The sequence below is a fragment of the Leiobunum rupestre genome, chromosome 5, assembly GCF_980474605.1.
Source record: "Leiobunum rupestre chromosome 5, qqLeiRupe1.1.hap1, whole genome shotgun sequence".
Taxonomy (NCBI): domain Eukaryota; kingdom Metazoa; phylum Arthropoda; class Arachnida; order Opiliones; family Sclerosomatidae; genus Leiobunum; species Leiobunum rupestre.
In genome coordinates, this window is record NC_143388.1 from 68,740,198 (window position 1) to 68,812,286 (window position 72,089).

The 72,089-nt window shown below is 36.5% G+C and overlaps 2 protein-coding genes and 1 long non-coding RNA gene across 5 annotated transcripts; 1 reads left to right on the forward strand and 2 right to left on the reverse strand.

Moving 5' to 3' along the window:
* Window positions 1-17,242: 17,242 nt before the first annotated feature.
* LOC149945677 (phenoloxidase-activating factor 2-like) lies at window positions 17,243-23,933 on the reverse strand. Its single transcript, XM_090174771.1, has 5 exons — window positions 23,667-23,933; window positions 21,793-22,121; window positions 20,572-20,941; window positions 18,851-19,011; window positions 17,243-17,517 (listed from the first exon to the last, which is right to left on the reverse strand). Exons 1-5 carry the CDS (start codon window positions 23,752-23,754, stop codon window positions 17,329-17,331), a joined length of 1,137 nt encoding a protein of 378 aa, XP_090030897.1. The 5' UTR covers window positions 23,755-23,933; the 3' UTR covers window positions 17,243-17,328.
* A 4,945-nt stretch (window positions 23,934-28,878) lies between these two features.
* On the forward strand, window positions 28,879-40,529 carry LOC149945678 (glutamate receptor ionotropic, kainate glr-3-like). The gene is made up of 9 exons (XM_090176673.1): window positions 28,879-28,908; window positions 29,693-29,796; window positions 31,102-31,192; window positions 32,167-32,325; window positions 34,832-34,990; window positions 37,944-38,109; window positions 38,383-38,597; window positions 39,169-39,446; window positions 40,265-40,529. Exons 1-9 carry the CDS (start codon window positions 28,879-28,881, stop codon window positions 40,512-40,514), a joined length of 1,452 nt encoding a protein of 483 aa, XP_090032799.1. The 3' UTR covers window positions 40,515-40,529.
* A 20,265-nt stretch (window positions 40,530-60,794) lies between these two features.
* On the reverse strand, window positions 60,795-70,480 carry LOC149945679 (uncharacterized). Of its 3 annotated transcripts, none has more exons than XR_016480827.1 (3): window positions 70,290-70,480; window positions 65,748-67,053; window positions 60,795-64,906 (listed from the first exon to the last, which is right to left on the reverse strand). It is a non-coding gene; the product is annotated as an uncharacterized LOC149945679 (long non-coding RNA). The 3 variants fall into 3 exon arrangements; XR_016480826.1 differs by having other exon boundaries at window positions 65,748-65,918; window positions 66,928-70,480; XR_016480828.1 differs by lacking the exon at window positions 70,290-70,480 and having other exon boundaries at window positions 60,795-62,143; window positions 64,706-64,906; window positions 65,748-66,651.
* Between the last annotated feature and the right edge of the window lie 1,609 nt (window positions 70,481-72,089).

The following is a 72,089-nucleotide window of genomic DNA, read 5'->3' on the forward strand; positions in this document are numbered from 1 at the left end:
AAGTGATAATAAATTAAATTAATTAACATCTACGATGATTTAAAAACGGTTTTAATAATTTAATTTTAGTACTATAAGTGAGGCAAACCTAGAAAATTTCCGTTTGGTTATTAGGGGTAAGTATAGAACGGGAAACGGCGTTATTACCCCGTTTAATCAGCTGGGCTAATCACCCAAGGCACCACCTTAGGCCTATGTCATCAAGCCACTTTTAAAGCCATTAATCCAGGTGGCCGGGTTACAATGCGTAGGAGGGTTGTGGCAAGCCCTTCATGCCACGCGAGCCAACAGCACCCTACACAAACTATTACCGTTAACCTTGACAAGGTTTTATGGAAGGGGAAACCGAAGAACTCGGGGGACTGCATTCACCCCTTGAACGAGTGGGGAGATAAATTGTAAACTCCACGCAGAAGGAGTATTTTGGAATTTTCACCCAGTGCCACAAGCAGCTGGGATCGAACCCGGCACCTCCAGCTGCGAGGCGAAAGTGCTAACCAATACAACACCCCACTTTAGGAGCATAATACTAAAAATACGCTATAATGAAGCTTAAAAATACGCTATAATGAAGCTTCAAAATACGCTATAATGAAGCTTAAAAATACGCTATAATGAAGCTTCAAAATACGCTATAATGAAGCTTCAAAATACGCTATAATGAAGCTTAAAAATACGCTATAATGAAGCTTAAAAATACGCTATAATGAAGCTTAAAAATACGATATAATGAAGCTTAAAAATACGCTATAACGAAGCTTAAAAATAATAATCTACTTGAAATATTTATTGATCACATTGATAATTACGCAATACACATTTCTATAATGGATTCATATTAGAATTCAACAGAAAATAGGCGAAATTAGAAATTCCAGCCGGCGACCTACCGAAATTCGTGATAATATCTTTTCGCCAAATGTACCAAATATTTTGCCTTTTTTATTACTCGAAACATTTTCGTACCAGGTTGTTATTATCCACTTTAAATATGTTTAAAGCCATATTAAATTAAATTAAATAGGGATTTACTTAAATAGTAAGGAAATTATCACACTTGGAATGTTGAGTAAAATAATGTACGAAAAATCCAGACTGATCTAGCTGGCGGTTAGGGAGATAGTTTTTTTTAAATATTTCCTTAAGGGAAATGCCTTCCAATTTTTAAGCTTATGTTCATTTACTTCTGATAATAAAAATGCATTAATTAGTCTTGCGGAAACCGCTATCGCCATCTATGATTGTTAAAACTTATTTAATTTGGTCCAGCATCTTTTTTATATTTATTTCAGACGTCGCGAGCCCTACCTTATCGAAGACATTTTTCAGTTGAAATCTATAAATAGAAATTTTTATCTTATGTATGAAGCAACTCTACGTTATGTTTGTAGAGCTACACGATGTAGAGAGAAAGAGTAAATTTATCTTATGTTTGCTACAACTTTACGTTGTGTTCGTATTCTGAGCGAGAGCTAAGATAATATAACTACGTACCCTAGATTCGAAATCAAGCTCCTTCACGTAACGCAGGCTCTAACTGAGTTCTCGGCGGAAGTCGGAAAAAACTGCCTAAATGGAGCTGGCAGGGCTACCGACATCTAGTTAAAAAGTAAAGTTTAGTGAAAATTGCGCCGTGGTTTTTGACTTGCGGGGTTCAAGATACCAGATATTTTTGCATTAAATTGTTTTAAAACCATAATGGATCATACCTGTAGCTCTAAAAATGTGTCTAAACGAAAGAAAACTAAAGAAGAGTAATATAATCTTGGGTTATTTATTGAAATTCCTTATTTCTCACCCTGCTATGGAGGCCGATTTTTCAGACTTCCGGCGCGAACTCAGTAAAATCCTGACGAAAAAACGCGCTATCGAGAAACGCCGTGATTTCGAATCTAGGGTACGTAGTTATATTATCTTTGGCGAGAAAGAGAGTATTTTAACTTATGTATAGAGTACGAGCGATTGACGAGCAGCGCCTCTCGTGGCGAGCTCGCGCGTAACTTGGTTAAAGGTTTTTCCCCGCACCATTGAAATTAATATAAAGTTGGCGATAATTAAACGTTAATTAACCTACCAAATGATATAAGAAATATTCCACTGCCAATTTTTCCCGTTTATATGAACTTAAATCGTCTTGAAAAATCGTTTATCGCTTTATAAAATTCAAAAAATAATATTTTCCCACACCATGTAGATAACCGAACATCTACTCGTCTAGGTAAAGTTTGCGTTGTCAACGCGCGTATTAGAAAGCAAATGAAAGGCGGTGAATTTTTCCCAGTCTTAAGCCTCGGTTAAATCTACCACGTATTTTGAAACGGAAAAACCCGATTACTATCGTCATAAGTAACATAATACCCCTAAGTATGACACTTGTAGCCTTGCTCATGCATTTTTTATTACTACATCCGTTCTTCACCAACGATAAATCAGAAAAACGACTAGCAACTCTGCAACCCGGAAGTTTAATACTCTTTGGGATTTGATTGTTTTTATTGGTCATCGAAAAGGAGTCATAGTTCAAATTTAGCCAATCATAGCGCTACAAAATATTATGAGGTACGAAATGTAAGAAATAAAATGGCCGTTATGGTAGTCGACTTATTAGGCCTAACTCTATCGGAAAATTATACCTAAATACTAAATATTATTAGGGTCATTTTCAAATTTTGAACTGAAAAAAATTATTGCGTAATTAGTAATTGTAAAAGTTCTTCCAGAAGTTTGAAAAAGGTTAATTCTTACATTTTAATTCATCAATTCATTTTTATTTTGATCACAGCGGACAAAACCAGGCATTCATCCAGGTACAAAATACAAGTACATTCAAATTATAATAGTAAAAATCTGGAAGAAATTGTAATAAAATATTCGTAAACTAAATGAGAAACCTTTTTACATTAAAAGCATAATGTCAAGCTGAAGGTTTTTTAATGTCTACAGTATTTGGTGCATAACATTGATAAACATCAATGAGATTCATCTTCTCAATATACTACACTAGTGATCCACAAATTTCGAGTTGTTGGTGAATTTCTAATATTGCCCGATATAAAGATTTAATATTTTTGGGGAAAATACATACAATTTCTTTAATTTCTTCCGTTGTTAAAGTTTCCATGGCGAAAACGAAATTAGTGCGGCTATACGCCTTAAGCCTAAAAATGACTGTTTTCAAAACCGCGGGAATCCCGTTCCCGGAAGTTGGATTAAATTAGTTCATGCCGCCGCTACCGAGTGGCGCTATTTTGAAAACTTTTTCGTCTCTGTGAAGAAAGGATGTAGTAGAAAATTTTCCTAATGTCATACTTAGGGGTATTATGTTACTTATGCTATCGTTAAATGATGGCGAACGCTCCTTGAAATAAGATACACGTTCTAAGATACGTTCTAAGCCCATTTAACGCCAAAAATTCCACGTATTCCGTTATTTGTTTCGTATTACAATTAGCGTTCGCCATCATTTAACCTTGGAAAAATATCATATTATTAATCCAAGATTTAACGATAGTAATCGGGTTTTTTCGTTTCAAAATACGCGGTAGATTAAACCGAGGCTTAAGACTGGGCCAGATTCACCGCCTTCAAATTTTCGTCCTCTTTAAAGAGTAATTCTGAACGAACCAATGGATGAAAAGTTATGAAACTAGCTTTTAAATAAACCTTGTAACTTATTCCAAGTCATATTTATAATTCACTGATGACCAAATTCGCGAAAAGTATTAATATCGTTCCGAATTACAACCTACTTTCTAAAATCTCATTTTGCTTTCTAATACGCGCGTTGACACGCAAACTTTACCTAGACAAGCAGATGTTCGATTATCTACATGGCGAGTAAAAATATTATTTTTGAATGGTATAAAGCGATAAACGATTTTTCAAGACGATTTAATATTACATTTAAGTTCATATAAACGGGAAAAATTGTCAGTTGAATATAATAATGTCGTCTGGTTTGTTTTGAAACATTTCTAAATTCTTTGATATATTTGGAAGAAATCATTGAAAATATAAAAAAAAAACTAGATTATATAGTATAGATAATCGGTGAACACAGTTTATTTTAAATTTTAAGCTTAATGAGGGAGAGAACATGGACTATCACATTGGGAAAGTGAATCTTGAATCTAGTGGAAGGGCGTTCCAGTCATTTATTGACGTATTAATTTTTTACAAGTGGTTTAAATAATTTTGCCTGATGACCCCGCGTATGCGTGTTAGTGGAAGAACCAAAAAGTTCAAAATGAGCGGCGCCTTTAGAACACGTTGATAGAGAACAAACAAATAAACAAGATCGTTAACATGGTGACGGTTCACAGGGTCCAAAATGCCGAGGGTTTCATTTTGTTGAATTGGTGAAAATTTGTTGAGACCACGAGTAAGTTTCGTAAAACGATTATGCGCTTATAAGTCAGGGTGATTTGGTCAGCTACTAGAGCGCGAGACCACACAACCGACGCAAAGTCAATATTCGGTAGAAGTAGAGAACAATAGATGGCTCGTATTAGAGTATTTGAGCGGAAGTAAAAATTGCGGCGCGTCAAGCCGGTAATCGAGTTCATTCGTTTACTGATGGTTTGAGTGTGAGAGGAATATAATAAACGTTCATCAGTGATAACTCCAAGATCACGAATTTCGGTAAAACACTCAATAGAAGATTCACGGAGCGTATAGGAATGCCGAGGGCTGTTACTTCCAAGGTGGAGAATCATACTTTTAGACGGATTAAAAGCCATACGAAGATTGGAAGCCCAAACGTTAACACTACCAACATCGTCTTGTAGATTGATACAATCGTTGTCTGTAAGAAGAGGGTATCCTAGCTTCGTGTCGTCAGCGAATAAATAAGGCGTAGCGTGCGAAACCGCAGATGGAAGGTCATTGATGATGACCGAAAATAGGAGAGGACCAAGTACAGTCCCTAGATGAACTCCGCTTAGGGGACAATGGGCATCGGAAGAAGCACCTTTGAGAACCACCGTCTGTGAACGACCGACTATTAAGTCTCGAATCTAATGCAGAGCTAACTCAGTTATTCCAGCAGACTCTAAAGCGGCGAGTAAACCATCGTGAGGTATCGTGTCAAAAGCTTTGCTGAGATCAAGAAAGACAACATCGACAGCTTTACCAGTGTTGTATCTTTATTTGGAGTAAATACAACTCATTTTTATACTATACCAAACTATTCATTAATATTTTATCACACACTTATTACATAACAAAAGCGCTGGTACTGCCGTTACCGAACTGCCAGCTTGTATTTATGCGAGGTAGAAATCAGGTCCTCTCTCTTGAGAACTGACTACTGGCGCCGTCTATACAAATATACAACACTACCTTTTTCTTTTTGTTTTGTTTTATAGTTCACAAGTCCATTAAAATTCGTGGTTTCATGGTTCTGTTGGAACGACGTAATTGAGTACTCGCTTGAGGTGTTTGGGTAGTGGTAACATCCTGAACTGAAACATTTGAATCTAGCTGACCGGATGGTAAAGGTTCTGAAGAATGGTTGTTACTATTCTCTCGAACGTCTGATTCGTTTCCATTTGTAATGGTCGTATCCGAATTAAATTCACAGTGACGTGTCGGTTCTTCAAGCAGTGTACGAGGGCGTATCTGATCACGGTGACGTCAAATACTACCATTTGGTGTTTGGATATCAAACATGGCGTTTCCCCGATTTGCTGATATTTCTCCGCGAAACCATTTGTGCCCTTGACCGAAATTACGGGCGAAAACAGTGTCACCTACGTGGAATTTTGACTGTGACATTTCATTGCCAGATGGTTTAATTTGTTCCCTTGGCTTTGGCTTAATAAGATCCAAACGGGTTCTAAAAGGGTAACTCAACATCATGTCGGCCGGAGATAGTCCATTTGGCGTTACGGGAGTTCGTCGATAGTTTAGAAGTACACGACTGAGTTGCGTTCGTAGATCGTCTGTATGTAGCTTCGCTATACCCGTTTTCATGGTGCGGACTGCTCGTTCTGCAAGCCCGTTGGAAGCTGGGTGGTACGGAGCCGTAAATATTTGTGTTACCCCGTTCTTCTTTAGGAATTGAACAGTTTCGATACTCGTAAATGGCGTACCATTGTCCGATACTACCGTTTGCGGTATTCTAAATCTAGCGAATAACTCCCGGAGCTCGATAACAGTTGACGTGGTTGTGGCTGAATGGACAGCAATTGCTTCGATCCAGTTGGAATAGGAGTCTGCGACAATTAGAACCATTTTTCCGTTGACTTGTCCGGCGTAATCCATGTGAATCTTCTCCCACGGAGCCTTAACTTTGGGCCACGGAGAATAAACATTGGCTGGAGGCATTGGTGCGTATTGTTGGCAGCTTTCGCCAGTTTGTACCCAATGTTCTATATTCTTGTCAATCAGTGGCCACCACATTTTCTGTCTAGCGAGTTCTTTCATTCTTGTCATACCTTGGTGCGTGCTGTGCAATTCTTCCAGCAGCTTTCCTTGGAGTGTGAGTGGTACAATTACTCTCGATCCCCATAATAATACACCGTGCATGACAGAAATTTCACCACGTTTCATCCAAAAATAACGAATATCTTCCAGCTGTGTAGGTTGTTTCTTTGGCCACCCCGTTTTAACATACGTCAGTACTTGATGAAGTAAAGGGTCTTTATCCGTTTCTACGCGAATCGTGTCTGCTGTGACTATAGGACTGTCGTCCAAAGATTGAAAAAGTAAAACGAGTTCTTCCGGGATCGGAGGGTCATAATCGAGAGTCTGCAAAGGTAAACGGCTTAACGCGTCCGCATTACCATTGTGTTTGCCTTTGCGATATTTTATTGCGTAAGTATACGCCGCGAGAGTCAATGCCCAGCGTTGTATTCTTGACGCTGCGGTTCTTGGTATTTGCTTTTTCTCCGATAACAATGAGACTAAGGGTTGATGGTCAGTTAAGAGTGTAAACGATCGCCCGAGAAGATAATCGCGAGACTTGGCTACTCCGAAAATCAAGGAAAGTGCTTCTTTTTCCAACTGAGAATAATTCTTCTCCGCTGGTGTTAAGGTCCTGGACGCAAATGCAATAGGACGGTCGGGTCCATCAGTACCTGGATGTGACAAAACTGCACCCAGTCCATAAGGAGAGGCATCACAAGCTAATATAAGCTCTTTGTTTTGGTCATAGTAGACTAGTAACGAAGAAGCCTTGAGAGTTTCTTTAGCCGTCTTGAAAGCTAATTGTTGTTCACTGTCCCAACTCCAGGGAGTGTCTTTCTGAAGCAGTTTGTACATGGGCGCGAGTAAAGTAGCTTGATTAGGAACAAATTTACCATAGTAAGAGAAAAGACCGATAAATGATAGCAGCTGTTCCACCGAAGTAGGAGCGGGTGCCTTCATGATAGCATCCATTTTAGATGAGAAGCGGGTGTAGGCCTTCGCTGTCAATCCTGTGTCCCAAGTGTTCGATTGAGTCTTTGAAAAATTGGCATTTATCCAATCGCAATCGTAGTCCTGCTTCGTTCAGTCTTCGTAGGATTTCTCTCAAATTTGTAAGGTGTTCGTCGTCGTTCGGTCCCGTGACCACAATGTCGTCTTCGAAATTCGCGCTACAGGGTACTCCCTTAATAAGTTCTTCCAACGCTCTTTGGAATATCGCCGGTGACGAAGAGATTCCAAAAGGTAGTCGTGTGTAACGAAACAGACCTTTGTGGGTATTTATTACCACAATGTTCATCGAATCTTCGTCCAATTCTAATTGGTTGAATGCGTCTTTTAAATCCAATTTAGAAAACTTCTTTCCCCCAGCTAGTTTCGCGAAAATATCATCCACTTTCGGTATTGGGTATAATGCCGTATCCAAGTTTGGGTTTACGGTAATTTTATAGTCGCCACAAATACGGACTTCCTTACCTCCTTTCTTCAAAATATTCACCGTAGGCGTTGCATATTCAGAATGTTGAACTGGTTCAAGGACCCCTGAGGCACGCAATCTGTCCAATTCTTGCTCGACTAATTCTCTTAGCGCGTAAGGAACCGGTCTTGCAGCGAGGAACTTTGGCGTTGCGTTTTCCTTAAGATCAAGGTGTGCCTTGAAATGCTTGAGTCGACCAAGTTCATGTTTGAAGAGGTCCGGGAATGCATTCAAAATTGTTGCTAGTCTTGTATCTTGCTGCTGGGCTGAGATGTTAGAGGTTTTGCTATCCAAAACGTTCACCGAATTCAAGATTTGTAACTTTGAATAAATCCAATTTCTACCGCAAATATTTGGGCATTCTTCTGGTGAAACTAGCAAGTCTAACTCTTCAGATTTGCCTTGGTACGTAACCAATACCTTCGTCACTTTGTGGCCTTTGACTCGGTGACCAGTGAATGATTTTAAATTCGATTCCACCGGTTGTAAATTACAATCGGGTAGGTTAAAGTTTCTCCATTTACTTCATGAGATTAGAGTGTAAGCTGCGCCTGTGTCAAGCTCCAGATTAAATGGTATTCCATTAATCAGAATGTCTAATACCACTGGTTTTGGTGCAGGTGGCATTGAACGTAAATGAAACAACGTATACTCGGAACTTAGTGAGTGTACTGTTCCGCGTGGTTTAGTAGCTTGATCGGGGCTATTTTTAGCTCGTAATTGATCCGTGAAACATTTCTTCGCTAAATGACCAATTAGTTTACATTTTCCGCATTGAGTAGAAATGAAAGGGCAGTTTGAAGGAATGTGATCGGTTCTTCCACATCTAGAACATTCTTGGGTAGCACGATTCTTAGCATTTCGATTATTTTCAGTACTTGACTTCGAACATGATTTCTTATTACCTTTCTGCGATTGGTTATTAAATTGTTTCTGCCGACCCTTTGGCTTAGCTGACGTTGATACCGCGTTAACATGAACGGGTGGTCCCTTAGTACCTGATTGGACGGTCACAGATTGAGCATGTTGCGAAGCCGCTTCAATCGACTTGGCCAAAGCGATAGCCTGGTCGAAAGATATTGACGTGGTTTCTTCAAATAATCGTTCTTGAATCCGCTTGTGCCTTACTCCAATGACCAGTTGATCACGAAGCTCTCTGTCCAAAAATCTGTCAAAGTTGCTAGTGGCTGCCAGTCTTCGAAAGCGCGCAATATATGTAGAAAGAGGTTCGTTGGGTTCTTGGTGAGCGGCATGGAATTTCCAACTCTCCACAATTTCCGAAGGTTTAGGACAAAAGTGGGCGTTTAAAGCATCAATTATGTCTTTATACGTCTTATTCGATGAGTCGGGTGTGTCTGGCGCTAGCAAATCGTGTAGTAAATTAAAAATGTGTGGTCCAGCTGACGATAAAAATATTGACTTTTGCTTATTCGCATCGACAATGTCGTTTGCAAGAAAATATTGAGTCAAGCGTGAGGAATACCTGTGGAAGGGCTCCACCGTTTCGTCGAAAGGCGTGATAGTTCCGTACGTAGGCATAATGAACTTAGTAGCGTAGTAAAGCAAACAAAAGAACGGGCTCGTAAAGCGGTCATCCTTAAGCCTTGGCTCTCGACGAGGGGAATGTTTAACCGCAACGAAAAACAGCTATAACTTACGAAAACAGCGTGAATTCGTTTCGAAATCCGTCGCCAATTGTTGTATCTTTATTTGGAGTAAATACAACTCATTTTTATACTATACCAAACTATTTATTAATATTTTATCACACACTTATTACATAACAAAAGCGCTGGTACTGCCGTTACCGAACTGCCAGCTTGTATTTATGCGAGGTAGAAATCAGGTCCTCTCTCTTGAGAACTGACTACTGGCGCCGTCTATACAAATATACAAGAACCAGAATCTAAACATTTGGTCCAATCAATAGTAGCCGCCAGGAGGTTACTTGAACAGGATTTACCAGGAAGGAATCCATGTTAAGATTTGGAAATAAAATCTATTTCATTGAGGAAAGCTTCAATCTGTGGTTTCGCTATTCGTTCGGCTGTACGTGAAATTTGGCTAGTTAGGGCGATACCACGAAAATTTTCCGGTTCAGTACGACTACCAGACTTATGTATTAGAGTAAAATATGAAACATTCCACGAAACCGGAATTGTCACAGTATTGAAGCTGTGAGTGAAGATGCGATACAAAGGATCAGTGAGCAAACCAGCGAGAGATTTCAGAAGGTAAGGGTGAAGCTCATCAGGTCCTGCTGCTTCGTTAACATTTAGTTTTTGGAGGAGTTTGTAAATTTGATTACGGTCGCATTGGAATACCGAGAGATTAGATCGATCTGGATTCGTAGGTGGTGTAACGTTAATATTCGGCTGGTTACTTGACACTTTGGCAAAGTGATAACCTAGAGTCTGAACAATTGCATTTAATTCACCATCGACAGTTTTCATTTCACCAATTGTAAATTTGGTGTTGTGCATTTTATTGACATGGCTGTAGAACGTCTTCGGATTCGAAGAAATTTGTTTAGTGAGGGTATACTCTGATTACCTTTTAACTTTCCTCAACGCATTGGTAAGACCATTCCGAGCTTGTTTGTACTTTTCATAGGCAGCCTCCACAACGTCAGAATTAGCACCCCGCCTTTTAAGTCGTACAAAGTTAGTCCATTGTTGGCGTTTGAACGCGCTATAGACTTCGAAAGTCGGACGGTCGTATGTTGACAGGGAGATATACCTAAGCGGCGAAGTGGCAAGCTATTGTCTCTCAAATGTAATGTTCAATAATATATCCTTCTTCAGTAGTCTTCTGATCTTCTTTGTAGATTCCAGAAATCCATGATTTGTTGGTATAACTCTTTTGAGGAAGCTTTACATTAAAACGCCAAGCAATGTAGAGTTAAGGCATCTCGGAGGCCATTGATTCTTTTATCTATCGCCTTGGCAGCTCGGAGGTTTGACTCTCATTTAGAAGCGCCTGTTGGGCGTTTAGTATCTGGGGCCATTGATGAACTCTGGTCGTCGCTGGAAATTCCAAAGATTGATTGAGATAAGTTGGTGAGGACAGCGTCCTTCATGCCGATGTAATACATTTCTAGTATTTAAAACTTCCGACGTTTCCTTTATTTTGAAGTGACTAAGAACACAAACAAAGTTGCTTTGATCCGGTTTATTATTTTAATAGCGCCGTGTGAACATCGGTCTAACTCAAACAGCCTTACAATTATATTATCCGAAAAATAATTTCAGCATAAACGTTTGATTTTCTAGGGAAGGAGTTTTCGTAGGAAGTTACTTGAACTATTTTGACCGTTTTGTTCTCTTATGTAATCGTAGTGTTCAAAATATTGGACAATTATTTGAATTTCATTTGTAATTATTGAACTGGTGCTCTGCTCATAAGAGAATAAGGAAATAAAATAATCATTTAATTTTTTTTATCAGCTTAAAAAGTTTATAGTTATTGTAAATAAATAATATGTTATTCTAGCTTTCCCTGTTGCAATAGAATCGCTACTTGATTTGATATCTCAGCAAAGAAAATCACAGTAACATTCTTTCTTTGTCCATAGATAAAAGATTCCGCAATGTGAAAAATGAGATGCAAACCCGCGTACAAGATTATCGCTAGCACCAGACCAGCCCAAACCTGTAATAAAGATATAGAAAACCCAGTGGCGTAACTAGGAACTCCACCCCCCCGCGCGAAAAACGATCTGGGCCCTTCTAAATAGCACCGATTTTAATCATAAACGTTTGGGGGGCCCCTAGTTCTCAGGGCCTCCCCCGCGCCGCGGGGTCTGCGGGGGTGCAATTTACGCCACTGGGAAAACCAAGCATCGATAAGCATCGACAATGGTTTTATGATGACTTTATCCGCTTTAGTTTTAATATCACCTATTTAATTTTATACCTGTTAAACTTATTTGTAGTTATATAATATTAATGAGAATTTATTTATCCAAATACAAATCTATTGCCACCTTGAATCATAACGTGATACCTTATCGGTAATAGTTAGTGTAGGGAGCTGCTGGCTCGATCGCGTGGCATGCAGGGCTTGCCACCACCCTCCTACGCAGTGTAACCCGGCCACCTGAATTAAAGGCTTCAAAAGTCGCTTGATGACTTAGGCCTAAGGTGGTGCCTTGGGTATTAGCCTAGCTGATTATTATTATTATTATACAATAATTACGTATCATGAAAATTAAATTAAATATTTCTATGATATATTTATAAAACGGAAATACAAATACTTTAGAAATTATATGAAAATTGTCACTTCCGAAACAAAGGAGGGAGGGAGGAACCTTCGAACCTAGTGGGGGCTCCCCTCTAGAACATACGGATTAACATATCACTTTTTTTTTACTTATTACTTTTCTTACTAATTTCTGAGTGCACCACTGGGGAGGGAGATTCGAAAGAAGAGAGATGACTGAACTAAAAGTAAGCGAAGATGAGAAGAAATTTCAACCAATATAATAATAAAGTTCATTAAACCGGAAAAGAAAGTTTACACTTATTGCGCCCTGCTTTAGTAGGGAATGGAGATAATATAAAATACCATGAAAGTTACACGAAAATAAAAATGAAATGACAAAGGAATGGTGATGGATATGGCAAAATATAAATAATTTTTTATTTTCGTTTTAAACAACTACATACAAGAAAGATATTTACCACCCGTAAAACTTGTCAAGCCGACTCTAAAAGGCCGAACTAGAGGATTTAATCTTAATTAGGGAAGGGAGGCATTCCATGAGGTTTCTACTCGCTGTGTGAAGAAAACACGGCGCGAGGTACAAGCATTACGCTTTCCTACCCGTCCAGCGAATTGTAAAGAAGGAGGTGGCTGGGACGTCATAAAACTCATAAATTAGTTTGAAAGCCTCAACCAAATCATTTCTCAAACGCCTATTCGAAACGGACAAAAGACCAAGGCGCGCAAGACTTTCAGGGTAAGACAGAGAACGAAGGCCAGAGACCATCTTGGTGGCCTTACGTTGCACTCTCTCAAGCTTCTCAATATCCTTTACCAGGTGATGGGACCAAATACTCGAGCAATAATCGAGATGTGGACGGACATAAGATTGATATAACACCTTAAAGGACTTGATAGAGAAATATCAAAACGAACGTTTTAAAACATACAGGGCACGTAAGCCGCGGGCAGAAGCCACCCGACTGTGAGTGGTGCCCAACATTTTTCCATCCAACATGAAGCCAAGGTCACGAACAATTTCGCTGGCCTTGATGACCCGACCACCCAACCGGTACTGAAAAAAGGGATTGTTAGGACCACAATGGAGGACCGTGGATTTATCAGGGTTAAAACTCTTCCCATTTTTTGAGGCCCAGGAGTCCAAAGTGTTAAAGTCACTTTGCAACAATAGACAATCGTGGGATACTTTGATTTCGCACCCAAGTTTGGAGTCATCAGCAAGCAGCCTAATAAAAGATCCCCGAATAGCTAACGGGAGATCACAGATATACATGCATATGACGAACAATGTAGGTCCTAACACCGAACCCTGAGGAACACAACTATTAACGGGGCACCAGGAGGAAACGACATCCCCTAATGTCACGCGTTGAACCCTCTCAGTAAGAAAATTAGCAATACAGTTAACTAGCAAAGGGAGGACATCGAGTAATTATAATTTACGGATAAGGAGGGAATGAGGAACGGTGTCGAAGGCTTTACGCAGATCGAGATATATCAGGTCTACAGATTCACCAAGCTCCAAGGATTTAGTGACGAGATCTAAAGTGGCTAAAAGATTCGCCGAAGAAACCCATGCTGGTCCGGAGAAAAAAAACCACGAGAAGATAAAAAAGAAACAAGAGAATCTCTAACGTGCGTCTCTAACTGTTTACAAGGAATGCCCCAAAAGGTGTTAACTGAGGAGGAAGTGGGGGATTTACGGAGAGCGGTAACATTGGCCGGTTTCCAAATGGCGGGTAGCCTACCAGACTGGAGCGAGTGGCGATATATTTCCATGAGGGGTGAAGCTATGATGCATGCGCCTTCGCGTAATAGACGTGGATGAATGTTGTCAGGGCCAGGAGACTTGTAAATAGGTAAACGGTAAAGGTAACGGCGAACAGAGCTATAAGTGACACCAAAGTCATATAGAGAAAAATCTACGCTGTTTAGAGACTCAATTAGATCAATCCCTGAAGCAAAGTCTCCGAGGTAGACGGCTTCCAAGTGGAGTTCAGGTGTAATAACGGATTTAAAGAAGTCATTAAGCGGCTCAACTACGTTCTCAGGCTCACGGAGTGTATCGCCTTCGAGAGTTTCGACTAGAAACAGAGGCTTTTTCGGTTTAAGGGAACGAGAGACGTGATAATATAAGGCCTTTGGAATGCTGGGAATCTCATCAACGAGACGAGCTTCGTATTTGAGTTTTGACGCACGAATATGCTTGGTAAGAGCATTACGGCGAGTAGCAACCTCATGGCGAAGTGCTATAGTAGGGGAGCACGAAATGCCCGGAACGCTGTACGCTTGGCCCAAATGAGAGGCTCAGTATCTGACGTCCACCATGGTTCCTTACGGAGCGTCGAGCAACGTGAGGGTCAGACAGTTATTAGGGGGACACTTTCCTGTCGCGCTTCAAAAACAAGGCGTAAAAACAAATTGACCTTGGAATCGAGAGAGGGAACCTGCCGGATACTAGACCAGTCCTTAGTTTGCAAGGCCGCGCGGTAAAGGTCATAGTCGCCGCGACCATGGGAGGAGCCGGACGCGGTAAGGGGGCAGATCGTACAAAATCGAGGGAAAATGAAAGGATGTCGTGGTCGCTATTACCGAAAGGGGGAAGGTGAGAGATATTACGGGGTATAACCCAATCAAACGTGATAATTAAATCTAGGAGGGAGGGAACATTATTACCACGGTGATGGGTAGGACTAGTAATATATTGGCGCAATTTATAACTAGATACAATGTTGAGAAGATGAGCCTCAATAGAACGCACACCTTCGGTAGTAGTGAAGGAGGGCCAATTAATAGCCAGAGCATTAAAATCGCCTAACACAATAAGGCGGTCCGCTAACTGGCTGGCTCTCTCCACCGTTCCCACAAGTTTCTTGAAAAAGTCAGGCGGTGAGTTAGGACTACGGTAACAACACAATATAAGAATTAAGAAGGAGCTATTTTAAATTGGCAAGCTAAGATATTCGAGGAGGTAAGGGAGCGATTGAGAGAAACGGAAATCCACGGACGACAGTACAATAAACATCCACCACATTTGGTTAAGTCACAGTCAACTCTAATCGCGTCGTAACCATCGATATGGTAAAAGCTCAGGGCTCATATCTTTCCGAAGCCAAGTTTCAGTGATAGCTATGAGATCAGGGACACGTACCCAGGCGAGTTAGCGTAGTTCAGATAGTTTGCTCAGTAACGAGTTAGTGTTCGTGGAGAGAAGGTTCGAAGATCCACTAGTTGTAGGGATGAATGTAGAGGCGCTAGGAATTAAAACCGATAGCGCCACAGGGCGAGGAGTTGGATGGGAGTAAGACGCGATTGAAATTGACGGGAGCATGGACGAGGGAAGCCGCACAGGATTACTTAACGAGAGTGCGGCTGAAAAGAGTTTTTTGAAGGAAGCCGAGTGCTATCGGAGCATGGAGGTCTATACGTCGATGAGTTATAGATCGCATTAGGCGGATAGGAGAGACCATAACCTGGCGGAGGAAATGAATGTTGTTTGTACGTGTAGTTGGCCGCCGAGGAATGAGGGGGGGGGGGGGTGCTGGTGGCTAACGACTTGACTGAAGTCCTGTCACTCAGTTGCGGAGAGTAAGAATCCCGGGAAGGAGACAGTATTATTCCGAATAACTAGGCCAGATTCAACTCTGGCAACACGGCTATGTAGTTCGTCTAAGGCACGGCGATAGTCAGCTAGTTGTTTCGGGGTCTGATCAATCCGAGCGGAATAACTAAAATGCGAGTTAGTAGAGCGTCGAATTTTGATAATCGCAAGAAAAGCTCGTTTTGCAGCCACGTGCGGAAACACGACAAGGAAGGGATGAGGTCGTTCTCCTGTGGCTGGGGTTCTAGCGCCAAGTCGGTAATACGGTATGTTAGTGGGAACCCTACTTGAGGCAAAGTACTCAACAAGTATTCCAAGTTCGTCTTCAGGCAAAAGATCCTCACATACACCAAAGATAATGGCGTTGAGCCTTCTTCTTTCCACGGCCAGGTCATCCGAAGCAAATAGGTTTGCAGTTAATCGGTTATTTTCGACAGAAGAGACTGTTCCATGGCATCAAAGGTGACCTTGAGTGATGAGGCCAGTGTATGTTATTTTATATCTGTATTTAAAGGACAGAGAACTCGGAGCAAAGAGATATAACGGTACTAACAAGGAGACTACCCGAGGTGGTTATCACCGATTTTGTTGAAACTCGGGGGTAAGGTAGACCTTATGGTAGTATGAAAATTCCCAAAGGGAAATGTTGCAATGAGCTCTAGCTTTCCCATCAAAAATATTTTCGGTTGCAAAGGGAAAACTAAAGCCCATTGCAACAAACCCTTTGGCAATTTTCATACTACCATAAGGTCTACCTAACCCCCGAGTTTCAACAAAATCGGTAATAACCACCTCGGGTAGTCTCCTTGTTAGATAGAAAGGCTATTTAATACGCCTAAGCTGTAGGGGGGGGGTTTGTGGATATGCCGTCATATTTTAAAACTTAGTATTTTTCTTCAGCTCAAAATTTGAAATGTCAGTTTTATACAGAAGCAAAAACGTGCAAAAAATTCGAAAGAAAAATCGGCTGCCCCATGGTGACATCATTGGGCGAGTTTTCGTGGAATTATAGCAGAAAAACTTTTATTCCTAGAGACTATAGCGCGCGCTCTTGGTCTTGGAAAAGTAAGTGACTGTGACGAAAGAGCCACATTGAAACAAGAAGGCCACGTTACTTTATCAAAAAACCTATTGAGGATTCCACTTCCGGGTTGGCAATAGAACCTACGCTATGTTGTTATCCCTCTACTGTCAATCACTGTTGGTAAAGTAATGTTGTTGAACGGTTTTCCAATTAATATTAGCAGTGAGTATAAAGTTACAATGATGACTTTTTAAGGCTGTCTCAACTTAAAATGAGATTTTTTCACAAAAATTCAGTCAGCCTGGGTAGTATAACGGCGCTTCGCTTCTTCGAGGTTGCGCTTATGATCTAGCGTCTGTTACAGACAAATTAAAAAGTCATAAGAACGTTGTTTCTTAATTTTTTTCCCTGCCTTTAGTTTAAAAACCAAACGCCATGGAAGAGCAGTTGGACGCCTTAATATTTTGCTTAAATAAAACGTAAATTAATATTTTCTGATACGAACACGCAACTTTAAAATAATTTTTATTAACATAACCTTTTTTAAATTAAGTTACAAATTTCTAAAATGTGATAAAAGCGAATTGTAAGTCCTTAGTTAGATGGCCAATAGAAGTTTAACTCTTTCCCGGTGACTGAAAGTATCCAGTTCAGAAAAGGCACAACGTTGACGTAGACACCTGGAACGCCTTTTAGTCCGCAATTTATTCCCCAGGCAACAACACCCATCAGAGCGTACGAGCCATCAGCTCTGAGGCACACCAATGGTCCACCTCCATCACCCTGGAGGAGAAAAAAAAAGGTCAAACATTTCAGATATGGAATAAGCGAATGGTGTGCAAAGTTAAACCTCTAGACTTCATCTAGGCAATTTAACCTGTTATAGAAATGAACCTCACGGATTTTGATTCTTGAGATAACCCAAATGGTGTCGACCTAAGGCCTTAAACACCCACCACCTGACTGATACCACTACCAAAAGTGTTACGACTATTTTCCATGCTTTTTTTTCTCGATTGTCCTTTATAGTAAATGACGGTTTACTATAAATTTATTCCCAGTAAATGAAGGTTTTTTGTATTTGTACTTACTAGTTGCATATCGGCGATATTCTAGTTAATAATATAATAAGCACATATATTATTTATATATTATAAGAGTTTATTATATTGAGATCTTTATGGAGTTTTCCATTCGATTGCTCGAGATTCGCTCCGAATCTGTCTCCTTAGTCCTAGATCTCGCCCCAATCGACTAGAGTAAGACTGAAAATGGAACATTCCATTATAATATTCCTGCGCTTTGTGGTTTTTTTCGTCTACTATTAATTTGAATTATCTCGTCTTGGTCGGCCATTATGCCATTTTAATAATCGAACCTTTTAGTGTGCAAAAAAGTCGTGAATATTTTACAAGTAATTCGATTTATTTTTAATCATTGTTTTTTCCTAAATTATAATAAAATGCTTAAATTACGATAAATATCTCGGTGGGAAATAATAAGTACACAGATCAATTGTTGTATGTCGTGTTATTTTCCTTACCGCACAAAATTATTATCCCCCATTCGGAATTCCGGCAAGTTGGACGCTATTGTAAATACGTGTACGAAAATAGAGTTCAATCTAATTGCAATTTTGGCAACCATTTGTTTTTATAGAGTCTTTTTTGTTGGTGCAAACCCCTTAAAGCGCTACAATTTTTTATTAGGGTGGTCGAGAATTAACAAGTGCTGATTTTGTCCGTGATTTTCACAAAAACATTTGTAATTTACGTGGCACAATATGATATCTTATTTTCTTAACCTTTTTGAAACCGTGGGGCTCAAGTTAGAATGCGAAACTGCAAGCCATGTTCTTCTAGGGAGATTTAAAAAAAAAAAGCGATCGCTCTTTTTTGTTTTATATATTTAAATACAGAGATGGGTACATTCTCCATCGTTGTTAGACTTAGGGTACCTACTGCCCAAGTGGGCATTCTACAGCGCATGGCGAATTTGACCTGCAAAATGGTGATCTTCTAAGTAGGAAATTTTGGCAGATATACGAAAGATTCAGGCCTACAACTACGCGCTCTCATTGAGACCATAATAAAAGAACGAGATCCGGTGTACTTACCAGACAAGAATCGAGTCCGGCTTCACCACCAGCGCACATAAAACTTCGATCTAAAACAAAAAAGGACCCCAATCGAGTTTTTCTCAGGTCGTCTTGACATTGATTGAACTCTACGATTGGAACAGAGACTTGCTTCAAAACATCCGAGTGCTTGCCTTTATCTGGAAAATGTGCAAATTATCTATACAACGATAACACCTTTGGTTGTTAATTATGTTAGAGATTCAACCAGAAGAAATGGTTATTTTACTACTGCCATCTCAATGTTCGTTCCTGAACCATTATCAGGGGCGTATTTACTTATTAGGCGAAGTAGGCGGGTACTGCTTCACATTTCCATATACGTATCTCTTAAGCCAAAGAAACCGAGAGGTCCCGAAAAACTATTTTACGGGCGAAATTATGCAAATACATAAACACCAATAGAGGCGCTACTAATTGGTTTATGGTATGCTTCCTCTTTCTGTTGGAATACGAAGAGAGCGCTATGTATGCGTACCTCCAGGGTAAATGCAGAAGGTGAAATCTCGAACGCCTCTTACAGAATAAGAGGTGCTGAGCCGGCAGATAAATTCCTGCTTAACGGCACCTTTGGTCTTTCTAAAACTTGAGTGAAGTGTTTGCCAGAGCAAAGTTTTTTTGTCTAAGGCAAGCTTAGATTGGGTTAGGATAATTATATAGATATTAATGATGACATAAACGGATAAACATCTGAGTAATACATGCCTATGTGAGTAATTTTCTTTATTTGGTTGGTTTAAAGGGGCGCTAATATTTTCTTGGCCTATGAACGCTTAACACCTAAATACGCCACTGACCATTATTTAGTAGTTTATGGTTAAACATGAAATTAGGAATGATAGTACGTTAATAATAATAATAATAATAAATAATAATAAGAATCAATTAGGCTAATACCCAAGGCACCACCTTAGGCCTAAGTCATCAAGCGACTTTTGAAGCCATTATTTCAGGTGTCTGGGTTACAATGTGTAGTAGCGTGGTGGCCAGCCCTGCATGCCACGCGAGCAAACAGCTCCCTACACTAACTATTAACGTTAACCTCAACAAATTTTATTGGAAGGGGAAACCGAAGAGTTTGGGGGAAAACCACTTAAACTAGTGGGGAGAGAACTTGTAAACTCAACGCAGAAGGAGTTGTGGCACTGGGTGAAAAACTCAGAACAAGCTGGGATTGAACCCGGCTCCTCTTGCTGCGAGGCGAAATTGCTAACCACTCCGCCACCCCACGGTCTATGGTGTTGCTAGGATTTTTCTTGAGGTAGACTAACAGGTCATAAGCCCCTATTTATAAAATAACGCTAAGCGTTCAAACAGCGTTTTGTGTTCTCTGCTTCACTCAAATTAAAAAAATTAGCTGCTAGATTTCGAAAATTCAGCAATTCACTGTAAAGTGGCTATTTTGAAAAGGTAAATAACTATTCTATAATTGTAAGCAGAAATGGGAATACAAATCAATCCAAACTAGTTATTGAAAATCTAACATTTGGGAGTTTGTTTTAGGACCTTAATTTTCAATTATAGGCCCCATATTTGAACATTTGGGGGCGCCACTACTGATCACATTGGATCTGCCAGGCGCTTCTCCTTGTGGCAGGGTGGGGCTGGCTTATTAAACAGGTCAAATAGAACATCCTAGGATATAATCCTATTTTGGTAATGATGGGAATAGTAACTAATTTTTTAAATTTAATGCCTACCGAGAGAGTCTTTGCCCCAACCAGTCACTACGCATCTTTTGCCGTCATGGTTTTCGTCTATTTCAGGTAAACAAATTGATTTCACATTTGAGGAGTACGAGACAAGACCATCCACGACGAGTATGGCTATGTCGTTTTTCAGAGTGACGTTATTAAAATTTGGGTGCAGGGTAACGCCCCTGACTCGTAACTCTTGAGAGGTTAAACGCTCGTCGTCAGAAGATAGGTTCCAGGCTCCGACTCGAATTAGCAAAGCTTGCTTTTCTATGTTGTACACCTTGTGGGCAGCGGTTATGACGTGTTTTTCATCGATGAGTACACCAGCTCCCGCGAACAGCTTTTTCCCATCATTGAACCGTAAAATTGCCACCTGTAATAAAAGAGCAGACATAAGGTAAAATTGTTATTAAATAGAAGCCACCCTGTTTCAAAACTGTGCATCTAAAAATCCGGGGTGCCCAAATAGACGTTCCTTAGTAAAAGGCGAATTCGACCTTAAAATGTTTATCATGAAAAAATCTTATTATAGAAAATATCTACTCATGGGCATCTGCCAAGGGGGATCGAAGCAAATGCCCCCTTTTTATGTGCTTTAAATGCACTTATAAAGTTATGAAGATCCTCTCCCCCCTTGACTTTATATGAAGATTGCCTCCCTTTGAAAACTTTCCGCGGCGCCCCAGTATCTACTTCAAACAGCGTGACTTCGACCTTAATAAATAATTCAAATAGAAAATTTGTGTACCCCTGCTATAAATTTATCTTGTCTGATATTAAAGGTTAAGTAATTAAAAATATTTTCCAATCTGAATTTAACCTTAACAACATATGCTGCAACATCTATCTATACTGCTAATATAATTTGTCTGAAATCAGTAAAATAACGGAAGATTCTTAAAAAAATTGCAGGGTTATCAAAACGAATAGTGCTGCGAAAACCTTCTAAAACAAATACTTTCAGAAAATATGACTTAAAACAGTATTAAACATGAAAATGATAAAATGACAATTATTCCTTGTAAGGAACAGTAATTCCCAGTAAATATATAATAATGAGCTAAAGTGGTGTCAAGTCCTTCATGCCACGTGAGGCAGCAGCTCAAGTTTTTATTTAGTGACTAAGATTGTAGACATATGGCAGTTTTATCCCATTTTATCATCCCCATACCTTGGTATGCTTTGTACTTCTATGGGTATTTAAATTTTTAAACCATATCATACCTGCCAGGGATATTCCCCAAATGATGTGGTTCCACTCCTTCCGGTAGCAAGGATACGAGCATCGAATGGAACTATGTTTGGTTTCTTGGCGCCACATAAGTGTTGAGGGCGATCTATAATTGGCGCATCAGTGGAAACTGGAGTTTTCTCTTCTGATTTTGAAGGAAGGCAACATTTATGGAAGTCTCTATCGCAATTGGGATCCACTCGTGTTGAGTCCGGCTTACGCATTCGAGGATCTATTAGGCCTGATCCGTCAGTAATGATGTTCCCACTACTGTCACATTGGTAGAACGGAACGCACAGGCAATTGACGTTGCCTAAATAACCTGAATGAAAACGACATTAATCCATTAAGTGTACCAAACTAGCAAAAAGTTTCAAGCCAAAGGAAAGTTAGATATTTAAAAACATGGCGACGGCAGTGGAAGGTAGATTTAACGGTAAAAGAAATTGAAAAGAATTGTGGAGAATCTCTAAATAAAGAATAAGTTCATTTTAACAGCAGTAAAATAAAAGAACCACAAGCGCTGGTATTCCGGAATATCCAGTTTTGTGACTGCGGGGTCCCAACTCCATTCACCCAGGCCACAGAAAGAGTGTTTGGAGTTTTTCATGGAATCTGCCGTTGGAGGTGTAAACAACAGGAAAATAAGCGGAGTTTGGATGAATGTGAAAAGCCTGGAAGCGGGTTTTTTCCTCCTAACAACAGGCCCAACCACAACAAAAAGCACAGCTTATCTATTTCTTCTATTGACTCACAAGCGCAAGATTATTGAAGTTTAAATTAAACCGATGATAACAGAAATTTATTTGAAACACCAAATTAAAATATACCCGAGAACCAAGTTTAAATTCAGTATCGAAACAAGCAACGTAACAAATGAAGTACTATCTTTAATTCTTAATAGGCTAATTTGATATATACATGTGTCAGCAGAACGATTTAAACCAATTTCCAAAAAGAAAGCGTCAGCAATGCACACTCGTTTCATAAAATATGTATTTAAAATTCGGTAGAATGAATATGTTGAGATAATTTTTTTTTCGTTGCTGCCAATCCACCAGACGCACTAACATTTAGCTCCTTACACCAGTGGCGTAGCTAAGGGCGGGACAGTGGGGGTGGCCGTTTGGGCGTGATTTGGGGTGACACCTGACCATGAAAAAAAATAAAAACTTACACAAACTAGACGCAAGTATATAACACACCATGATATCGACCCCGGGTGTCACCCATGCTAGCTACTTCACAAAAAAAAGAGAACGGTATCTCATTTGTTCTAACTCGGCCATGACACCCGCCGATCATCTCAACAGTTATTCTACCCACTAGAGAAAAAAACACGCCCTTGTTTCGATAAAACTTTCAAACTCCATATGCCAGAGAGATTAATCATTCTTCCCCGCACTTTAATAATTGAAACAGATCCAGCTTGTAACGTTTGCAGATATATTTATTTGTTTAGTTGGAAATGCCCTACAGATCTATTAAGGTTATAAGACTAATATTTTTCTTTAGATGCATATAAAACGGGTGGTTCTGATATTTAAATTCTCACGACGCTCGTAGAGATTTGTTTGTTTTTCTTCGCGAGAACTGCTTAATATTTTAAGGTGAAGCGGCTCACGCGATTTTGCGACAGAAATTATCTCACACTCTGTCCGATATCTATAACAGTCACGTAATGCATATATTGCAATAATAATTGGTATAAAAACGTCACTGTATCTTACTTTTACAAGTCTACGAGCGCGTGCTAAGACTACACTAATTAAGCTTCGTCTTGTTGACGTAAGAGTATTAATTTGAATCTCTACTTTTTATTCCAGTTTTTTATTACTCTTTGTACTGCATAAAAACAATAACTCACCTTTTTCCGCTAGTGAACTCGGCGTTGTTGGATCAATGATTGATAAAACACGAGTAAAGAAAAAGGTACATAAAAAGTATTTTATCATTTTGACCGACTTCAAAGGCTACGAATTTAAACAAAGTAAAGATTTTATTAAAGCCTTTAATATAATATCGATAAATTTAAACAGAAGCGCTTTTCGAAAAGAACTATATCTAGCTGTTCTAAGACTGAAGTGAAATGAGAGATACGCGAGCAAGGACGCCTTGGGATAAAGACGCGTAACCATTGGCTGCGGTTTGAGAGCAGAATATAAAGTTAGTGAAGCGACACATTTAAAAATTGCGATTGGAACAACGGCTTACGGGATAATTAACATGAATCGTGTCGCCACCCGGTCTTCCTGTACGCTGCTATATATCGTCTGACTACATCCACTGTTCAAAAATAAAAGAAAATTATAAAAGAGGAAACGAAACTGATGCTTGTAAGAGGCGTTAAAACTCTCTCGGCACTTCAAAATCAATGCTTCGAGTGTTGCACTTCGAACTAATAATAGTTCATTTATCATCGTTTCATAACCGAAAATGAGTAGTGATATGAAATTTATATTCTTCTCTATCTTTTCTATGGTTTATTTGAAAGATAAGCAGAGCGGCACACTTAGGCTTGGTCTCGGGCTCATCTTGAGCATTTTCTCTAAGATCCTTCTCAAATCGAGCTCAAGCTCATAGAATGAGGCCGACAATGTTAAGGTAGGCCGATATGTGGGATTTAACTCTTAAAGAACTTTATTTAGTAATTGACAGAGGTGTACCGATAGGGGGGCAGAGGGGGCGTGTTGAATCGGGCTCCGCTCTACAGGTCTTCTGGGGGGGGGGGGGGGGGTGCCAAAAGGCCCACAATTATTCCAACTATAAACGTGACTTATATTCAAATGTTCCTGAAGGCCCTTTAGATACATTTAACGTTTCGAATTAATGCGCGCGTAGAATTTAGTTCCTAACGTGCTTAAGCTGGATTACGTTGGGTATCTAATCAGTATATAGCTCTCAGTAGAACAGAACAACGACGTAATGTGTGAGGGATAAATAAATATTTATTCCTAGTTTATTTTATTAATGACATACATCGGGGAAGCCATATCAAAATTACGAACCGGGCGCCACAGCCCCTCGGTACGCCACTGGAAATTGACCTATCTTTTGTACATGCAGTTAAGAGCCTTTTAGTGAGTGAGACTTCGTAAGAAACAAATTTGCTGTTGCTGACACTATCTCCAATCAGGGACGTAGCTATATGGGAAAGAGATAGCTACCAGATTTTGCAAATTTCGTTGGCTAGCACAACCCGCTTGGGTGGTTGTGAAGTTACTACCCCCATCAGCCCAATGAAAGACTTTTCTTTACGCCCCTGTTTTCAAAGACTAAAATAAAATGGTTATCTGCCGGGTATTAGTTTACCTTTGTTTTACCAAATTATCTTATTCTGAACTTCAATCCGCCATTTCGTATAGTCAGAGTAAATATACTCTGAATATAATACAACATTCTACAAACACAGTTAACGTAGTTAAATATTCCCCAAGGGAGGAAATTAGATATTCACCTCTTACTTAGAAACGCGGATAGCTTTTACGAAAATTGATTGATGCGTCATCGGTCGACAGTTTGAAATTTTTTTGCATGTAAATAAGAATTTTGTTAAAATATTCCATATGGTTCTTTTTAATATGATATTTAGTGGAAATTTAATTAAAAGTGCTTACAGTTAAATTTTCCTGACTTTGTAAATTAATTTGAGATCAATATTTCGCAATATAATATTTCATAAAATGGAATAAAATTATAGTGAAACCCTTTGAATTCTTACTAACACTTTCTATGAACTCCTTTTGCGCCTCACTTTATAAACTACTTAGGATGAACCTAAATCTTCCCAACTCCAAATAGCATCGTTTAAATAATTCTAATCTGCAAAGCAAGTGATGAAGTTCTAAATTAAATAAGATAAAACAGAAATTAGAATAGTAAAATGGAATGAAATTGAAACAATTTATTGGCCAATACAAGTGTGCATAGTCGAAAAATACTAAATTGTCAATTTTCTTCAATAATTATTATTAGAAAATTACATTTGTTAATTAATAATTTATCAATTTATTTTAACACTAAATTATAATTTGCTTAATTATGAAATTAGTATAGTGTTTAGCGTCTAATTTAGTTTTATTATTTTACAATTTATTAATATGTTTCATATGTTATGTATATATTTTGTTTATTTCAAATGAATGATTTTACTTAATCGTAAATTATATCAAAAGTCGAAATTTTATGCCAGCGATTACAACACTCTGGATGTATATTAATCTTAAATTCGTAATTTACTTAATTTTAATTTCGTTTTTTACTTAATTATTTTTCGTATTTTACTTAATTTTAATTTCATATTTTGCTTAATCTTTTAAATTCGTATTTGACTTAATTATAATTTTGTATTTTACTAAAACATAATTTATTTTTTAATTAATATTAATTTCGTATTTTACTTAATTTTTATTTCAAATTTTACTTAATTTTTATTTCATATTTTACTTAATTTTAATTTCATATTTTACTTAATTTTATTTTCGTATTTTACTTAACCTTAATTTCGTATTTTACTTAACCTTAATTTCGTATTTCACTTAACCTTAATTTCGAATTTTACTTAATTTTTATTTCATATTTTACTTCATCTAATAATGATTATTATTATTATTAATTTTATTTTCGTATTTTACCTAATTTTATTTTCGTATTTTACTTTACCTTAATTTCGTATTTTACTTAATTTTAATTTCGTATTTTACTTAACCTTAATTTCGTATTTTAATTAATTTTAATTTTCGTATTTTACTTAATCTTTATTTCGTATTTTACTTAAACCTCGTTTTGTATTTTTCTTATTTTAAATAACTTAATTTAAAAAAATCTCCTTAGAAAAACCACATTACACTGCAATTAAATCATACGACATGTCGTAGCACTTTATTAAGAATTTTAGCAACAGGACCTGGCAAATTATATCTTGCGATTCCTGTCAGGGACTTCGAAATCGGTTAAACCATTACTTCTTAGTGTAACTAATGGATTTTCATTTTAACTTAACTAGTGATGTCTTCCTACTTTGATTAGCAACGAGTTTCAAATGTTATACTCTGAACAAAAAGAAATTGATAATTCTTTTCCCAGCTCTATCATAATTGGCACGCGTGGTTTCGCTCTTAATCCTCTCGCTGTTTGTTTAAAACATACCTTATCTGAAACCTTTTATTGGAAGATGTTAGATTTTTGTAAAACTATCAATCATTATATTTAAAAAATAATAAAATGTAACTGAATCTCAAATTTGTATTTTATTGATATTCATAAAGAGGATTTCCGTGTAGAGATTGTTTACTAAGCCAATAGTAATTCTGTTCAGTAACGGTCTTGCCTTGTTTCGAAGTACCGCCTTTTAAAGAGTAAATCATTTAGAGCTCCGTATTATACGAAATATAGTTATCAGATTAGACAGCCTATAATTGATGACTATATTCAAAGTTTAGGAATAGAAAACTATCGAGAATTTCAATCGTTCGAATTGGAACCTTGGAAGAACACCACGAGAGATATGCGTCTAAATTCCACAATCAGATTTTCCACTTATAACGTGAGTACTGATTTAGATTCTCTTGACTATGGTTTACGTTAAATAGATGAGCGAAAAGTAGAAATGGGCTACAGCCTTTTGAGATTTGTTAAAATAAGACTATACTCGACAATTACCATAGGAAGGAAGCAAGGCTGTTTTATTGTGTTTGTAGGCCCTAGGCACTTTTTCTGACGTTTTTGTTTCAAATGTCATGTTATTTCATCTTATTTTACCACTTAACCATAATATGTTGCTAAGTTTAAAGGTAGTAGTAAGTGTAGGGAGCTTTTGGGTCTCGTATTTTTAAAAGCTTGCTAATATCACCCTCTAAAGCAGTATAACTCACCCACCCTAATTAATGTCATTAAAGGTCGCTAGATTAATTGAGACTATGTGGGTGAATAGGGTATTAGCTGATTATTATTATATTATTTACTGTTAAATAATGTGATCGCTTTAAAATAATAGTAATTAGGAGTTAGTTTAAATATATTGTCCGAAAGTAATATAGCGTAAAATATGTCACACGGCTTGTAAATAAGTTGATTATTTGAATTAATATTTTATCGAACTTTTTCTTCAAATTAAAACTAAGACCGTGAATGATCTATAAAAATTCTTGGCATTGATAATAACATCATCTTCTATGCAGGGCCAGATTAAGAAGAGTTTTGCCCGGGGAAATACCTCAGTGAGCGCGCTCTAATGAGCTCAGAATACCAGAGGGGAAACGGAACATCCCGTTTATGTTCCAAGTAATTTGGATTTCGTGATTTGATAGGGATATAACATTTGGATGGCGTCTGGGGGCACATGCCCCTCCTTAATCCGGCCCGGCTTCTACATTTTAGATAGCATAACAACCCTATTATACACTAATATCAAAAGTGTGTCAGAACGGTATAGTAGTTACTGAGTGTTTGTCGCAAAGTAAAATAGGGAAACGAAGGGGGGTCGGAAAATACGTCACCAAAATCGAGGTACGCCAGCACCGCCGAGTGAGGCGTTTTAGAACGTATGTCTACGGGCGAGTAAATCGAAGAGAGATAATCGCGCCAGACTATAGACTAAATATAATATTGCTAGTATTATTCAAACTAGTAGGTTATGTAGTCTATAGTGTGACTAGGTCTCACTAGAAATTTTAATAGGTGCTGACACACTTTTGGGTCTTATGCTACTTTTGCTAATATGTAACCAAGCGCTAAGCTATTCCATTGACAACGCTTCATATTTCTATGTAATTTAATTTTTCTTCGTGAGATTCAGTGTGAAATAAGATTGTTCTTTAACAAATGTTCCACTTATAAAGTTAAACTACTAATGGCTTAATTCCATGAAATAAAATCAGTTAAGATTTTACAAAATAAATGTTAAACAACTTTTTCTATCATAAAGATAGTGCTCCGAAATATACCGAACTGATAATTGCGAGTGAAAACCAAACATGTAGCAGATATCTTTTCAAATATCGAGCTATTTTGAAAAAGTATTACCAGAGTTAACCTCCTCAAATAACCAAATTTTCTAAAATTATTAAGAGGTGTATCAAATGAGATCTCAGCCAGCTAAATCGAATGCTGTATATTAATTTTAGACAATAATTAAAATTTAGATGAGCTCTTAAATTATCTGAATTCATAAACATTTCAACTTCAAGTTGATGCCTAAAAATAAGAGATACTGACTTTGTGCTAATATTACCTTATTTATTGAATTAAATGAGGCTTTAAGGGTAGTTCATGAAATCTCATGGGTTTAAAGAAAACCTTTTTTTAAAATTGTTTCTATATTTGCTCAATTTAAATCGACATTACCACAATGATCTGTGTTTAAATATATTACTTTGTCATAGCCCTGCAATTTAACCTACATTTGAGACCATATAAATTATAAAGAGGGGCATAGTTGAGAATATATGATTACGAGGTGCACCATTGACAACCATACCTTTGACCAGTGATGGGAAACGGCTGGCTCGCGGACCAGTGGTGACCCCCCTGGTATTTCCATATTGACTGTGTCTAACTTAAACTTAAGTGATTACAATGGAAAACGTTCGTACCGTTTTAGGCGCGCATAGTATTTGTAATGGGCCTCCGTTCGGTGAACAAAAATGTATAGCTATTATCATTTCATAGTCATTGGCTTTAGTGTAGTCTATATTTACATTTTGTTACTCGCGTGTTCTACTTTTTCCCAAACCATTTTTTTGGGCCACTCGATTCTTTTAGATTCGGAATTTCGCGCACCATCTAAACTACTTACTCAGTACTTGGTGACTTTGGCCAAATTTGCACACGTTTTGGTGGACATTCATTAGATGGTAATAGCCTTGAATAAGAAAATTACCTTATATATTTTAGCTACCACCATGGACGGCTTTGGAGAAAGGCAATGACAATTTGGTGTTAAAAGAATCCATTGTGAAGGATGTAATGACTTTTATTTCATCTATGCTCAATTTAACGTAAGTACACACGCCGCTGAATCCTAGAAGGCACTAAGTAGAAAGTGTTTTTGTTTCAATGTTTTTGGTTATATTTTAGATTGTAACGCCCTTTCGAAGTCTTAAAGGAATACTGCAGTATTGCGATTTTAAACGGCTATATATTCATTTTCTGTTTCCATATGTTAGGCTCAGTTTGATTAAAACATATATTCAAAAACATAATAATATAGTTGATCTAATTATCAAATTTTTAAACTATACCCAATTATCGTTGACGTTTGGCAAATAATTTATTATGAAAGTATAAGAAGGATAAAGTTTCACTACAAGAATAATTTTTGTTTTGTTCATGATTATATTATAATAAGGGATTTTTTTAAATTTGGACAAGTATAACTTTTATTTCATAAAAATAAACTCGTTATTTCTGAACTTAGATCAAACATTGGTGCTCCAAATATATTTTGTGATTTTAAGGTGGTTAATTAATAAAATGTCTTTTTATCGAAGCCATCTTTCCAGCGTCTTGAGAATTGCTTTAAAAAGTTATAATTTTTTTAATTATAAATTTTCAACACTTATTTAATCATTTGAGAAAAGTATACTTTGTCCACGAAAATAACTAATACGATAGTAAATAGAAGATTAAATGATAATAAAAATAAAATAATAAACTAAAATGGCAATATTTACGGTGATATTCCTGGTGAAACCCTGGTGACCTGTGGTGTTTCGGTCAAATATATATCCACTTCATGGCATTTGACAAAGATTTAGCAGTTTCATTTCGGTATTCATTACCCAACTTTTTTCTTTTAACCTTTTAGCTAGGTTTTAAAAACAATCTCTAATATGAAATGCTAAAAAAATCCATATAAAATACTGGAGTATGTTTTATTTAGTTAAAAATGTATTAAACCGGAATGTGGAAAACAGTGATAATTGAAAAAACCACCACACTATAAATCACGCAAAAAATACGTCACACATTTCAGCCACTTCTTACCTCGCCTCCCCTGAAATATTTAGTAACACATTTTAGATGGTTTAAAAAGTAAGGCTTTTGAATTGAACTTTAGGAATTCAACTCTTACAAACGCTTAACAAGTCTTTTTTTAAAATATACGTTTCGATGGGGATATGAATAAGAAATCTACGTTTTCGTAGAGAAACAGATCTTATTAGTGTTGTCCATTACTGAGTATATCCTTACCTCATCTTTTAGCAAAACTGTTACTACACGTTCGTAGTTTTTCACCTTAACGTTCAGTATGCCCTAATTAAGGTTAACAGCAAGAAATTACACATTCATTTTATTTTTAGATTTGTTGGGGTGCGGCCACCTGAAAATACTCATGGGAAAATGTTGTCACTTAATAACTGGACTGGTGTAATCGGAGTGTTAAAGAGAAATGTAAGCCAAGTACATGAACTTCATAATCTTTAAATTTAAGATGTACCTTTGCTTTATACAATTTCATTTGAGAGATAAGATAATTTTGCCAATCTATTGCAAATAATTTGACCATAGAGCGAAAACACTTAAACTATTTAACATAAATCTAACTGGTGGAATTTCCCTACATTGATAATATTGGGAGATTGAAGGGTATTTAGTCTTTACTTTCAGCTGAAAGTCGATTTCGGAGTGGATCTGTTGTGGCAGAAGAATAAATTCATTTAGAGTAAATTTAGTCGAGAAACAGACATTAACTATTTATTACTCGTTTATAATTTTGGTTTTTCTAGCTGTCTAACACCAAATCGCGGGACAAAATTGTTAAATAATAACGTCGAACGTATGTACTAGCTAACCTATCTCAAAATCGCAAAACAGGTGAAAGGTATCCTCCTACTTTATGTAACCCAATAGTTTTGATGTTCGAAATCGTACCACAGACTAGGAAAACCAGTTTTACGGGTCTTGGATTTTTACCCATCGTATCAGCAATTTATTGTCGAAATATCAACCCAATAATGATGAAAGTTCAATAAACATGACCTATTCAACGTGGTTAAAAGATGAAGTTAATTTTTAAAAATTATATAATAAAATGAAGCTAGTTTTGTAGCCGTGGATCCACATCAGGCGTCGTACAATATTGGTTATTGTAGGCAGCCTTATGAGGAGTCACGACTTGAAGCTCGCTACATTTTTTTTTATATAATTTAGAAAAATGCACTTTTAACCTCGTATCCCGCATGTAAAGTTAACTTGCATCGTACAATTGTACAGTGGATTATGTTTTTTTTTAAATTTATGATCAATCCCACCAAATACGTATTTCTAATAAAATAATGATGGGCTCTTCGAAAAATGTGTTTAAAAAATTATATGAACATTACTTAATTATGAGGATTAACTCCTGCGCGTTTATTTATTTTTAGGAAGCGGATTTGGGACTTTTGCCGTTTGGGTTCTCGGAAAGAAGACACGCAGCGATGGATTTCACGTCGCCTGTTTATTATTCGTACGCCACTATTTTATCCCAGGCTCCGCAAAGCTTCAAAGATCCATTTACGTTCTTGAATGCTATAGAAATGGAGGTATGCAAATTTGTGAGATTTTCACTTCATTGTAATATTATATTTAATACTTCAGTTGAAACCTTAGATCTACGTTTTGGCCAATTAAACGAGATGTTGAGAAAATTAATCTACTAAGTAGCAGGGGCTTTTAGAATTATTTGAAATGTTGAACGTGACAAGAAAACTTCAAACCCATTGTTTGATAAAGTCAAACACGCACCAGATTTAATATCCTTTATGAAACATTTTAGATGGAATAATTGAAATAATTTTCTTAAAAATAAAGATTGAAAACTATATGATAAAATACAGTTGAAAGCGGCACTTGAACATAAGTTGGATTAAAACCAAATCAAAATTCCACTGATTTCGGAATAAAACTTTTTATTATACAGAATTGTAATTTTATTTTATCCTAGAAAATTATTTAAGTTACCGATGTAGCATATAAATCAATTTCGATTTAACCTAAAAGTTCTAGACATTTACAAAAAGGTTTTAAACTATATACAAATAACTTGAACACATACCTAATTTTAAGATTGATGTAAATTGAGTTGCATATAACGTTGCAAACTCCTAAACCGTTTAATTTCTTTAATGTTTATACACCATTATAATTTAATACAAAACGCCATGATAATGTTAGCTGCGTTCAGTAACGCTCAACGAAATATCTAAATAATTATTTTCGTTGAGACCGTTGCTAAACGTGAGGTAAGATCTTGTGGTCAGGCTTGGAAATAACGGTGGTCCACTAGTCAAAAACCAGTTTATTAATTGCTTGGACAAGTTTTTTAATTCGATTTTTTTTCTTCAAAAATTGAGGAGGGACCAGTTTAATAATTCAGATTTTCAAACAATTTTCGGTCCTTTAACATTTGGTTATACACTCCTAGCTTAATAATTCTAGCAAAAGCAAATAGTCGCTCTAAGAGCCCCTTTAAACATGGTAAGAGGATCGAGGAGAGTCTTTCAACTCTTCTATTAGTTTCTGAACAATCTGTTAGCCTTGGTAATAGTGTTAGGTCAACTTAGGTAAGAATTAAACTAGTTATAATAATAAATAAATTCAAAATCAGAGGACGAATGACAGACAGCCATACAACAGAGGCCAAAATGCTATTGGACCGGTAGAAAAATAAATGGGGCCTGGGTCATTGGTCCCATGGACCACTTGAATAATTTGAGGAAAGAGGGTTCACTGGTCCCAAGTACCAGTTTAAAAAAAACCTTATTTCCAAGTCTGCTTGTGGAACGCTTTTTACGCTTGTGGTTAAATTTGTAAAATATCGTTTGTCACGTCTGCAGCTAGCCTTCCTCCGTGGTGCGACGTCTAATGACCGTTGATGAACGAAAATCTGCTCTTACAACCGATAACTTCGTTGCTCAACGGACGGACAACGCGAAGAAGCGTTACTGAACATAACTCATTAAAAGTTTAATACACAAAAAATATGAGGGCAAAAGTAGTAAAACAGTGGAGCAGACGACTATCTGATTGTCAATTGGCGCCAGATGTTGAGTTTCTCGTATTATAAATCTGGGCATTATCAAGTTTGCCATCTTAAAATTGTGCGGCTCTGCTCGTAGATGAGAGAGTAAGCGCGAGTTTAAACTTAATAACCCAGTAGTGCCGGATTACCCAATAGGCTAAGTAGGCTACAGCCTATGGGCCCCGCGCCATTTAGGGGCCCTGCGTCAAGTTCCGATAACTGATCAATATTATAGCAATTTAGTATTTAAAAAAATTTGTGCAATGCTTTTTTTCATTTAGTAGCCACTTCGTCCCCTACTTACATGTAGCTCAGTTCAAAATTATTTCTCTAAAGCGAATACACGACAAACATTATGCAACGTCATTGTAAATTGAATTCCACATGTCGCTCTTCATACAGGATTATTAAACCTCTTTAATAACTTTGTTTTGTATCAATGACCGCTATTTTTGGTCATTTTTACCATAATTAGAGCCGCTGCCTCGATATTTTATTTTTGCGCGTTCCCATCAGTCGAAAGGTTAAACCACGGCTTTGTTGTTGAAAAAACAAAGACCTTTGTACGCAAGCTTCACTCTCACGAACTAACAACGGTATTTTCTCGCATGTAGCCAAGAAAAAGTTTCAGCTTAGGTTTCAAACTTTGTATACTAACACAATCAATTTTAGACGTTAAAAAATTATAATTGTTACGTTAATTTACCGTTCGAAATATCCACTAAAGAATTTGTCTCTGAGTGAAACCGGGTTAGAAATAGTTTTAAGCTCTTCATATACCTAAAATGTTAGCACCTGAAAAAAAGAGGTACCAAAGTGGTGCAGGAAAACGAAGAAAACAGCTAGATAAATCGAAAAAGCTTAATGATGAAATAAACAAGACGCACAGTCTGCTCCAACTTGGCTTTACATGTAAGTCAACAGTGGATCAAAATGAGCGTTCCGAGGCCTCTTCAACGTGATGATTATATACCAAATTCCTGAACAGATTTTTAAAGTTGTTGATACTATTTACTTATTGGGTGCAGCTTCAACTGAATTGGAAGTTCAGTCACATAAAAATAGAGATAGCCTGGGGACAATCCGACCAGAGTATCAAAGTGACATTGGGTTGTGTTGAAACATTACCCTTGAAGTGCATAATTTTTGGTGTAATAGAGACGCTGTGGAATGTCAACACTTTGATGGTGATTTTTCGGCTTCAAGCAGGCAGTGTGAAAACCAAAAAAAAATTTATCGTTCCATGATATTTCGAAAACATGTGAGCGGTTAAAATATCAAAAGATAATGGCTCATATTATCTCCGTTCACAGGAAATGTGTACTGTTTCCCTTGCGTTCTATTTGTTGGAACACAAATAGGCCGAACTCAATTTTGAGATTGTATTTCTGATTGAAAAACGCCTCGCAGCGAATGAAAATGCACGAAGACAGAGCAATACAACGTATATGTGTACAGACATTGATAACTAGACGACGCGAACACGGTCGAATAGACAGCTCTTTGGAAGTTCAGTTCAATAAGGGACAAGAGTAGTGTCAGTTATCAAATTCCTTTCTTCACGTGGATAAGCATTTCGCGGTGATACAGAACTCTTTCGTTCTCAACATAACGACACCTACTTGGGTATTTTAGAGTTAAAAGCTGAGTACGATCCTTTTTAAGTTCTCATTTAGCCAAATATGGTAATCAAGGGCGAGGAAAACCCTCTTATTTGTCATCCACAATTTGCGAATAAGTAATCGAAATAATGGGGAATAAGGTTCTGAAAATCATCGATAACGATATCCAAGAATCTAAGTACTTTTCTCTTAGTGTTGATTCGTCACCTGACGGATCACATATTGACCAACTGACTGTTTTTCTTAGATATGTTGGATTGTCAGATGGTGAAGTGGTAGAACGTTTTCTCACATTTATCCCCATAACCAGCCGCACTGGAAAAGCGCTTGCCGAAACTGTTTTAGTTTTCTTCCACAAATTAATTATGCATTGACATTAAAAACTTGAGAGGGCAGTCTTATGACAATGCAGCAAACATGTCAGGGTGTTACAATGGTCTTCAAGCGCCTATTTCCAAGGTAAATAAACTCGCACACTACATTCTGTGCGCGGCTCACTCGCTAATTTGGTTGGTGTATGTGCTGTAGAAAGCTGTGTGGGCGCAATCACATTCGTCGGGCTAGTACAAGCAATGTTGAACTTGTTTTCGGCATCCACCCAGCGTTGGGTGGTTATGCTCGAATATCCTGAGGACAAAGATGGCGAACGTTAGCAAGGCACTGCACTAGTTTTAAAAAGATCCACTGACGCAAGGTGGTGTGCAAGGGCCGATTCAACCAGCTTTCAGAAGGCTTTGTGTTTCATTGCTGAAGATGTAAATCAGAAGTCATACACAATTCACGAGGCCAAATGTCTGTTAAATGACCTGTCAAAGAAGGAAAATACCATAATGGTAGCCTAGCTTCTGAGTGTAATCCTAGACTGAATAAACGGGGTCAGCAAATCCCTACAAATGGAAGCAATAGATTTTCAAACGGCCATTGGCCTTCTGAAATCATTGGTCAATTTTTTAACATCATGTAGAGAAATGTTTGATGAAAACAAGAGGAAGGTAAATGAGTTGATCGATGTCAAATACACTGATGAAAGCAAGCATGCGCGCACAAGAAAAATACATCACGAGTATGATGATGCTGAGGATTTTGTACTTCGTGGTAGAGAAAAGTTCAGGATTGAAACCTACCTACCTTTATTGGATAAGTTATGTGCACAGCTTACTCGTTGAAACCAATCATATAAAGAAGTTCATTCTTTATTTGGATTCCTCGTTGAGTTCCCCATGAAGACAGATAATAATCAGCTAGGCTAATACCCAAGACACCACCTTAGGCCCAAGTCATCTAGCGACTTATTATGCCTTTAAACAGGTGGCCGGGTTACAATGCCTAGGAGGGTGGTGGCAAGCCCTTCATGCCACGCGAGGTAACAGCTCCCTACACTAACTATTACCGTTAACCTCTACAAGTTTTTATGGAACGGGAAACCAGCGGGGAGAGAACTTGCAAACTCAACGCAGAAGGAGTAGTTCCAAGTTTTCACCCAGATAAAGAAGCTGCTCAAAAATCTAGATATACTTATCCTGAGGATATCGAGTGGGGGTTCGCAGAAGAAATGGTTCATTTTAGGTATTTTGTATCTCAATTAGATGATTTAAAGCTGATGAAAATATACTAGAATGACGATCGCACAAATTTATTTCTCAAATTATGATAAAATCCACTTTCCCAAATGTTATGACAGCGTTAAGAATTTATAGGTGTCTCATGAACAAAACTTATCAAAGTTTACACTTCTGAAAAATTGTCATCGATCTTCAATGACGCAAGAACGACCTAACTCACTTGCCAATATGGCAACTGAATACGACGTATTACAAAAGGTAGATTGCAAAAATATCCTGAAATATTTTACTACGAAAGCGTTAAGGAAAGTTAACATCTGAAATAGTGTTAGTTTGTAAAAATTACTGAATTTTTTGTTTACTATAATTTAGAAATACCGTTTATTAAAGTATGTTAATTGAATTAATAGCTTTAATAATTGTTCATGTTTTTATAAAAATTGTCCCTATAGAAAATCAAAAAGTATTAGAATTAAGGTGAAAGTGGCAGACAGGGGCCACGAGATTATGATAGCCTAGGGGCCCCCATAGGGCTTAATCCGGCACTGCCCAGTACCACGATGTGTTTACCCCTACAGTTTTCAAACTGAGTTAAAATAGGTTCCGTAAAATAATTACCCTGGATGTGCACACGTACTCTTTTATAGGCTAAAGGCTCAAATTTGAGCAGTGGGCTTTAAAATCTATAGATTTCGTCCAGATAAATATGCATATCAATTTATAAAATGGTTTTCGTACATTTTTGCAAAATACTAAAATATGCATTATGTTTTGAAGTAATTCTCAAAAATCTATCTAAATCTAAAATATCGTCAATATCTTGGTCGTTGATTTGTCTCAATTCACCCGCCTTTTTACATTAATTCATAAATATTCCAAAAACCCCATTGAAGTGGTCACTTATATGTTTTATCACTTGTCATTTTTAAATATCATTTTCGAAAATCTTTTTAAAGGTATGGATTGCTTTACTTCTGGCTATTTTGAGTATAACTCTTACATTGTTTGTAACTGAAAACTGGTCAATTAATAAAACATGGAATGAATGTAAAATGAATAAGAGGAAAACCCGATCACTAACAGTTTACAGCTGGATAGCTATCTCAGTGTTAATTCAACAAGGTTTGGACATTTTGGATTAATTGCAATTACCCTATTAAATAAATTATTATATTTAAGAACCCTAGATAGACAGAAATGTTAATTTTAATTTGATCACCGTTTTGAATTTTAATTCACATCTTCCTTGGAATTAAATCGCTTCAAGTGTTATTAATTAATTAAAAGAAATGTTAAATAATTCTGTATATTTTAAAACTTTCACATTATTTTATCAAAAATAAGATCTGAAAAAAACCTTTATACTTCATTCTATTAAATTATTTTGATTCGCAGAAGAAACCTATCATCCAGAAAGAAAAATTTCGAAGTTTGTGTTGATGTTATGGTACTACGGAAGTCTGATAACGGCAATGGGTTTCTCAGGAACTCTGATTGCGCTGTTCGCCTTGTCCAGGGACGTCAAAATTGAAAACTTGGAGGATATCTTAGTAACTCCCAAAATAAGAACAACGGTTCCAAAATCTAGTTTATTTCAAGATTTTTTCCAAGTATGTAATTATCCTAACTAAACGTTGACATTGAGTGTTGTACTAATTTTACTTTTTAAAACCAAAAAATATTTATAATGATAAGAAATTCACAAAGATTTGGAATATTCAAATTTTAAGTTAGTTTTAAAAATGTGACATGCAATTGTTCGTTATTGCACAGTCAACCATTTTTACTGTTTTAATAACTGGACAATAATCAGCTAGGCTAATACCCAAGGCAACACCTTAGACCAAAGTTATCTGGCGACTAATAATGCCTTTAAACACGTGGGCTGGTTACAATGCGTAGGAGGGTGGTGCCAATCCCTTTATGTCACTCGAGCCAACAACTCCCTACACTAACTATTACCGTTAACCTCTACAAGTTCTTATGTTAAGGGGAAAGCGATGCGATAAAACTTTCTATTAATTATCGGTCAAAGCGTTCCAAAACAAACTATAATGAAGCAGATAACTCTAACTTCAAGCATAACTCCCCCAATTTTCAAAATATAATAGTGTACACCTTATATTAATAAATACGGTATTCAAAAGGAATGAATAATTTTTAGTGTGTTTTAAATTCTAGTTGTCACCTTCACAAATACCGATGAAGGTGTGGGAACAAATTGAAAGAACGAAAGGCTGCGTCAGTGTCCCGCATCTTCTGACCGAGCAAAACATGGCGTCTATCAGAGCGGGGAAAACCCTGATGATTTGGGAAACTATTCCTGTCCATTTTCTAATTGCAAAGTCGTGCTTTTCGAACCAAATGTATCAAGTGTCTCCGCCACTGTTTTGGATTCCTCTTTCACTTGGTGTCAGGAAAGGTTTACCGCAACATCAGATGGAACAAATTAACTTTTCGTAAGTCGAATGCCGTAAAAGTGAATTCTTGCAAAGAGTAATAGAGTATATACTAGTGATAGGCACATAAGCTAAGTTTAAGCAGTGCTCATTTAAGCAACGATATCAGCTCTTCGCTCTGCCAATTTCGTTTTAGGAAATCGTTGTGAGATTTCCAAGACATTTTTAAACAAACATCAAAATCACTTGATTTAATATTTAATTATGCCTAAAGTAAGATCCTTCAGATTTCCACATTTTAATTATTTTATTGCTCATTTGAAATGCGACAATTTAATTGAAAGACAGCATATATGTCTTTTAGGCGATCTAAATGCTAACATTTAATTTGAAAATATAAAGGTGCGTGAATGCGTTAAAAGGTACGAATCCATAGTTTCTTTGAAATATTTTCGTGGCTTTCTGAAGTTCGATTAAACTAAAGCTACTCTTTACTATTCCATTCTTGAACTACGGCGCTCCACTCCTTACCCGATCATTTGAGCAATGAATTCGGCTCTCCTCTCCTTACTCGATCAATTGAGCAATTAATTCGGCTCTCCTCTCTTTCCTCGATCATTTGAGCAATGATTTTGGCTCTCCTCTCCTTATTCGATCATTTGAGCAATGAATTCGGCTCTCCTCTCCTTATTCGATCGTTTGAGCAATTAATTCGGCTCTCCTCTCCCTACTCGATCATTTGAGTAATTAATTCGGCGCACCGCTCTATTTCCGTTTCGTACGTATAGTGACGGAAATCATTCTGGCCAATAAGACTTGATAATTTGTTCAACATTACTTAAAGTTTACCGATTTAAACAATTAATTTTTCCTTATAGAATTTTAAATTACGTGGAAACGCAACAAATTTGGATCATTATGGAAAAGTTCTTTCAACCAGCTCGTCAATGTGTTTGGAAAAAGCAAGGGAAGTCTGTACTCCCACTGGGATTCAAAGAAGTTTCTGGAATATTTTACATCATGCTGATTGGTTTATTATTGGCGTGTTTTTGTTTCATCTTGGAAAACACGTTTTGCGCTATCGCAAAATTGAAAATGAGATTCAGTGAGCAAAACTTCAATAATTAATTGAGATATTTTTTACTATTGTTAACACATTAGGATTCGGATTGAATCCAATGGAGTTTAAAATAAGATTACATTTTTCACCGAGATGCTAGTCCTACGCTGCGGGTTTAAAGTCGATGGTATTTCGATCGCTTCACAGATGAAAAAAAGCTTTAATTATCAAATATTATTCAAAAATCTATATTTTTTGCTGTTTTAGATTTTTATAAAATATTCCATGTTGAATGACAATAAAATACAAAATGATTTTCCATTTGCTAAATTAAATACTATAAATTCTTCTATAAATTATTCTGATCAAAACATCAATTTCGTATATTGGTGGTTCGTATATTGGTGACTCGGTGAGTTTATTATTTAAAGCAATGTTTCACAATAAAAAAAATATCAAATTTACTGAAATCAACACATTTTAACACTTAACGATAACGATAAATCAGTACGTAAGCATTGCCAATAACTTTAAAATGTAAGTCCTAGTTCTTCGAATGACTTGATGCCCAAATAATCGTAAAAAGCTTTAATGAAATGCCAACAAATGGGTATTGGCAATAGAAACGATATTTTATAACTATTCGAAGATTATCCGAATGTATTACATGCAGTACCTGTTCCACAGAAGCGTGTAAGCAACTAGTACTTAATGTTTATTCAGAATAGGAAAACCGTTTCTCCACATCCATAAAAGGCCGATTGTGAACAAACGAGGTAAGTTCTGCCTAGAGCCATTGTCGTAATTAATTTTCCAAATCCCATTCTTAATTTTCCAAACGTTACATTTTTTACAATCTAGGTTTTGAAATTTTTTAAAACTGACGGTGATTTAAAAAGACACCTAAGCTATATTTCTCAAAAATATTATTGAATTATTTTAGCTTATTACGTTTTTGTACGACCACCGTTTTTATAGAGATAAAGAAATTTTTATTCTGCCAACTAACTTTTGATCTTTGACTGAGAAACTTTTACAAATATGTGCGTATAAAATAATTGGGTAAAGGCAGGAATCCATACCTCTACTCTACTTAGAATGCTCAACCTGCCGTATCGCATATGGTAAGATAATTCTGACGGCTTTGGCCCCGCCTACGAGAGAAAAAATCCCCTCTGCGAACGGTCCCCTCTCACGTCGTTGTTTGTTAAGTTAAGATTGTGACGTCAAAAAAACCGTCAGCCACATCGAAACGAATATCTGCCGCGATAAGCATTCCAAGTATCACGCTACCTCCTATAGCTACGAATAGAATATCCTGGAAGATTTTGGGGGCATTGGGAGTCGACCCCTTTCGCTTTTGGAGGGGCACAGGGTAACGAGAAAAGTGCAAAACTCTGTTAACTGTGCATGTGAATCATTTGCCAATGTATTGTGTCCAGGATGAAAACTGTATCTTTTCATCAAAGTAGATACTTATATCCAAACACTTGATAAACATTCGCTAATATAGAAAATGAAAGGTAGACCTCGTTTAGGACACTTATTGCTGCTTTCTTAATTATTTAGGTACGCTTTGAATCATGCAATTTGGTTGGCAGTCTTTGAGATATGTTATGTTAATACGAACCACCAAGGGACTGGAATTCAAACAATGATGGAAAATTTGACTGTTCCCTATTTATTCTGCCACTTTTCGATGATTTCGTAGTGCAAGGTGCACGAACATATTTAAAGGGGGATTGTGAACCTAGGAACGTCTAACAAGTTCGAACGCAACTTTGTTAATTAATCTGAACGAATTTCTCAAACAAAACTTGGGTCGTTATCATCGATCAAATCTATTCGTAAATAAAATAAATAAGGCACGTAACTAAAGCGATACAACAGCCGAAGTAAGGGCTCAGAGATAAAATATGATTTATAAATTGCGTGCTTAAAACTCTTATTTTGGGAGAATACATTATTCATAATAATTAATACAGTTCTCAATATTTAGTTCCACGGTTTTATGGAAAGTTGATTTCGATCAGTGATTAGGTTTGATTTAATTTCAAGGAATTGTTCAAAATTGGAAATTTTTACCAATGTGTTATAAATTGATTTAGTAAAATATCTAACCGAACACTACGCAACTAACAGCATCTAGAAAACTGGTAATGAAAGGAAGAAGCCTGAAACATCACCCCGGTGGTGGGTATTTTACGTTTCTGCAGCCTTCCCTTAAAAAGGCCCATATTCACGAAGCCCGCGAAAAGCTTTGCGCTCGCCATTCAAAGAAAAGATATGATAGAGAGTCTATGAAGCCCATTAGAGAGTCTTTTTGAAAAAATCAAACAAAGGATACAAGAGATAATATACAACTGCGTTGCCCAACATTTTGACTTGCTGCACGAGACTCAATCGTTGCTTAATCTTTATTTCAAAAAAATCTTCCGCTAAAATTATGACTATTTGAGAAGATGCGAGTGGTGCAGGCTGTTTTTCTGGAAAACATTAATATTATTTTCTTTATATTTATTTCTTTGGAGAACGTCGTTGTTTTTTGCCTCACTTTATCTTAGTTTTATAAATCTACGAGCGCGTGCCAATTGTACAAGTGCTACGACGTTAATAATAAAGCTCTGTCTTCCGTAACAACTTGTAGAGGTTAACGGTAATAGTGAGTGTAGGGAGCTGTTGGCTCGTGTGGCATGAAGGGCTTGCCACCACCCTCCAACGCATTGTAACCCGGCCACCTGTGTAAGGCATTATAAGTCGCTAGATGACTTGGGCCTAAGGGTGTTCCTTGGGTAGTAGCCTAGCTAATTATTTTTATTTATTTTTATTAATTTAAGACCGACATTTGAATATTTCTACTGTTTATTCTTTTATTTTATTGAAGAACTATTCGATTTGAAATTAGTTTCGCAACACGTTACTCGGAAGCGTGTTATATAATTTTATTTATTTTGTTGTTTTTCGTTTATTCAAGATAAACATTAACAAGGTAAGACATTGTCAAAGTCTGATAACTTTTTGTTTTTGGCGATGTTTCAAATTATTATATAAATGTTATACTTTAATTTTAAACAGCTACAGTTGCAACCCTAGAAAGAATTGAATTCTAATAGAGAAATTACTTTTAAACAATACGCAGATTATTTTATTTTCTGGAATATAACGCTAATAGCAACTGATAAACAGAAACCTAATCATATCTGGTACTCATATATTTTATGGAAATTGTACGATAATTTTCCACTTGTATAATGACAATTGTATAGTAAGGAGGAAAAATATATTTTCGGAATTTGATTGTTTCATTGAAAAGCCCTCATTTTTGAATTTAAGGCTCCTAATTTAATTATTTTAGAACCTATCTAATACTCAATTAGGTTTCAGCCTATCCCTGCCTATTGATGACGCTGTAACTTAACTCAATGACAGATTGAACCATTTCTGGAAAGATGATTTTGCGAATTTGCACCTTGACCCAGGATTTGACTTCAAGGGTATCGTTTAAAGGATTTGGTCTAGTTAGAGAGGGGTTTCATTATTTACTTATTAGCCAATTTTATCATTAACTATTATTTAAATATTTTATCCAAGACCTGTGGTCCCGAAAACGCCAAATATTTAATTGATTTTTTATTTCCTTTTATCTTTGAAAAAGATATACATCATTAATACAGCTCTCAAGTACTTAGTTCCAAAGCTTAATGGAAAGTTTGCAGCCTTATATCTTTTTGGGTCGCTCCTAAATATTGCAATTTTCTAAAGGTCAATAAAGAATACTTGTAGAAAACGACGTTGCAGAAACTGATCCAAGTGAAGCTCATACTTTAAACGCAATTTGTTACTTCCACGTTTGTACTAACTTTGTTGGGATTTGATCCCTAACTCTCCACTTGCCATCGTAAACGCCTGGCCTTAAGTCTTTACATGATTTTACCCAATCTTTTCGCGAGCAAATTCGGTTAAAAAATTACGCACTAAAAGGAATTATCCTTAGAGCTACTGCTTCAAAGGATTATGACCCGAGTTCAAAAACATTTCAATATGGATAATGGGGATTAAACAAAATGGCAGCTACAAACAATGGCGCATAATCTTGTAAATAAATCGTAGATAACAGTGCTTAATATTTTTCATTTCTCATCCGACCAGAAGCGCCGGCGGTATCTTAGTTTAACTGCCGAAAAAATGACTTAAAACTTTAAAAAAGTCTTGCTCACTGCAATCTCTGTTGTTTATCATAATGTAGGTGTGAACCTTTTGACATTTTCACTTATTTCGGTTTACAAAAAGATATTTATTATAAATTACTATTACAATAAACCTTGATAGAAGACGGTGAAAGTGTTAAATTCGAAAGTCTTGAATTTGAATATCAACGTGGCGTGCTCCATTGCAATTATACGGCAGTTATTTAGTCCCAGTTCGAAACTTTGGTAATCTCGCACCTAATACTCCAGGTTAGAGGAACTGCGTGAACGACATCTATCGTACCTTCCAGGTACTACACTAGAGCTGCTGCTTTCTTTAATCGAAATGGGCAAAATATTGGTGTATTTATCGCTTTGGTTACACACTAGTTTAATTTCAACCAAATCGGTCGACTATTACGAGAGTTATATGGAATATGCCATTTTCAAAGATGGCGTCGAACCTAAATACAATCTGTCTTATCTACTGGGTGTGACCAACACGAAATACACCTACCAGCCAAAATGACGAGATAATAAAAGAATGGCAACAAACACTACATTTCGATTTCAATACAATCCACAGCAGGCTTGGAAATAAGGTTTATTTCTAAACTGGTCTATTTGGCCAGTGACTCCCAACTCTTTAATTACTTAAGTGGTCACGTAGACCACTTGGTTAATAATACGGTAGATAATTTTGAATTCATATTCTGGACACTGGACCAGTGAACCCCTAGATTTTGAATAAAAAAACTGGTTCGAGCAATTAATAAACTGGTCTTTGACCCAGTGACCACCGCTTATTTCCAAGCCTGATCCACAGTATATAAATTTAAATACATATTTTTAAAGATAAACGAATATGTTGGTCTTTTCTATCATACACAATCAACAACCTTTGACTTTTAAAATACTTAGCTTTATAAGTAATAGAGTATCCATAAGTAGGACACCAGATTTGATTTTTTTACTGTATAATTTTTCAGTGCCAACTAACCCTTTCGAAATAGCGCCACCTGAGACCAATTTTGCGAACAATGCTCTCGTGAATGTATCAACTGCTTGAAAATTTAACGAACTGTTGAATCGGATTATAAATTTGAGTATTAAGAAAATTGGTTTAGGCTTTAGTAAATCGAATATGCTTAATTATAACTAAAATAACACTGCCTAGCTCACGCATGAACGATTGTTAATTTTATTACTCATTTATTGCTAGTAAAATTTAATAGTGATAAGATACAATGCAAGAACAAGGCTATCCAGCAAACACAAATCGTCCCTGGGACTTCCCATCAAGGTCCATAGAGCCCAGCTTGGTCCCGTCCAAAATTCGTCCTACGGGACGAATAACGGAGGTCCCATTTTAGTCCTCGTAGTACCAATTTCGCGACACCCGATATTCAGCCCAATCGACGTCGCATGGATCTCCACTATTCGTCCGAAATGTTTCGTCCATCAATGCTATCTAGAGGCGCGTTTATCAGCATTTAATTTTAATTTGTTTCACCTGTATTTGTAACTGAGCCGATAATGATTAATGAACCACTGAGAATTTCTGGTACAAACTAATCGGATTTATTACGTTACATCTTTCCACAATCTCATTTAAACCAGTAAATCGACATTGAAGCGGATCGATGATAATATCGAAAGTTCGATAAAATATGTTAACTCTAAAATAACTTTCAGGATCCGTTAAGCGCTGATCTTCACATAATTCGTCGAAATGTTTTTGAACCCTCCTTTGCCTTTTCATTTCAAACTCTGGCCGAATGGACCAGCTCCTCGCAAAAACCTTCGCTTCGGTTAACATGTCATTAAAATTATTCCTAACACTAGCGAGTTCACCCATTTAAGAGGTTAGCCGCCTTTATGAGATCTGTCTGTAGATTAAAAAGCTTTCGATACAACGTTCACCGTTTGTAAAATAAAATGAAAAACTGGCAAACAACGTTTAAGTTCTCGGTGGCTTTTTCTATACCTATGGTTTCATTTCGTTCATCTGTTTTCTTGCTAGTCAAGATTACTTTTTTAAAGTTTATTGAACGTCTGTGAAACATGTTTTGAGAGCAAAAATAGCATCGTAACGACCAGCCCAACGAGTAGGATTTCAGTTTTTTAAGGGCCGAAGCTATTCCGGCCGCATTAGCCCCCAGACGATATTTTCCAAATCGAAAGTTTCGGCCGGAATAGTCGTCCATCAGCTACCGGCTAATTCGGCCAACATTTTCCCGTAGTAAAAGTTTCGGCCGATTTATCTAGCCCAGTGAGGGCCGTCTAATCCGGCCGAAACTTTCCTTTTATAAAAAAATTACTAAACCTTAATTTTAATGGTAAATCGTGTATTATTGAGAAAAAGAAGCAAACTTATCGAACCATTAATACTTATCGAACCATAAATACTAACCATTTAACTGACTTTTTGCCAATTATTATTTTTCGTTTTCACCTTGGAGAGTAGAGACACGAGGCGATAAATTCCCAACGAACTTTATCTCGAATAATATTACTCTTCCGGTAATCCGGGACAGACGAAAAAAAGTTTTCGTTATGTTTCTAATAATGAGATAAATTCTTACTGAATATGAAATAAATTAATTGTTTCTAGTTGAATAAACATAAATATAGTGAGAGCTCTAAGTCGCACTGAACATTATTTTTAAAGGGAGTACGTAGTTTCATGTTTATGGTGGATCAACAAATTTTGCATGTCTGCCACCAGGTATAACAAAGCTAGTAGTGCTTGGCGCTGGTTACCCAAAAACGAGTTTAAGCAGACGATTTTTGTATTTACTAGGTACTCCCTTTAATGATAGTCTGTCGTAGAGCGATTGCGTAATCAGAAGTTTTGGATCAGGTACGTTTTTGCGTACTATCGGTTAGCAAAATAGCTGCCGATTTCACATCGTTATCAATACGAGCACAAACACGTTTATTAGTACAGGAAAGTTAGCTAAAAATTTAGGTGAACCCGCAACAAATTAAAACAAAGCTGAAAAATTTCTACTTTATAGATTTTGGGGTGCTCTTTCACGTGGTGTGGTCTCCGGTGGTCTCCCACAGGGTTGTTTGATTTAAATCAAGTTGATTTAAATCAGCGATTTAAATCGCGATTTTAATCAAATGATTTTTTAAAAAAAATCGTTGATTTAAATCAGTTCCTATAAACGGTTGTTTAAAAGGTATTGAATTTCCATAAATGAGACATTTACTATTGAATTATTATATTCTAGACCAATATTGTCATTATATTACACTATTACCTATCACTACCTCGATCCCTTCCCCACCTCATTTTTGGTTCTTTGAAAATAATGGACTATCCCAGGCTGAGAAATAATGAATTGTTTTAAACTGGACCTGTGGCCAGTAGAGCCTAGGTAGTTTAATTAAAAAACTGACCACTGGCCACTTACCATTTTTAACCTTCAAAATCAGGCTTTCATCATTTATGGTCAAATTATCTACTCTTGAGTCTTGACAATATGTGCTAGGGCATAGGGTTAGTAGGTTAGTTATTATGGGTATTTAAAAATTTTGGAGTGTTAAATAAAGAACTATAAATATTGAAGGGAAGAACTTAGAATTAATTAAGTGGTCACCAGGGCCACTAACACCCCAGGCAATTAATTTTGAAACTGGCCCAGCTAATTTTTAAACTGGAGATTGGCCTGTGATAGTGCCTTATTTATCACACTGTAATTAGTTTTACTTTTTAAGGTTACTCCTGTGATACAAATATACTTATTTCTTCGAATAAATAGTTTTTGACATGAGCCGGAAGCTAAGACCAATTTCACAAATTTGGTAATAATAGACGTTATAAGCATAATATAACGTTATAAGCATGTCTTAGGTAGAATTTTTATTATTGAAACACTGACATAGTTTCCTCCATTTTATATAATGGCGGAAAAAATAAATGTGACATCAACTTTGGTTTTATTAATTTAAGAAATATTTTTGGAACAATTTACTTTCATATTGTATAGTAAAGATTCTAGAAAACGTTATAAAATAAAACCTACATATCAAGCACAAACTATTTTTTAAAAGATATTATGAAAAATATCTATTCATCGGCATCCTCGTCTAAAAGTTCCATATCGAAATCTCACCGTTCATTGGTACAAGATATTCCCTCGCATCGCCTACAAATTGAGCAACAGATTAGACCAATCTTTCGGCATTCACATTTCAAATCGCAGACGTCTTTGCATTTACAAGAGATCATCTGAAGAATCTCGGCTGGTGCTGGTTCAAGAGTGGTTATGATGGGACGAAGTTCACTACCCACCTGTTTCCAACCCCAATCTGTTGCGTTGAGGCTGTTACCTAGCCAAGTTTGAACTTCGTGAAAGACACGGTATGAGTGTTGTTTCGCAGCTGCGCTATTTGGAGGTAGTGATGCTAGCTCAAAATTTGAGCTTACAGAAGACCCAGCGGTTGCTTTTGTAAATGCGTGGAACCGTTTTCCGTCCAATGTATCCGATTTATTTGCTCCATAAAGTCTCAACAAAAAACTTTCACCGACTCTAGATACTTCGTCATGGGTTGAGCTAGGCAAGCAAAATATTTTTACGGCTTGTCGAAGTTCTTCGTTCTTCTTTAAAATATTAAATGCCTTTTTCTTTCCTTGTCGATAAAGTGCTGATGTTGTATCGCAGCCAGCCATAGCGTGAAAGAAAGGTAAAATCTGAGTCATGTCACCTAATGTCTCTTGAACGTCTTTTATATTAATAATTTTATCGGATTTATTTTCGTGTTTGGCTTTACGAAGTAAATATAACTTTGGAACGTGGGACGCGAAAGCGAAAATTTTTTGTCCCGGCATGACTCTTTGTTTTGTGTGCCGCCGTAGTGCCCAGCGGAACGGCGGGGTACAAATACATAACCTTATGTGATACAAATATACTTATTTCTTCGAATAAATATTTTTTGACATGATAGGTCGCTGAATTTGGCCAACTCGATTTCCACGTAGATCAAAAGTGACTGGGACGTGAGGGTTTCAGCAACGGACGGTGTCATTAACCGAGTCATACGGTTGGATAGGATCCTTTACGTACCAGATTGACGTACCGATCTGATATCAGTCTCTAAGATAACCGACAGAGGTAACAACGTAATATTCAACAAATCTTCAGCCACCATTCGCAAAGTCAACGTTGAAATCATTGCACTTGCAGACCGAGATGGTGATCTCTATTTCCTGAGAAAGTCCGATCACATCGTCCATTCAGCTCAGACGAAAATTACTCCAAAAAGTAATCTTGAAAATTGGCATTTCAGATTGGGCCATTTGAAATAATAATCAGCTAGACTACTACCCAAGGCACCACCTTAGGCCTAAGTCATCATGCGACTTTTGAAGCCCTTAATTCAGGTGGCCGGGTTACAATGCGTATTAGGGTAGCGGCATGCCACGCGGCCGAGCCAAAAGCTCCCTACACTAACTGCCGTTAACCTCAACAAGTTTTTGTGGAAGGGGAAACCGAAGAACCCGGGGGAAAACCCCTTAAACCAGTGGGGAGAGAACTTGCAAACTCAACGCAGAAGGAGTTGTTCCGAGTTTTCACCCAGAGCCACAAGCTGGGATTGAACCCGGCTCCTCTTGCTGCGAGGCGAAAGTGCTAACCACTCCGCTCGAAAAGACTTGGTACTTAATCTTCACATTGAAAAAGACGGACGTCTGGATATATGCCAAATCTGCGTGAAAGGAAGCAGACGAAGATACCATTTCCGAGGTCCGAAGCTGACAACAGCTCCAATGTTTTGGAGATGATCTATGCGGACCTATGAGAGTTCAGTCACAAGGAGGAGCGAAATGTGTAATGGTTCTAACCGATGATTTCTCACGCTGGAGTAATATAAAATTTCTGAAGCGAAAGAGTGATGCCTTGTGGGTTCAAGAATTCCTGAACCGAAATGAACTAGAGACTGGAAGAAACATCAAGATTTTGCAGTCGGATAATGGAACCGAGTATTGCAACGCCGAATTTGATGTCTTTTTGAAGCAAATCGGCACCCGGAGACGTCTCACGATCCCTCAAACCCCGGAACAGGACGGTGTCGCTGAGCGGAAAAATATAACGTTACTCGATATAAATAATGATCCAATCGGGTCTACCACCATCGTTTTTGGCAGACGCAATGTCGACAGCAAATTATGTACGTAACCAATGCCCATCTCGAGGTATAAATGGTGGGATTCCGCATAACAAGTGGACCGGAAAGAAACCACTCCTGAAACACCTGAAAATATTCGGGGTAAAAGCTTTCGTATCGGATGAAGCCACTAAAAAGGGAAAGTTTGAAGCCAAAAGCAAGGAATCTATCTTTATCGGGTATTTTGAGGAGTCGAAGCACTCAGGCTATTTAATCCCCCATTCGACGGGCAAGAGTCCCGTTTTGGACGGTCCAGACTCCCCTTTTGGACGGTCCAGCACCCCTTTTGGACGGGCCAGACTCCCCTTTTGGACGGTCCAGACTCCCCCTTTGGACGGTCCAGACTCCCCTTTTGGACGGTCCAGACTCCCCTTTTGGACGGTCCAGACTCCCCTTTTGGACGGGCCAGACTCCCCTTTTGGACGGGCCAGACTCCCCTTTTGGATGGTCCAGACTCCCCTTTTGGACGGGCCAGACTCCCCTTTTGGATGGTCAAGACTCCCCTTTTGGACGGTCCAGACTCCCCTTTTGGACGGTCCAGACTCACCTTTTGGACGGGCCAGACTCCCCTTTTGGACGGTCCAGACTCACCTTTTGGATGGGCCAGACTCCCCTTTTGGACTGGCCAGACTCACCTTTTGGATGGGCCAGACTCCCCTTTTGGACTGGCCAGACTCCCCTTTTGGACGGTCCAGACTCCTCTTTTGGACGGTCCAGACTCCCCTTTTGGACTGGCCAGACTCCCCTTTTGGACGGTCCAGACTCCTCTTTTGGACGGTCCAGACTCCCCTTTTGGATGGGCCAGACTCCCCTTTTGGACTGGCCAGACTCCCCTTTTGGACGGTCCAGACTCCTCTTTTGGACGGTCCAGACTCCCCTTTTGGATGGTCCAGACTCCCCTTTTGGACGGGCCAGACTCCCCTTTTGGATGGTCCAGACTCCCCTTTTGGACGGTCCAGACTCCCCTTTTGGACGGTCCAGACTCACCTTTTGGACGGGCCAGACTCCCCTTTTGGACTGGCCAGACTCCCCTTTTGGACGGTCCAGACTCCCCTTTTGGACGGTCCAGACTCCTCTTTTGGACGGTCCAGACTCCCCTTTTGGACGGTCCAGACTCCCCTTTTGGACGGGCCAGACTCCCCTTATGGAGGGTCCAGACTCCCCTTTTGGACGGTCCAGACTCCCCTTTTTGGACGGGCCAGACTCCCCTTTTGGACGGGCCAGACTCCCCTTTTGGACGGTCCAGACTCCCCTTTTGGGCGGGCCAGACTCCCCTTTTGGACGGTCCAAACTCCCCTTTTGGACGGGCCAGACTCCCCTTTTGGACGGGCCAGACTCCCCTTTTGGACGGGCCAGACTCCCCTTTTGGACGGTCCAGACTCCTCTTTTGGACGGTCCAGAGTCCCCTTTTGGACGGGCCAGACTCCCCTTTTGGACGGGCCAGACTCCCCTTTTGGACGGGCCAGACTCCCCTTTTGGACGGTCCAGACTCCCCTTTTGGACGGTCCAGACTCCCCTTTTGGACGGTCCAGACTCCCCTTTTGGACGGGCCAGACTCTCCTTTTGGACGGTCCAGACTCCCCTTTTGGACGGTCCAGACTCCCCTTTTGGACGGTCCAGACTCCCCTTTTGGACGGGCCAGACTCCCCTTTTGGACGGGCCAGACTCCCCTTTTGGACGGTCCAGACTCCCCTTTTGGACGGGCCAGACTCCCCTTTTGGACGGTCCAAACTCCCCTTTTGGACGGGCCAGACTCCCCTTTTGGACGGTCCAGACTCCCCTTTTGGACGGTCCAGACTCCCCTTTTGGACGGTCCAGACTCCCCTTTTGGACGGGCCAGACTCCCCTTTTAGACGGGCCAGACTCCCCTTTTGGACGGTCCAGACTCCCCTTTTGGACGGTCCAGACTCCCCTTTTGGACGGTCCAGACTCCCCTTTTGGACGGGCCAAACTCCCCTTTTGGACGGGCAAGAGTCGCCCTTTGGCATTGTAGGATTTGAATACAAAAACTCTTCGGAATTCCAAAAATGTTATTGTTTTAAATATATAAATTGTTTAAATAAAACTGCAATAATTTTACAAAATATAAATTTTATTTTTTTATTTAGACATTTGATTTACAAAAGTAATTATGGATTCAATTTCGACGCCGCCTTTACACGTGGTGAAGTCTTCATTTCCTAAACAGATTTGGAGTGACAGTTTTTGGACTCTAAATAAAAATAATGAAAATATACAAATTAATTCGGAAAAAAAATGTTTAATATATGAGATTATGGTTCTTTAGCCAATCTAAACATAGTTGCAGCCTTGGAAGAATATAAGTTCTAGTACTAATATCGCAATGATATAACTGCTCATTCCCGGTGTGTACGACACGCATTGACGATTTCCGTTTACGTAGCTCTAGGAGCATTTAGGTTTCAGTCAGATATGACGGTATGCGCGCAACTAGCTGCACGCCACGCTCTCAATGAGGGGGTCGCATGTTCTCGACGCGAAGGCTTCCGCGTGCGGACTACCTGTACAATGACCAATGGAATGTCCCCCTTCACAACCTTCACGAAAAAGGGGGAAACTTGAGCCGTCACGAACAACTTTCTCGCTATGTCCATCATAAACTAAATAGGTTTCTTGGACCTGTCTTTGATGAACATTGTTACAAAATGGAAGCCTTTTCAATTTTTTTGTCAGGAACATAGTTGTCAGCTTAAAATTAATACTGCGGTGTAACCCAGAATTCTTAAGTTTAAGTATAAAAACATTTACCTTAAAGATATAGGTCGTAGTGATTTTTCCAAGTTCCGAAACAAAATTTCGAACAAAGCCACGCGTAGAGGTCGGCGGAACGAATAAATTAACCGTCAAAATTTAGATTAACCATAAAAAGTTGGGTTAATTGTTTTTTTATGAACATTTTATACAAATAAACAACGATTTAACATATTTTTTTTATAATTTGCGGTTAAAAATAAAAATAAATTGGATAATTTCTTATTCAAACACCGATCTCTAGCCACGCGGACGCTCGTTTCCAATAAAGTGCTATTTGAACGCGCTATCTGGTAAATAGGAAGTAAATTTACACGTATGATCCAAAGTTGGAATATTTCGTACAATTTTGGACAAACATCGGATTAATTTTTCTAAAAGTCCATATTTGGCTTTAAGAGGGCAAACTTGGATTTCATTTACTCGTATGATCCAAAGTTGGACTATTTCGTACAATTTTGGACAAACATTGGATTAATTTTTCTTAAAGTCCATATTTGGCTTTAAGAGGGCAAACTTGGATTTCATTTACTCGTATGATCCAAAGTTGGACTATTTCGTTCAATTTTGGACAAACATTGGATTAACTTTCCTTAAAGTCCATATTTGGCGTTAAGAGGGCAAACTTGGATTTCATTTACTCGTATGATCCAAAGTTGGACTATTTCGTACAATTTTGGACAAACATTGGATTAATTTTTCTTAAAGTCCATATTTGGCTTTAAGAGGGCAAACTTGGATTTCATTTACTCGTATGATCCAAAGTTGGACTATTTCGTACAATTTTGGACAAACATTGGATTAATTTTTCTTAAAGTCCATATTTGGCTTTAAGAGGGCAAACTTGGATTTCATTTACTCGTATGATCCAAAGTTGGACTATTTCGTACAATTTTGGACAAACATTGGATTAATTTTTCTTAAAGTCCATATTTGGCTTTAAGAGGGCAAACTTGGATTTCATTTACTCGTATGATCCAAAGTTGGACTATTAATTAATCCAAGTTTGCCCTCTTAAAGCCAAATATGGACTTTAAGAAAAATTAATCCAATGTTTGTCCAAAGTTGGACTATTAATAGTCCAACTTTGGATCATACGAGTAAATGAAATCCAAGTTTGCCCTCTTAAAGCCAAATATGGACTTTAAGAAAAATTAATCCAATGTTTGTCCAAAGTTGGACTATTTCGTACAATTTTGGATAAACATTGGATTAATTTTTCTTAAAGTCCATATTTGGCTTTAAGAGGGCAAACTTGGATTTCATTTACTCGTATGATCCAAAGTTGGACTATTTCGTACAATTTTGGACAAACATTGGATTAATTTTTCTTAAAGTCCATATTTGGCTTTAAGAGGGCAAACTTGGATTTCATTTACTCGTATGATCCAAAGTTGGACTATTTCGTACAATTTTGGACAAACATTGGATTAATTTTTCTTAAAGTCCATATTTGGCTTTAAGAGGGTAAACTTGGATTTCATTTACTCGTATGATCTAAAGTTGGACTATTTTGTACAATTTTGGACAAACATTGGATCCTTTTTACTAAGAGTGTTCGCTCCTGTCGTGCGGTCAAGTTCCATTCGACTAGTCATGGCTTTGGCAGTCGAGCTTGGCCTAGAAGTTCATCAGTGAATGTTGACACAGCATATCTCCACGGCGAAGTCGAAGACACGATCTACATGAACATTCCTGACGGACTGGAAGCTTCCCTCGAAAAAATTATTCGTTCTGGAACAGCCGGTGATCCTGTTATCACTACGTCAAAGAAATGGATCCATGAATTGAAGCGAAATGAAGGTCGTAAAATCTGCCAAGTCAAGAAATCCCTCTACGGACTTAACAGTCGTGTCGACAATTGTTCAGGAAACTTCAACAAAAACAATTGGAAATGGTTATGGTACCATTGACAAACGACCCGCATGTATATATAACAAGAAAAGGGGACGACGTCATGATCATTGCTGTCTATGTTGACGACCTCAATCTTGCTTGTAACAACTCTGAGTGGATGAAGGCTACAAAAAAGAACTGGGACGAGGGTTCGAGATGAAAGACCTGGGACCTTTACACTATTTTTGGGCATGGAGTTTCATCAGGACCTAAAAAAGAACAATATCAAGATCTAACCGGCAAAATACGGGAAAACAGTCCTGAGACGTATTGATATATTCGATTCGAAACCTTCGTCAACACCCTTAGACGCTAACAGCAAGTTGCAGGTTCCAGATACCACGTCCCTAGAAATCATGAATCAATTCCCGTATCAATCTCTGGTTGGATCTCTCACGTATCTGGCAACGTCAACGCGTCCGGACATCGCCTATGCAGTAAGCGCTCTGAGCCAATTCAACACAAACTATGACGAACAACACGGGGTGGCCGGAAAACGAGTTCTACGTTTTTTAAAGGGCACGCTGAACTATGGGCTACTATTCAAAAAGACTGGAAAGGACGTTGAAGGGTTTGCGGACGCCGACTACGGCGGTTTGCGTCAAGGTCCGGAAATCCTACAAGGGGTACATCTTCAAAAATTAAAAAATCTAATTTGGAAGAGTATAAATTATATTTCGGTACTTCAGGCGATGGGCCTTTCAGGCGGACATACAAATGAATAGTGCTCTTTGTGTTTCGCTCAGAAGGTCAATCGGTTCATGTACGCTTACAATTCTAATGAAAATATTATACAAATGATTAGATTCAATGATAATTGAATTGAAAATTTATGTATTCATTCTAATGGGATTTAAATTTTTATATTGGAGCATAAGGAATTACATTTTCTTCATGATAGGCAAGAAACTAACTTTATTTATTGAAATAAGGAAATTAAGAGAACAACGTTTTCAATACAGCAACATAAATTTTATAACTTCATTATTTTATACAAATATTTTTAAGCAATTTGTATTTTTAATCGTTGAAACAGTTCTGAGGGATTTCAACATTTAAAGGATGGAGTAATTTCTGAAAACATATTTTGCTAATTTATAAAATGTCATTAATTTCGAATCAAATCAAATCGCTCGACTTCGCCTTAAAAGATCTTTAAGGGTTAATATTGGAAAAGTGTACCACATTTCGTAGGGCAGGGTTCCATTTGATCTATTTCCAAATGATCAACAAGACGTCCTTTCGATTGACCAGCTTTGGATCGAAGATGGGGTTACTTGTTATCGACACGTTTTTTTAAATGGGAACATTTGTTTGACAAAAGTGACAGCATTGGTTTTTTAGAGGGACAAAGTTTAAAGTCTTAGGCTCTAGGTTTCGAGTATCTGTGTTTTAAATTATTATTTGTAACCTCTAAATGTTTATTTTGAAAGAAATAGCTTATCATTATCGGTTGGTGTTGGGTTTTTAGATAGTTCAATAAAAATAAATAATAATATTATTAGAGAACAGGCAGGAATACGCTAGTTCCTTTGATTGAATAAAAAAGCTTGGTAGTAATGGTCAAAGTTCCTAGTAACTAACTTTCAGGAAGCGCGTGACTCTTAGGCTGAAGCGCTTTCTTAAAATATCTTCCCCTTTTTAATATTTATTTAAAGAATTCAGCAAATATTTTATATAATTTTAAAATGCTACACAATCTCGATCAGTTCCATCTTCATCTCTGTTCGGAACGTTTTCAGAAAACCTTAAAAACTGGGGTTTAAGGGTATCAAGAATTTTTTTTAAATTTAAATAAACTTCGTCCATTGCTTAGCTTTCGAACGGGTTAAAGAACGAACCAATAGGACCGTACAGTCTTTAATAGTAGCCTCATGCGCAACCCTAGCTGTCTCAGTGCATAAACTCAACTCATGACGCTCACTCCACCGACAAATTTAGCAAGCCTCGGTTGCCCTGACATTTGACATTTCGAACTCTAGAAACATCTGTGTCTATCAAATATACTGAATGTTAATAATAGAGAAGAAATAGCGGATAATACCGGCTATTTAGCCTTGGCTCTTCTATAAAATCACAAGGCAATAAAAACACAGGTTCTTTAATCCGCTTTTATTGTTTCAGAAATATTACTTATTAACGGGGCCCAAATTTTTTGATCTGATTATTTTTCCTGTCAATTCCCTGATGACGCCCCCGAATGGACTAGCGAAACTAATCGTTTTATTTCATCTGAAAAAAATTTAGTTTACAGAAATTGGACTTGTTCTTTTTAGTACAGAATTTTAAATTGCGGACGAATTTAAGTTTTATATAGTTAAAAAGAGGCAACAAATAACGATGGAATGACTTCTTCATTAAATTATTAATTAGTGTCAAAAAAGATAAATCTCCGTTTGTTTTAAACATATTCGGCACATTTTCATTCAAAAAAACTTTGACTAACAAGAACGGCGCGGCATTGGCATTTTAGAAGGAAGGAACTTTAGTGATCGAACTTCGCCTCACTAAATTTCAATTTTTAATCGAGTTCGTAGCTACGTATTCACCAGCGCCAACCACGATTGCATCGAAAATAACGGCTATTTCTGAAATAACTAGAGAGGGGATAATGTTGGAAATTGTTTCTTACTTCTACATACAAGCAAATCCCTGGACCATTCGCCATCTTTTTTGCAACACACTTCTTTTTGAAAAAATCTATAATCACCAATAAATCCAGCGTTGCAGATCATCGTACAACAATATTTAGACTGATAATTGTCTTTTGAGCGGCAGTTTGACTGTGAAGTTTCCGAAAATCCTAACGGATGACAATCGAAAAATCCTAGATAAAACATTATTATCTATAAAAATCAACAATATGATTACGCGCTGATTATCAGGACCAAAGAAGTGATCACCCAATATTTTGTATCTTCAATTTCTAAGTTTGCAATTTCTTTGCCCTCGTTTTATTTCTGCTAGAAAACTATATTAGATAGAATGATGAAACCAAATGTATAACTATTATTTATTTTCCAATATCGTTCGTTATTTATCGGTTTCGTCCGGCAAAAATTTATAGTTTGGCGGGAACCGTCAAAACTTATTTTTGACAACCTTTTAAATATTGGTTCTACAGCACTGACTCGCGCCTTTTTGAATTCACAATGGTTGGTTCATATTTAGAAAGGGGAAAAATTATTCCTCTACAACCAACGGTTGAAAAGTTATCGCGTTTCCAAACTTTCGTCGAAACTAGGAAACACCTAAAATGCATCAAGCGATTATTAATAACGCAACTTCGACAGCGATCCAACAAGATTGAAAATATATTTATTTTAGGGACGGTTTAAAAAAACCAAATTCCTAGGACAACTTGGCAAGTGATTTTAAGAATATCCTTTTTTATACGCTAAAGCTTTTTAAAAGCTATTTGCGTTATAAATTGTTTATAATAATTGTTACCGCAATTTTAAACCAGCCTTTAATTAAATATATTTTGTTGGATCGCTGTCGAAGTTGCGTTATTAAAAATCGGTTGATGCATTTTAGATGTTTCCTAGATTCGACGAAAGTTTGTAAACGCGTTGGTTGTAGAGGGATAATTTTTCCTATTTCTAATTATGAACTGACCATTGTGAATTCAAAAACGCGCGAGTCAGTGCCGTAGAACCAATATTTAAAAAGTTGTCAAAAATGAGTTATGACGAAACCGATAAATAACGAAAGATATTGGAAAATAAATAATAGTTGCAATTGGTTTCATCGATCTATCTATTATAGTTTTCTAGCAGAATTAAAAAGAGGGCAAACATTTCACCTGTCGAAGACTTTTCAAACAGAGTGTTTACAAATACCGAGTAACCGAAGAGCTGTTACCAAGAAACCCTGGGAATTTTATTGACGCTGTTATGCCATTTATTTTACCAGATTACATATAATTCCAGAACAAATTAGCAATTATAACACCGTAGCACACATACTAAAAAATATTGTTCAGTTATCTATTTCGGAAGCTGTTGGACACGCGTTAAGCTACCGAGTGGCCTGCTTCTTCAACAAAAACGTTTCCTTTATTTTTAATTTTGTAAAAACAATGTTATATACTTAATAATAATTATTATTGTATAATATAAATTATCCTTTTTTAAAATTAAAGATATGAGAAGGGTGTGTTTGTATTATTTATAACATCTACCGTTTAAATACGCTAATTTTGCTAAATATTTTCTATCAATTGCTATTGCCTTCCGCCTACCAATGAAAAATTTTCAAATCTTAATTATTTAAAGAGTTCCATTATTAAAAACAAATACTGAATATTTCTTAAAATAAATAAATAAATCAAATTGAAACACCCTGTATAGGTTAAGCCGTTTGTTTCTTTTGTCCTGATATATCGTTTACCGCGTAAAGAAGAGTTGACGTATTTTTTAATTTTATATATTTATGATAAAGGAAAGCTATAGGGTAACCTATTTTTTTCCGTCGTTTCCTTTCTCCGCTATATCTATAAATGTATTATCATAACGATTGAGACCCTAAGGCTAATATAAACTGGGTCTTCACTCAAATTGTTTAAAATCCACGTAAAATATAAAGTTTATATTTGGTTGAATTCCACGGGTTCTACTTGATGGATTTCCTAAAAATAGATTTCCAATAGAAGCTACTTAAACACACGATACAATGACATTTAAAATATTTAGAAATAAAGTATCTTAATTTAAATATAACTTGACAAACTTTCATTGAAATGAAAAGTATTTTAGGTTTTACGCGCAATGTATTATTCTGAGAATCTTGAAACTTTAATTATTTACGTTTGACAACGTTGTCTATCCATTGTTTTTCGAATTTTCTTCACATGCTAATTAGTTTTAAAGATATTAAGTATCATGTTAATTTAAATTAATTTTTGACACTCATACAAACATTAACTTTTAAATATTTCAAAATTAAAACATTGAAACCTTCACTAGCTTTTTTTTAGATTATTGATTTAGTTACGTAGTTTTCCCATAAAGTGAATTTTAAACCATTTGGGTCAAGACCCAGTTTATATCAGCCTAAACTATAGAACGCTTCGTCTTTAAAATAGTATTTACAATATTTATTTAATATACATTCTCATATAATAAGAAAAGCTTGTCATAAATCCCACTTTATTTATTTAGCTGAATAATTTGAATACATATTCAATATTATTTTTATTTAGCTGATTAATTTGAATATTCATTATTAATTTTATTTAGCTGATTAATTTGAATATTCAATATTAATGTTATTTAGCTGATTAATTTGAATATTCAATATTAATTTTATTTAGCTGATTAATTTGAATATTCAATATTATTATTTAAATACTACAATACGTGCCAGGCACTAAATTGTAGAATGGTAAGCGTACTTTTAGAATCTAAAATCATACAATGTTCCCCTGCACGTTTGTTTATAAGAGGAGGGGGGGGGTAGCTTAAAATTACTTAATTTGGGATGTGGAAGTTTTAGGATCAGATTTCCAAACCGCAAAGAAAATTCTCTCGCGTTGTCTAATTCTTTTCTAGAGGTGCCAATTAAGTATTAGAGAGGTCCAGGTGCCAATTAAGTTTTAGAGAGGTCCAGGCCTCAATTTTCCAAAGTGTCGGGAAGATTGTTTGTAGTTTCTTATGGGAATTTGTGATTTTTACAACTAAATTTCCCGACACAAATATGAAATGAAATGAAAAATCTTTTTATTGTGCAAAGAAACAACACCTGTTACAGTGTCAGCTAGTCGATACACATTAAATAATTGGTTAATCGGTATAAATTATATAACAATAGGTAATGATATAAGAATAGGGAAATGTCAGCGAAATGTTATTACAGTGAATGGCCTATATGATAAGGACCGATAATGTTTTCATATCACATATTTTACAGTTACATATATCAACAACATTTGAATAATTGTTTGCGGTTTTTAAGATTCTGTTAATTGGGTTAAGATTACTTTAAGAGGTTTTGAATAGTTGGAAATGTCTTATATAATAGTTAAGGACAATGAAGTTGATCTTGCAAAGTAAATCCTCACTGGGGATCAGATTTTTAAACAATTTATATAGGAAAATAAGCTCGTATTTTTCGCGAGTAACAGATAATTGATCAATTTGCAAATCTTTTAGTAATTTATTGTAGTTGTAAATGTGGCATTTAAAAAAAATTGTGTGTAAGTATTCTATAAATTTCTTTTGAACTGTTTCGACAATTAATCTTAAATATACGCTACAGCCTCCCCACGTTAAAGAACCGTACATTACTTTAGAGCGAACTAAGCTTTTGTATAAAAGAATTAAATGAAATTTCGAATTTATGTTTTTAGTAAGTTTTAAAGTAACTCCGAACAATCTTCCGCAGCCATTAACTAAGTGATGGACGTGTTCCCGGAAGTATAACCCTTTATCTAGATAAACTCCAAGGTCTTTAATGGAATCTTTGCGGGGGACAGTATCTCCGTTAATTTTGTAAACAAACCTAATCAATTCAGTTTTCCTACTGAAAGAAATGATTACCGATTGTGTTGGATTAATGGGCAAATTGTTATTAGAGCATCAAAGTGAAATTTTGTTTAAATCTTCTTGGACTTTCAGACAGTCAATGACACTGTTAATGGGCCTGCATAGTTTGTTGTCGTCTGCAAACTGACAAAGACTAGAATGATTAATAATAAATTGGAGGTCATAGATGTAGACGTTGAATAAAAGGGGTCCCAGGGATCTGCCCTGGGGCACCCCGCAGTTTGCACCGTTACTGACATCGGTGGCAACACCGTTACACTTCAGCGCATTCGCACGGTTAAGTAGGTAGCTGCTTAACCAGCGCAGAAAATCGCCATGAATGCCAAGACTCTCTAGTTTTTTCAAGAGTAGCGGGTGTGATACACGATCGAAAGCTTTTGCTAGATCAAGAAAAAGTACGTCTATTTGTTTTTTACTTTTGACAATTTCAGACACTGTATTTAAAAATTTAACATGGTTCGTCTCAACGCTTTTGCCTTTGAGAAAACCGTGTTGGGAAGAGTTTGGAAAAGTATTGAACCATTTTGATAAATAATTGTGAATGATTCGATCGAATAATTTCGCGAAAACGCAGAGAAGAGAAATTGGCCTATATTTATTAAGGTTTCCGGCAAATCCACTTTTAAAAATTGGGCTGACAATGGACGTTTTCCACGAGGTGGGGAAAGTATTATATTAAATGATACGTTAAAAATGTATTCTAATAAAGGAAGAAGTAGATCGCCGCAACCCTTAACTACAAAAGCCGGAATATTATCAACGCCGGTCGAGAAAGTTAAATTTAGAACCAAGATTGCCTTTTTAATATCTAATTGTGAAATACTAATGGAGTGGTAGGTGTTAGAGTGATAATATTTTGTGTCGTAATCGGGTTGGCGGGAGTATTGTCGACAGAGATTTTAGAGAAATTTTTTTGAAATTCTTTTGCTAAATCAGTAGGGCTGGGGGCATTTTTTGTCCTTTTTCAGCCGAATATCCATGGGTTTTCCCTTAATATTTTTATTGATATAGCCCCAAAACATTTTTGGATGTTTAAGTGCCATGTTACAAATATTTTCGGTATTTCCTCTACTATTACTGTGTAATAAACGTTTGGAAAAAGTACGAAAGTATCGAAAGTTTTCAAAGTCACTGGGGTTTCTAGTCCGCTAAATTTTTTTATGGTAATAATTTTGGCGTTTTAGAGACGCCATTAATTCAGCAGAATACCAATTGGGGAAGGTTTTAGGGGTTCTGCGTATAGATTTGGGGATAGAAGTGTTCATGGCGGAGAGACCAACGCTGGTCAGCATATCGACGCATATATTCACATCGGTTTCGCTATAGAATCGTGTCCAATCATAATCAAGGATGTGGGTATATAGTTGAAGATAGTCTCCCTTAGCAAAGTTGTAAGATTCTGAGGATTGGGAAATAGCCTTCTCAAGGTCAGTAAAATATTCCAGGGTGAAAGGTGGGTGGGGTTTATCAATATTAACAAAGGATGTGTCCATGGGCGAAATTATTATGTTATTTGCATTGGTCAAGCAGAGGTCGAGTGGGTTTCCGTATGTGTTTTTAAGATCAGAAATTTGGCGCAGGTTGGTTGAGTAGCATACATCAAATATATGGGCCGCTTTTTGCTGTATATAATAGGCGCAGTCAATTGCGCTATTATGGGACCAATCGACCTTTGGCAAATTGAAGTCGCCTAGCATAATAATATCAGCGTCTAAATTTAAATTTTTAGTATGGAGTAGCCAGTGGGAGCTAAAAATTTCATAGAGTTGATCATTGTCACGTGGGGAGAAATACACATGCTTAAAACTATAGTATAATTTTACCTAAAAATCTACCGGGGTTGAATAGTGGTTAATAGTTCTGGAGCTACCAATATATATGAAATCTGGACAAAACCTTAAGGTTAAACTTCGCAAGGTCATCTGCCCAACATTAAATATGACTTGAAATAAGTTTCAAGGTTTTTTAAAAAGCTAGTTTCATAACTTTCATCCAATAGTAATTCGTTCACAATGTAAAGTAGACGAAAATTTTAAGACGGTCACTCTTGCCCAGTCTTAACCCGCGGGTTTAAACTACCGCGTATTATGAAACGCAAAAACTCGATTACTATCGTTAAATGATGGCGCACGCTAATTGTAATACGAAACAAATAACAAAATACTTGGGATTTTCGGTGTTAAATGGACATAGAAATTTGTTTAGAGAATCTACGTATAGAAAAGGTCGGCAATCGAACATTTAACGAAGACAGCTCAGTAGTTCAAACGCAATGAATACTAGAGACTTCGGTGACTAAAAAAGGTTACGATATAACAATTCATGCAAGAAATTTAATTTTAATTGTCATATTTTTTCTATAAAACATTTTTTTTTCATTATTTAAATAGATCTTGCAAGTAATGAGGGGGGAAACGCATAAGGTCTAGCGTATTTGATGTCAAGTAGCGTGATACGCGGGTTTTCTTTACCGAGAGTTATGAACAAGCCCATATAGAACTAATCCATTTTTCTAATTTAAGACCTTGCCCATTGTTTGATTTAACTACGTTCATGAGTCGAGACATTAGGACGTAGTGTTGGGGAGAGGACCTGCCGAATTTTAACCTAAAGTTTTTTGGCCAGATTTAGCTTACTTCAATGATGATTAAAACCTTCACTAAACAAAAAAAGAAAAGTACCTACTTTTACAGCGAGGTAAGTCTCCAGACCAATTACCGCTCTTCTCACATTCTCGACTAACTGGCGGGTCAACTACTTTGCCATCGAGTTTTAAAGAATAGCCCCCGGGACAAGAGAATTTGCAATTCCAAGTTTCATATGGTTTTCTAGGAGAGCATTTATTAATTCTTCGATCTGAATCACCCAGATCGCAATCGAAAGTCTCTAAAATAAAGAAATATTAAACTTAGTTTATGTAAATGTATCCTTATTTCTGTTACTGAAATTATTAGGTATCACGGTTAAAAAAAACCTTCTTTGTACCTTTATTTATATTATGGAAAGTTAATATTTGGCCCTGATTCTTTGATTTCCCCATTTTATGAAAACGTGTAGAGGTTAACGGTAATAGTAAGTATAGGGCGCTGTTGGCTCACGTTGAAAGAAGGGCTTGCCAACATCTTCATACGCAATGTAACCCGGCCACCTAATTAAGGACATTTCCGCCTATTTCCCACCATTAAAAACTGTGCTCACAACTAAATGATGGGGACTTTTGACCCTTAATATATTATGACTTAAAGAAAATGCCTGCAAAATTTCCGCCTGCAAGCAATTTTTCACAATTTTGGCGAAAAGTTTGACAAAAGTTACGGGACAATATATCTAGCCTCGTTATGCGATTAAATTAATTGGGACTCTTTTCAAAAATAGCTTGTTTAAATCTGATCCGTTTCGAGTTCAGCTTGGTTGAATATTTACCCGCACTCGACTTAGTATTAGCTTGAATCAGTTTAAACAAAGCTCCTTTAAGGATAATTTCGTGCTCTTAACCGGTTTGATTTACTTGATTTTTTCTTCTTCAAATTTATGAAGATTAAATACTCTTTATAGTTGTCACTTACAACTGCCTATTTTTGTTTTTTTCCTTACTCTGGAATACAAAGAAATAATACACTCCGTTACCAACAAAACGGCAAAAAATCTTATAATGGTTTAAGTTCCACAACCAAAAAAATCTCGAGTCCTACAATCATTCAACTCAAACAAACTTAAAAACACTTACATGAGCAATTGAAGGTCAAGTTTGGTTCCAAAATGTATGTTAAACTTTTTGGCGTTTCCCCAGTGAATATATGACCGGGTTTCTTACAAGTTAACGTACATTTTTTGTTTTCACAAAAAGCTTCCGCATTTATATTTTTTGCTTGACGTTCAACATAAATATAACCGTTTGCTAAAATAAATAAAATATTATATATTTGAAATTCAATCTTTTATTTTTAGGAGGCTGGAGGCTTCGAAGACAACCATTCGACATAAACAGCTAATTTGAAATGATTGTTTACAAAGTAACAACCGTAAGCATACATTTTTTTTATAATATCATGATAGCAACGTTATTCAAAAACCAGCTAATTCGAAATATTACATTTGAATAAACATTATTTAAATTTTAAAATGTTACGAAAAATTTGCTTGTTAATTAGGAATAAATGACTGCCAATGTTTTTAATTTTCACCTAAATTACAGAAAACATTTGAAGGAATTTAATAGTCTGCGATTGAAGCATCAAACCTTTAGTCATATTACAGCTAATAATAAGAATAAAATTTTAGGCTTAATTCCGTCTAGTTGCGTCTTGATCAAAAACATGTTTTTTTTCAGACATATTTCAGTCATATTACAAATTTTATGTAGTCTTATTCACATTTTCGGTAAACTGCAATTGTATACCTTAGCTTGCTCTGATTACAGTCAAGCTGTATCTGCTTCAATGCAGTTAAATTACAGTATAATTTGCAGTTCAGTGTAGTAGTGATTCAGGTGATTCCTACTATAATTAGCACTTCCGTAGAGTTCATAAGATTTTTTTACAAAAACATTTGCTTTAAATAAAAGCCTTTTTTGCGATTTATCTTCAAAGTAGTTTTTAGAAATGATAAATTTACTACAATAACAACCGCCGAGTTAATTAAGGAAAGATTCTTAAAATCCAAATTCTTTCGTCTACCAACTCTTAATTAGCAAAATCCCTAATGCATCTTATTAAGATCTTTAAGAAATAAAATGTAATCGCGTTCGACTCTCATAAAGGTTTGGAAAATATGAAGTATGAGATATAGAAATATTTCCAGTTACGAAATTGAATCTTTGAATTTTTGAAACAACTTTTTATCACGGCCAAAAAGTTGTTACCGAGCTTGAGCTTAACAAGACAAAATAAAAACAGAAAAGTACATACTTCTAACTTGAAATTCAAGAGTTAGAATATTAGTTTCAAGGTTAAATTGTGAATAGGTAAATGGTAAAGATGTCAAATACAACATAAATGTTGCGCAGATTCCCAAATGATCCATTTTTATTCAAACTTAGAAAAATAACGTGTATTAATTCTTATTTTTTCACACTTAACATTTGATGCACAATTAGAAGAAAATTGTTGATCCTTATTTTCTTCCATGAAATAAAAAAAATAAAAAAGGTCAATATTAAAGGTAAAAATAAATAGATATACTTTAGGGATCCCAAGTTTAAAAAGTAAATAAATAAAACTCAAAACTGTTTTAATATGATTAAATTTTAAATGATACAAAGAATTATCCAAGCAATTGGTTCCGAGTTTAATAAATAAAACCTTTCTCTGTATAATTTCAAAGGGTTCCAGCGAGGGTTTTTTTGGCGCAAAACAGTGAGGCCCCTTAGTTACTTGGTCGATATCTGATTTTCAATAAGTCAACTTTAAGGGGGAAGAATATAGTAAAAGCCTCTTTTTCGTTCAAGCTGTTTTAACAATTACATAATTGAATTTTCTTTTTCTTTTTAGGCTGAACCTTCCTCTAGTGCTTATAATAATTTTCATAATTATAATATTAATAGTTAACGAGATATAAGGTCCTAACTAAAGGGTAGTTTGGGCGCTTGCCCAACTTGCTTAGCTCCGGGGGTCCGAATTAAAACGTAATAACTTAAATACTTTTAAATTTAAAATTGTCAAAATTATTTTAAGCACTAAACAAGAGGCTGTTCTACACTTAAATATTAATTTTATAAGTTAAAATACAAAATTAAAAGAGTTCAGCTTGAAATAGCACGAAAGTAGACAATAGCAACTGTAGTCTTAACATAAACAAGGAAAATTGTTTTGCCCTTTAGTTCTGCTATTCAAATATTAAAAATACGTTAAGCCGTTGCCTACGTTGTTCTAAAGGTCCGTGCAAGCCTCCGGACCGAGAGTACATATAAACTAGAGAATGATTTGTTTTGAGGATTCAGATTTACTCCATGCACAATAAAATGTGGCATTGGAAAGTGCAAACTGTTGTAAAATGAGCAAATTGTAAAATAACATTTTTAAGCTTAATTAAAGAAGTTTGATTCCCAAAAACACAGCAAATGAAAGGTGAGGACTCATATTTAATTATTCAAATATTAATTTTGGTTTTGGTCTTTAATGTAAAAAGTTAAGCCAGAACGATTTTTAAATTTTATTTTTAAGTCTGAATTATACCTGAAAACACCACTCCCTTCAAAAATCATTTTTAGTCGAGATAAGCGAGCTATCTATAGTAAATCAAAAACCAATAAATAAACCATAGCGTCGTTAAAAAGTATTACCCTGAGGCCTGCACACGTACCATTCTAATGACGTAAGCATCAGACAGTCTTACCAGGCGGCTTGCTCAAATTTATGGTGTTATTTTCAATTAGGGTCAAAGCGAGTCCAGCGAAACGTTTGATTGCATATGAATCAAAAAAATTCAAAACCTTTTAAATATTCGAAATTTCATAAATTTGAAGGTGTTGAGCTCATGTTAGCACTTTTCCCTCGCAGCAAGTGGAGCTGGATTCGACCCCAGCTTGTGGATTTAGAGGGATTAATTTTTAATGCGTTGAGCTCTCTTCACACTTGAAAATTTCCTGAGTTTTTATGTTATCCCTTTTCTTTTAAATTTATGGAAATGAACGGTAATATTACGAAGCACTTCAAAAACGTTAAGGTTGTGGACGTATTTTTAAAAGCAAAAAGGAATGTGGTAAATTGTCAAATGCCTTCTGAAGATCAAGTTAAATTTAATTATAGGTTATGGAAAAAAACCTTTTAAAGTCAGCAATGAATTGTATGTATAAAGCAAAGGCTAAAGTAAGGGATGCCGCTTATACCCCTTCTTTCGCGATCATTTCAAAGGGGATATTCTTTTCTAACAGTTTATTTGCCGTGGTATTTAAATTGCTAATAAATGACCTTATTATCCTAAGGTTTTTATGTAATTTAGGAAATAAGAAAAATCTTGGATGATCATAACGAAACGGAGTTCTTTTAGCCAATCTGTGATGCTAAACAATGTATTTATCACATTTTTATCTTATTATGGACATGTAGTAGACGGGTCTTTCTTTAATAGCTGGCTTAACTGATTAAGAAAATTGGTAGTTAACTTATAAATGGTTAATTTACTAAGGAATGAAAATTTGTATTGACAAATTATATACATTACTGGGTGCCTATTTAATGAAACTAAAAATTTAATAATAAAGAAAAGTGCTAATGTACCAGTTAAGGAACTTAATTATCTGCTATAAGTAAAATGGCTTTAAGCTGTTAAAGGAAATTTACTTAAAAATGAAATTAGTATTTTATTGATAATATAAATGGGAAATTAACATTTACGGAAACGTATTATTTCCTTAGCCACTAATTAAGAAAAATAATGAGAAATTGCTGTTAAAAACATAAATTAATAATTACGGAAATTACTAAGATACTACATAATAGACTTAGTAATTTAATTACTAACAAAAATTGATTTTTGGCTAATAAAGAAAAATAATTATTTAAATAACTAAGAAAATTAAGCTTCAGCCGAACTTTGCTTTAAGAACTCAACGTTTCGAAAAATAACTTTGAACTTTGAGGAACTTAAGTGCGAGACATCTGCTCTTTATAATATCAATGTCCTTTAATAAGAGTGCGCTTTAAAGTAACTAACCTTTAAAGAAACTGACTTTTTAAATTAACATCTAGTTGTCGGAGCTACCCTTAGAAATAACAATCCCTTAAGTAAAACCAACTTTAGTTCAACTACGCTTGACGTAAACTTCCTTAGAAATGAAAATATGCAGTGAAAGCCTAAATGCATTTCCAGGAAAATTGAAGTAAAACCGAGACGCGTTTATGAACAATGCTTTTTGGAAGTAGGGAAGACCCAATATTTAGCCAATTTTATTTTAAGACGATTCAACAAAATTTCCTTGTCGTTGAATTCGCCAATTTGCCACAAACTAAGCTCATAATGTACCTCTCTTGGATAAATTCTGGCAGACAAAAATTAAAACTACACAAAACACCATCTAGTTCCATCTAATTGGATATCCAACATTTTGGATATATTAAAATAAAAGACATTAGACTTTGGGTCCCATGTGTAGAAAGTAGGTAAACACATCTTAACGTGGGTTATACCTCATGTTATTCAAAACCTTATCTTTAACCATACAATACAGAATCATCGAAATTGATACGTTCACCTAAGATTTTACGTGGAATTGATAGAACAGTCAAAAATATTAACATAAAAAATCATAAAATTAAATATTTTAACTTACCAAAACTGACATTAAGACTCTTGTTTAGAGACGTTTCGATCGTTTATTCAGGTTCAACTAGTCGTTTGAAAGTGCCACGAATCACTAACGACGACACACTCGTTGAACTCTTGACGTGGCGCGCAGATCCATTAACACAAGGCGGATGACGTTCCTTTAAACAATTAGATTAATTACGCTTTGTTCGCATTGTGGATGAATGCTTTACTAAACTACAAATATTATTTGCCTATTGGAAGAAAAATATAAAATTATTATATTCTTCCCCTCGCAGACTTTCCTGACAACTGTAGTCACGTCGCACCACCTGGGATGCGATGTTTTATCATTTAAAATAATGCCTTAAATTGTTAATGGTACAGAAAACATACACTTTCATTTTGTCTATTTAATTTTATGACTTTTATTAAACTGTCAATTTAGCAAGAAATGTACTATTTTAATCCATTGTTTAAAATAATAATTCCTTTTCAAGATTTAAAACTGGTTTTTGGGTGTTTTTTTTTGTGGTGGAAAACGATTGCTTTGCGAAACATGGAGTATAATCGTTGATCTAAAATTATTTCAAACGTCTTTTTAAATCCAGGTCGAATTTTAAGAAAAAAGTGGACGTGAAATACGCGGTAAATCACATTTGAGGAAAAAAGAGCTTAGGTGAGAGGTTTTATCACTGGTCACAAGAGCATTATAATGTTATTTAGGTGTATTACACTCGTGTCGAGCTTGGCGAAAATAAAATGACCCGTTACATAACCACTTTTGTTAATTCTTCAATTCCATTCAATTCAATTTCATATATATTACTATGGGTCATGCGCATACTTAGTGACTTATTCAGAAGCGTGCCCTATTTATTATTATTATTAATTTCGACCAAATTCACTTAATTCAAGGGAAAACATTGAAAATTAATTAACTCAATGAAGGACAAATCTTGTACATAATTTAGAAATTAAAAATAAGAAAAAACCACTGTTGTACAATTTAAAATGTTTTATTAAAAACAGCTACGGCCGTTTCGACGACAAACACCTGTTTTGAATTCCAAATAAACCTTGTTTTTCTTTCTGACTCGTTTATGCCTAGTATCTCTATTCGCGCTTTAATTTTTCCAAAATAAGGACTCTGTATCCCTGGAACAAGTTAAATCTATTTAGTTGATAATTTGTGTTATAAAATTGAAATGTTTCTTTCTGTTTAATTTTTTTCTGGATATAAGAAGTGTGCTCATGAAGTTTGAAAAAATGGTTCCTTCGGCCTTGAAGTCTAAAATAGTTGAAATATTTCCCATAAAAGCAATGTTTTCTGAAGTTGCTATCAAAAAATACTACATTTTGTAATATGTACTATTAATTTCATATAAGTACTAATGAATAATTTCAATGGCTGATCGACATAGAAGTCGCTTCTTAAAATGTCATTACACGAAAAATTAATCCCCGTATCCTTTAGCAACGACATACTGATTTTTTTATGCATTTCCATCGGAGGCTGATTCTTCAGAATCCGACGTTTCAAAATTTTCTTCCGTGATCAAATTCATCTTTTCGTTGTCAGATGATCATTTCAAATCACCTACTCATTTTTTGTTGATTTTGGCATATGAATTGTGGGCTGCTAGGTTGAGGCATAAGATTAACAAGGCCCTCCTTATTTTGAATTGGGCATAAGAGCGCATATAATCTGCCCTAGTGGGATAAATAAAAATTTGGCGCCACGCTACCTGGCGGAGAAAAAGTTCAAATCCTTCCCTTCTCCCGCACCCCTAGTCCCCTACCACCTGTACTACCTCTGGCCGTA

Coding starts and splice junctions, on each gene's coding strand:
- LOC149945678 (XM_090176673.1), top strand. CDS start 28,879: ATGAGATCTCAGCCAGCTAAATCGAATGCT. Junction 28,909..29,692: donor AGCCAGCTAAATCGAATGCT/GTATATTAATTT, acceptor TATATATTTTAG/CTACCACCATGGACGGCTTT. Junction 34,991..37,943: donor GGAATGTCAACACTTTGATG/GTGATTTTTCGG, acceptor ATCTTTTTAAAG/GTATGGATTGCTTTACTTCT.
- LOC149945677 (XM_090174771.1), bottom strand. CDS start 23,754: ATGATAAAATACTTTTTATGTACCTTTTTCTTTACTCGTGTTTTATCA. Junction 22,122..23,666: donor GAGTTCACTAGCGGAAAAAG/GTGAGTTATTGT, acceptor GTTTTCATTCAG/GTTATTTAGGCAACGTCAAT. Junction 19,012..20,571: donor TTGGGGCAAAGACTCTCTCG/GTAGGCATTAAA, acceptor CACATTTTCCAG/ATAAAGGCAAGCACTCGGAT.